The sequence below is a fragment of the Semicossyphus pulcher genome, unplaced genomic scaffold, assembly GCF_022749685.1.
Source record: "Semicossyphus pulcher isolate SPU_LCO1_2020_fin unplaced genomic scaffold, fSemPul1.0.p SCAF_16, whole genome shotgun sequence".
NCBI classification, from domain to species: Eukaryota; Metazoa; Chordata; class Actinopteri; order Labriformes; family Labridae; genus Semicossyphus; species Semicossyphus pulcher.
In genome coordinates this window covers 8,325,440-8,387,211 of record NW_027211670.1, presented here as the reverse complement: position 1 = coordinate 8,387,211, position 61,772 = coordinate 8,325,440, and the positions used below count along the sequence as shown (strand labels likewise).

At 42.9% G+C, this 61,772-nt stretch overlaps 1 protein-coding gene across 1 annotated transcript; it reads left to right on the top strand.

Moving 5' to 3' along the window:
- Positions 1-1,253: 1,253 nt before the first annotated feature.
- On the top strand, positions 1,254-59,394 carry shisa9a (shisa family member 9a). Its single transcript, XM_069664107.1, has 4 exons — positions 1,254-1,907; positions 2,669-2,775; positions 42,054-42,224; positions 55,140-59,394. Exons 1-4 carry the CDS (start codon positions 1,393-1,395, stop codon positions 56,162-56,164), a joined length of 1,818 nt encoding a protein of 605 aa, XP_069520208.1. The 5' UTR covers positions 1,254-1,392; the 3' UTR covers positions 56,165-59,394.
- The last annotated feature ends 2,378 nt before the right edge of the window (positions 59,395-61,772 follow it).

Sequence of the window (61,772 nt, the reverse complement as noted above, 5' to 3'; positions counted from 1 at the left end):
TCAAAGGGAAGCCAGTTGGTCAGCTTTGGTTCTGCAAATTAGCAAATAGCATTAATTTGAGTGAGCAGCTGAATTATTGTGCCGTTTTGTTCTCAAACTTTACATGAATTTGCTTGATCTGTTCTAAATATTAAAGCTCCTGTGAGGAACTTTTGGTTTGTGTTGATTTTGGCGCCCCCTGTGGACAAAACTTCTTATTTATTTTGTTTGTCCTATACTAAGTGGTGATTTTTAACAAAAAGTCTCATCCTGCTTTCTTTAACATATGTATCACTCACTTTAAATTTTAGCCCTGGAAAATGTAAACAAAGGCAGCGTTAAGTTAATCGCTTCGTCTGATGTAGAAAGGTTATTCAAAATTCCGATTCGGCATAATTCATCTGTTTGCTTTGATATTTTTCAGACTTGAAATGCTTACTAAGTTTTGCTTGCTTTCAGAGCATCCAGACACCCCAAATATCTAGGCCGTACATTTTTAAACTTAATCCCAGAAGTGCTCTGCTTGCTCTTTAAATTCATTGTTTAACTGCTTTTGAGATATGGGTAGGGAGACAAGCCCTTCCGTTTGTAACACTTCTTCTGTTGTTCTGAGGATTATAAAGTCCCCAGGGATGTAGTGGGCATTCCCAGGGCCACATCTTTGTTGAAGGGCCAAATTCATTCCCTGCTTTCAGAAGCTCTGCCAGCCACTACCTATTGTAGTACATTAAGCTACTTGTGGTCTCAGAATTTCTAAAATAATGGCAACCTACGACTGAATGCATGAAGTGGAAAAAAAAATAGGGGAAAAAGGCTCCCACGCCTTTCCTCGACGGCATAACAGAATAGTGATGTGCGTATTCTGGGCTTTTATCGTAATATTTCACAATAAAGGCTCCCCCCTTTCCTCTCCCTCTCTCTCTCAGCCCTCGCAGTCTCTCTCCCTCACCATGTTTTCCTCCTCCTCCTCCTCCTCCTCCTCTCCTTTTGCGCACCAGGCTCTCCCACCCTCGGCTCTTCTATTCGCTCACTGCGCTCTCATCCTCTGTGCGGCATGTGTCTCTGCCTACTCCTGTGCGTAAGAGCGCACCGATGGATAAGTGATGCACTCTTGAAAACGCAAAACCTGAACGTGCAGATGCCTTTCTGACGAGACAGATGCGCAACAAAGAGCGCGCGCTAGAGAGAAGTCAGTTAGATAAAGTCAAGATAACACCACGGAGATTATTTCTATTCTGCGCGAGCTTTTCTGGATGATGCTATGTTAATAAAGATGTTCATCAGCGCGGATGAAGGTGCGTCGCTATTTGGATGCGTGTTTCTGGACTTTTCAGCATACCATGACCGCGCGCCTTTTCTCCTCTCTCCAAGTCTTTTCGTGTCTGCGTGAAGTTAAACGGAGGAGAAAGCACCATGAGAGGAAAATACTTTCTCCTCGGCTTCTTGTTGCTCAAACTTATGGCTCTCGTGTGCAAGGCTGACGGGGAGCCAGGGTTGCTCGGAGGATTCGTCATGATCGCAACCTCCAACGGCTCCAGGGAGGAGGAGAGCGTGTCCGAGGAGACCCCGCACACGGAAGACAAATGCCGGGGTTACTACGACGTGATGGGTCAGTGGGACCCGCCGTTCATCTGCAAAACGGGGAATTATCTGTACTGCTGCGGCACCTGTGGCTTCCGCTTCTGCTGCTCCTACAGACACTCGCGGCTGGATCAGAGCACCTGCAAAAATTATGACACTCCGCTGTGGATGAAGACCGGGCAGACTCCCTACAAAAAGATGAACAAGATGCACGACAGCACCAAAGACAAGACGAACTTAATTGTTTACATCATTTGTGGAGTAGTGGCCATTATGGCTCTCGTGGGGATTTTCACCAAACTGGGGCTGGAAAAGGCGCACCGGCCCCAGAGAGAGAACATGTCCAGGTGGGTCTCTCTCTCTCTCTCTCTTTCTCTCTCTCTCTGTCTGCCTCCCTGCTTCTCTCAGTGCGCTTGTTTACAAAGAGACTTGCAGTAGTAGCCTACGCACACAGCGATCTGGAGCGCGCAATGTTTAGTTCTATCCTCCACCTGCTTCTGTGCGCATCAGAAGTATATGATGGGAGTAAAGATGAAACACAGCAGCGTAACATTTTTAAAAGCATTAAGAGTGCGTAAATGCATTTGGCATATTACATTTCACACACAGGCTGTTGTTTCTTGGCAACCAGCTCAACTTATGTCATCGAGACTCTCTATGAAAAAAAGTGCGTGCATGCTCTCTGCACTCCAGTCTACCTTTCCAATGTGGTTTATAAAGCATAACATAAACGTGCTCCTCTCTTTGTAAACGGGGGCGGTGTCTTTTACCAGTGAGGCGGCGTTGCGCGCCATGCATTGCGCTCCATTGTGAGTGGAGAAGGCGTCTTTACACCTGTGTGTTGTAACATAAATGAGTGTTTGTAACGTAATCGAAGCAAAAACAGTACAAATGAAAAATTCTCATTCATCATGGAGTCATATTTTCTTCCTGTGAGCTGCACCCTCTCAGTTTCATGGAAGAATTCTGTACAGCAGTGCAGCCCGACTGACTGAATAATTAAATTAACCATGTTATGCACAGTTCCTCTTGTCTGCACCCATAATCCTTCACCGCCTCTGTCTCTCTCCTCTCCCGCTCCTCTTCCCTCTGTTTGTGCGTCCCACAGGGCCGTAGCCAGCGTGCTGCAGGGCGGGTGTCCAGGTGAGCAGTATCGCGGGGAGGAGGCCCTCGGGATGCATTCGCAGCACTTTGTTTCCAGGGCCACAAACCTCCGTGAGTTTCTACCTTTTGTTTGTGAAGTTGGCGTGTGTAACTTTGTGCAGCGTATGGAGGTGTGGGTGGGGCTTGTGTCAGCAAAAGGCGGCTTAATTGTGTTCAGTGGTGTCAGAGGCCCTTTATGAAGTCATGAGGAGTGATGTAATGGTGTGAAAGTTACTCACTCAGCTGGATTCCGTTTGTTTTAAACCAAACTGGTATGTGGTCGGTTGTGCGTAGTGAGAGAATCCTCAAAGATTCAGCAGAAGCGCGGGGAGAACACACACACAAAGCCCCGCAGGCCTTTTTTTTTTTCAGCCGTGTTTCAAATGACAGCATAGGCTTTTGTTTCATCTCGCACCGGCCAGATATCCATCCATTTCATAACACGCTGGAAAGAGAATATCTGCTTCTTTCTTTGCTCAAATCCAAACCGTTATTCACCGTGTTATTTTGGTTCATGCCCACATGATATAATGAGGGAGAGGAGAAAAAGGGAAGTGGGAGTGAGTCGGTGAGGAAGTCGTGGTAGTGCTGGTTGTAATGGTGTGTTTATGTGTGGGGAGGATTGGGGGGGGGTTGAAGGATGGTGCTGGTGGTGGTGGAATACAGAGAGTATGAATGCCATCTATTTCTGTTGCGTCCCGTGGGCTGCTACAGTACCGGGCTTCTTTGTGTTTTTACACTGAAGATCAAACAAATGAGGCACACGAACACACACACACTCAAATATGTGCACACACACCATAAACACATGTAGCACACACGTTCAGATTCTATCAAAGTAGTGCCGAAACCAAAAAAGCAGATCAAAGGTGAATTTCACAATAAAAGACAGATTTCGTCTGGTGAAACAAATGTTTCCTCTCATTTCCTGTTACTGTGAAGCCGTGCAGAAGCTGACAGGAGATTAAATCATCAAACAGACTCCATCTTGACTGTTGGTGTGGACAAAACAAGAAAATAAATCCATTTCAAGAAGTTGTTTAATCTGCTGTTGGGTTGTAAAGTCATAGTTTAAAGTTGTAATCTCAAAGATCTTAGTTTCGTTCTCTTTGGCGGCACCTATGGCGGTAAATGGTAATTGCGGGAGCACACTTGCCAGATATCCAGACAGTGTCGCATGTGTGACGTCCACAGTTGGCTCCGGTTGTAACTCTTGATTTTCCTCCCTGACGGTCGCTTTCCTTTTTAGACTGTTTGCCTTCATCTGAGCGTCGAGTTTATTTCTTTTTCTTTAGATTTTCACTTATTTTTGAAGTTGTATCTGTAGTCATCCATCTTTTCTTCGTTTGTTCAGCCATAGTAGATTACTGTTTACTCGCAGACCAGAAAAGCAGCCGCTTAGCTCCGCCTACCCTCTCTGGCAGACCAACCACTGCTGGGTGATGGAAAACGCGTCACTAACTGGGCGCCGCTTGTGATTTCTTTTTGTGAATGTCGCCACAGACACCCAGTCTTTAATAATACTATATACTGCAGATGCAAAGGCTTTCATCAGTGGGCCAACAGACATTTATTTAAATGAAAAAGTTAGAGATTATTACTTTAAGTCTCTATCTATTGCCGAATGAGGTAACACAATAGTGATTGAGCCTATGGCCCACTGATGAAAGCCTTTGCATTTGCAGTATATAGTAGAATTATGGACTGGGTGTCGGAGAAAAATCACAAGCGGCGCCCAGTTAGTGACACGTTTTCCATCACCCAGCAGTGGTTGGTCTGCCAAAGAGGGTAGGTGGAGTTAAACGGCTGCTTTTCCGGTCTCTGCAAGTGTTGCGAGTAAACAGTAATCTACTATGGCTGAACACACAAAGAAAAGATCGATGACTACAGATACAACTTCAAAAATAAGTGAAACTCAAAGAAAAAGAAACAAACTCAACGCTCAGATGAAGGCAAACAGTCTAAAAAGGAAAGTGAGCGTCAGAGAGGAAAATCAAGAGTTACAACTACAAGAAAGGGAGCCAGCCGCAGACGTCTGGTTAAATTGGTAAGAGTGCTCTAATAATTAATAATTTCCAGTGGGAAGTGCTCAAGAGCAGATAAATGGAAAGCTATGATAGACATTTATTTAAATGAAAATCTTTGAGATTATTACTTTAAGGAAAAAAATGAACAATTTTTGCCAGTTGGAGAACATTATTTTGCAGTTTTCCAAGTGGTTTGGAGAATTCCGTTCAAACTGGCAGCTTGCTTTTGGCTCGGAATGAGAAAAGAATCTCAAATGTTTCGTTGCAGCTTCCAGATTATATTTGGAAAGCGTGCACAGAGTTCATAGTTGAGCTGAAACCATCAGCAGCGAGCTGGCAAGAATTGCGGGATGTAACAGAGAGGAAGACAGGAAGTGAACATGTAAGGAAGTGGTGGTTGTAGATGTGGAAATGGTGTTGGTGGGGGGGTATTGAGTAACTACTTCTATTATGAGAATGAGAGAAGTATGTAATCCTACAACTCCCCTGGCTAACGACAAGGTGACATAACCCTACTCAGCGTGGAGCACGACGCCCACAGGCTCCATCAACATCATGTGGAGAGCACATCTCATGGAAAGGGGGAATGAAAGGTTACGTTCATTAAAATGGTTTGCTTTCAGAAGTGAGCGAAAGGTGGGGGTGGGGGGGTGGGGTCTCAAAAAAAAAAGAGCTACCATTACATCGCGGAAAGAGATAATTGACACTTTCAGCAGGTGATGGGGTCGGCTCAAGTCCTTTTCGCCTTCCTCGCTGTGGGAGAGATGAGATGGCGGGCTGGCCTATCACCTGAGTGGTCACTGTGAAATAGCGTTTATTATTTGCAATGTGTAACCTGCTCCCCTGAACCTCCTAATCCTCTGGCTCGTGGGTGATGATGTGCAATGTTATTAACCTCTGTGATCTGGCGGGATCCTCGCCAACAGCCACCTGATTATAGGTCTGTGCGCCGGCGAGGGGAGACGATTCATCACAGGGTGACGAGGAGGGGAGGGAGGGGAGAGGAATTAGATATGGATTCACAGGAAATGGACGTGTTATTCTTGCTTTAAGTGAAGATAAATAGACTGAAAAGGGCAAGATGATTTCTCATTGAGTGCGCCGCTGTAAATGCTAAGAACAGGCGCGGACGGGAGTGAAGAAAGGGGTGATTGCAATGTAAAGATAAGTGCTTGGGTTAAAAGGGCCAATGTACAGCGGCGCAAGCTGGAATTTGTTGACATATTTTGCAGGGAAATCGATTTTTATTGCAAACCACATATTGATTATAGCTTATAGCCTGATTGCCCAATTGCTGGCATCAGTGAATCAGGTCTGGCAGGTCTAACAGGAGGATAAAATTCCTTTGGGTCTAGCACGACTGTCAATCACACACTGTTTTTGTATGTAAATGCATTTATACGCTCTCCCAGCATGCACTTCTTTGAATATATTGTCAAAAGAGGAATAGAGGAGCAGGTAAACCTGCTTTCCAAATACCTGCTTCTTGAGAATTCACAATCTTTATCGCATTCACCACACGAGGAGAAACCCAAAGCATTAATTAATAATACAAAAGCCTGAGGTCTGTTTGTCTGGGCCCCTGTGCGCATCCAGCAGGGGCCCCCAGCAACCTAATGCATATTAAAAATGGACGCCTCTGTTGCTTCGTGAGCCAGAAAACCAGCCGGCCTGCCGATCCCCAGGTGAGCCGGCAGGCAGACTTTCATGTCATCTCCAAACCGGGAGACTTTGTTTGAATCCTTAAAAGGCGGAAAATCCCGCGTCGCTTCACTTTCGGCTTCAAAGAGCCGAAGAGACAAAGAAGGGAGGCATGGAGGATGAGGGGAAAACGGAGGGATGGAGAGGGAGCGGTTCAAGATCTGAGTGGCAGCAGTGAGACTGATGGCAGCTTTAAGAATGTGGTTTTATATCTGTTACATGGTCTGTATTTAAAGGAGCAATTGGCCCCTGGAAAAAGCCACAGTCAAAGCTGATGTTCTCTGTAATCGATAGAAGCAATAATATTTGAAATTGGCGCCATAGCTGTGAAGAAAGTTGTACAAACAGTTCATGGTTTCGGCCATTCTACATTCCTACAACACCCAGTGTGCATTGCGCCCCTCTGCTTGTTAGGTTTATTGGTGACTCTAAATTGCCCGTAGGCGTGACTATAGATGTGAAAGGTCGTCTGTCTCTATGTGTCAACCTTGTGATTGACTGGCCATCAGTCCAGGGTGTACCCCGCCTCTCGCCCAATGTCACCTGGGATTGGCTCCAGCTGCAACGCGACCCCGCACAGGATAAGCGGTATAGATAATGGATGAATGGATGTTCTGTATTTAAGCTTTTGGTTTGAATGCCATTTAAAAGTGTGAAGACATCTTAAGCATCTTAAGCATTGCCACTTAATTCAGGTTGACTTCCCTCACAGCATTTGGCTCCAGAAACTACAAGTCTTAAGTTTGTTAAGTGTAACCGACAGGCAGCAGAAGCTAATCTCATTGTCGCTACTCTTCCTGTATAATCTAATGAAGGCGTAAGTCAAGAAATTGAATTGGAAAATACTATTTATCCTTGAGAATTATTACACTGAACACTTCTCCCTGACAAATATTATGCTTCTTAGCCCTGTAATTGTCATTTGGGGTATCACACTGCGGAGCTTTAGGTGGGCAGCGCTATTAGTTTTATTAAGACAAAAACACACACAGCTACATGCACACTCACACACACACACACACACGCAGCACTCTGTATTCACAACTCAATTCACCATTTGCAGGCTTAATTACCTCCCCAGCAGTTATAATCTTTTCCTAAACATTCTGAGATGGGAAGGATGAAATTTTAATAGGTAATTGCTTCGGAGATTGCACAGGCACGAGAAACGGCCCTGTCTGCAAAACACTCCTGCTCCGCCTTGTGACTGCGTATGTGTGTGTGTGAAGATGTGTGCATGTGTGTGAAGCACAGCGCAGGCCTGTCAAGAGGAGCTGTGCATATCCTCCGTTAAAAGTAGGTGACTGTGTGACCTTGTCTTCCCAGCTGTCATCCGAGCCTTCAGTGTGTCACATCTGATTGCAGAGTGTCAGAGCGGAAAGTGGAGCTGCAGCGAGTGAACCTACACACCGCCACGCGGGCCATAGAAACAAGCAAAGAGATGCTGTGAAAGAGAAAATGACAGAGCTGGAGGTAGTTATCTGTGAGGCGTCACTCCGGCTCCGGCTCCGTTTGAAGCTCAGCTTCTGTCCTCGTGTTCAAACAGGGAAGAGAAGCGGGTGAAGTTGTGGTGTCATCCCTGAGTTTGTCTTTCAGGCTCACAGCTCAACGGTGTGGCAGTAAAGCTTCGGCTATATATACAGACGGTTTATTTTGTTCCATTTTCTTTTGACTTGTTTTTGTTCATCCTGAATATACACAAAAAAAAGTCATACAGGCACTCAAGTCAAACACGATTTAGCTTTCATGCTTCCCCTAAAGGAATTGTTAGACGTCTTGGGAAATATGTGCCGAGAAGAAGTTAGAAGTTAGCTTAGCATGAAGCCTGGAAGCAGTGGGAAACTGCTAGCCTGGATTAGTCCAAAGATTAAATTAAATTTTCCTTTAACCCTCTGAAACACCTGTCAATCAAGACAAATATGCCCTGAAAGATGCTTTGATTTCAGTCTTAATATGTTCTTTATGAACTATAACATTTATCCAGTCCTTGTAAATATAAAGTAATTATTGCGACCATAATCTATATGGAGAATCAATGCAAAACTACAAGGCTAAATTGATCAGAAATCAGTCCACATAGTGAAACTTCAACGACACATAAAGGACAACATCTGCCTCCTCCTAACACCTTGCTTTAAACGTGATCTGTCTCTCCTGGTGTAACCATTTGGTGTCTTAAAGTGTTCCCACTTAAAACTCGCACACATCAGGCCACAGCAAGGCGAAAGCAAGTCAAATGTTCAGAAAGTGCAAAAGTGTCTCCTCCTCCTTCTCTCAAGAGCCTCATTCCTGCACCCTCTCCTCGCCTAATTATCCTAATATAAGGCCCCTCAGCAGCCCGGGGACGCCATTAGACTCCTGTTTTATTAGAGCTCTGGGGCCGAACAGCCTGCAAGCGTCCGCCGACGGCAGACATCCACTCAGTTTAGGCGCAGAGGGACGCCCGACCAGGGATCACGTGACAACATAAAAGCTGAGGAGCGAGGAGGACTTGGGACTGCGGCCTGCGAAGAAGCAGAAAGATGAAAGAAAGTGTTTGGACACAAATAGAAGAACTCAGTGAATAAAGTGTGATTTTCCACTTAAGTAGCAGGTGACCCCTAGCTGCTTCACGCTCCTGTTCCCGAGCATTAGCTTCAAAATTAAAGCTTATATCATTTTGAAAAAGAAGCGTGCAGTCCTTGTAGAAATCAAACGGTCAGAAAGAGCGGTCGAATGCGCGCCAGCCGTCCTTTCCTGCCATTAATATTTGTCGCCCAGTGTGTAATTTCCTATCTTGTCATTGTGGTGTTGCAATAAAAGAAGCGATGGGGACTGTGCATATCTTAACTTCTAATCAGCCAACCCTCCTGACGAAAATTAATCAGTTCATTTACTCCCAGGAAGTCACATCCTGCATTTGACAGGTAATTACGTCTGCGTCTGCTTGTGTGTGTGTGTGAGTACGCCGGTGTGCGCACCTCACAGTCTATGTTCACTTACCCGCTCATCCTATACGCCTCTGCACGCGTGTGCGTCGGGCGCATTAACCTGTACTACGCTTCAATCAAGTCCTAAGCGCTATGAGCAATATTACATCCATCCATCTTCATCCGTTTCAGCCTCATTTACATTTGACTATCTGTAATGATACAGCACTCGCAGGCAGTCATGGGATAAGCAGACAGACTTCCCATCTGCCTGTTTGAACAGGTGGTTATCACCACTGGTTTCTAATTAACTGCTACACTGACTCTCCTTAATCGACTAAAGAAATTGATGATTCAAGCCTTTTGCAAATATTAGGATTCATTTCTGTCAAATGGATTCACAGAAAATGTAATTATTAAAGAGGATAACTGTGAACACAGTTTTGAAGTCGAGGGTTTTGTTTGTAATTCTGGCAGTGTTTGTTTTCGAGAGGCACTTGGCTCAATGGATGAATCCTCATTTTTGTCACTGCAGAGGAGAAGCTATTAAGAAAGCAGCCATGTTCCTTTTAGCAGTCATAATCTCGCTGTCTGTCAGACATACAGGGCGGCAGGCTGATTCTCATACTGGCATTATAAGTCTTTTTAGCCTCCCCAACATAGCCGTGTTCTGCTGTGTGAAATCCTCTGTAATCTGCAGCTATTCACACAGTTCTCCTTTCATACTGTTTCTAATAGGAAAATAGAGCTCTAATCCTCTGTATGACTGACAATAATAGTATGCATATTACCGCCACTTCCCAACAGTGTTCCAGCGTTGTGTTTGTATAAGAGCATTCACAGTGAAAGCTCTCCATTTACTGAGCACTTCAGGGACTTCTAACCAGGAGTAGGCTGCTGAAACCAAAGGGGTGCTTCTGCAGTTAACAGGACGGTGTGGACAGATTGTGGAGAAACTCAACAAATTAGCAAAAAAATTGTATCCAAAAAAATCTGATCTACGTATTAAGTGCTCATAACCTAATCGGTTGGAAGATTTATTGTAAATTAGCCAGAAATCAAGCAGAGAAGCCTAATTGGAGTAGCTTAAATAATGATTAGGTTAAAGTAACAGGGAAACACTACCGTGTCTTTCAGCTAGATCTTTCATTTTAGCTTAATCAATCAATAGTTTAAATGTTTAGCTAAAGTGATGAACACATACTTAGCTAAAAATAATTGTTGAAACAAAACAGATAAACAGTCAAGCAAGTACGCTAAAATTGATACCCAGCAAGCCAAATGACGACATGATGACACTGTGATGACGTCTTTCAGTGACGTTTGGGACTTGGCCAGATCATAGCCGATTTGGGGTTGATTTTGACATCATTTCCAGGACGCCCAAACCGGCTGTAGATGAGTCATTGAGATGACGTCATCCCTAAATCGGCTGTGATCTGGCCAAGTCCCGAACGTCACTGAAAGATGTCATGACAGCGTCGTCATGATGTCATTCGGCTCGCTACTTATACTAATCTGCCTTGCTAGATTAATTTATACATTACTTTAAATCCAAAGCGAGACTGAAGTGGAAAAGTGCACTATTAAATGTAGCATTTTGCAAAAACTAGCATTGTCAAAAAATAAGGCAAGAAATATAGAGATAAATATAGACAACTTCTCCTCTAAAAAGCTCATCTTAATACTTTAAATCAGTCAATTTGCAGTACAACAGTGGGGCTGTTGGCTACACTCCTCTTATTGTACCCCCACCACCAGTCCTCCCAGGGGCACGTTTCAGATAGTCACCAACAATGCAGGTGATAATGTGGTCTTCTGCCTACCTGTCCCACCATTTCACTGCTTCTGTAATTCAAAGTAATTAACACAGTCAGAAATTCAAAACTTGTAGCTCAAAATAAAAAACATATCAGATCATATCTTAGCATTTTTATGACTTTTGAAAGGTTGAAGACATTAAGGCCTTAATGTTGTAATGTAGTATCTAGCTTCCGTATCGTGACGTATTTCCGAGTGAAACAGGACGTGCAGGCGGGACATATCATTGGAGGGATTTTATTTGATCGTTGAGAAGTGGGCGTAGACAGACGTTCTCCACAGCGCAGTAGCTAGCTAACTGACCGAACGTTCTTGGTGCTCTGCGGCTAAATGTTGCAGATTGATTGGTTGAAATTGGTTGGTTCTAGCCTATGTAAGCACATGGGCAATTTTTTTTTACAGGAAGAAAAAATGATCGGATTTTGATATAAGAATACGAAGAAATTGATTTTCTGTATTTTTTTTGGCCTATATTGTCAAATAGATGCACAATATTACCGGGGATGTGATCTAAAAGGATTAAAATTACATTTTTCATTTCACCTCGACTTTAAATATATAGCTTAAGTTGGCCTGTGTAAATGGTTTAAATGTCTAGCTTATGTCATAAGCAGTATGAATGCAACCTTGACTGGGCCTAACATTTTCAGTTCACTTTCATGAAAAAATATTGCAATATTAAGCGTTCACATGAACATGTTTGAAAAATGACTGGTTTTGTTTAAGAAAGGGCAACTCGTTTCATCTAACAGGGCTGTGATAAGGCGGGAAACCACTGGAGTAAAGCACTTCATATCACACTTAAAGTGTTATAGAAGCTAAGCTGTGTGCTGGCAAGTCACTTCTCTCTGTTCATTTTAAAAGTCTTGGCTTTGAAAGAGAACAGTCTGTTTGGGATGAACCAGCCAAAGCAACAGATCAGTTCCCATGTCCCTGAGGTGCAAAAGCCTCTTTTTACTTTTTTCTTTAGGCACACACATGCATATGGACACCAAGAGGCACACACACGTGCACCGTCCAGATACACACATATTCTGTCCCCGGCCTGTGTATTACACGGCCTGGGGGCAGGCAGCAGATTTGCTTGGCTAGCTGACTGATGCCAGCAGCGACGTAAAGTCACAGGCAGCTCAGGCTGGTGGCATATTTGTGAAAACTATCCATCCCCATGCGCCATCCATGCCACCCCTCACCACAACCACACACCCATCCCCAAATTTGGGTGGCGTCTTTGGGAGAGCAAGCTCCACCTCGTGCTCTCTCTTTCGCCTGCGGGCGTCAGTATGGCCTGGCTCTCTCACCACCCTGCCCCGAGGAGGTAGGGATGCATTGGCAGGCTTCCCGTCCCTCACCCTGCCGTCCTCGTCCTTACATATGGACACACACAAACACTGAAGCGCACAAACTCATGGATAGGCTTACAGCCCCCGCCCCCACCACCTCCCATCCTGCTGGGCGCTGGCCCATGGATAGGGGACATGTGGCTGGGAGAAATGCGTCACGAAGCTGGGCTTTCACTCCGACAGATCTTGTGCCTGCAAAATTACCAGCCTGGAACGACACACAAAAACAGAGAAGGAGTTTTGTTTTCTGCTCCTCGGATTTTAGCAATCGCCCCGCTCTCAGCTCCTCTCAGATGCTGGCCACTGTTGCGTTATCTCTAGGCATTTCTTGTCTCCAAACGCCGTAGCTGGTTACAGATTTGTTTTTCTTTCTACTCCTGGTGTTAGTTTGGTTGTTGTTTCTCTGTGACATTCTCATCCTTTTGCCCAGACAGTAGCAAAAGTGTTTCTGTCTGTAGCCATTTGTAAGCAAATGTAAGCAACAGGCTTCGAGGTCACTGACAAACTAGCACAGAGTGTTACTGTGTTTATTTTGTGCTGTGGATTGGGAATGAGTAGAATCCACAATTGAACAGACAAATCTCCTTCCTTGGAAGATTTAACAAACTGTTTTTTGTTTAGTTTTTTTTAGTCTGAGGAGCTATTCCTTCAGGAAAGGTCAGATGTTGTCTTTATTTCTCTGGTAGAGAGAACTTCACACAGCCAGACAGATCAAGGACAACACATGGATTGAATACATAATACAATCAGTGAGACCTGCAACTTTTCTTGCTTTGAAATCTTTTTAAGGTCTGAACTACTGAAAACCATATAAGATTATCCCCTTGGCCATTTTTCTGCCTTAATTAGATAACTGCAGAAAGACAGGAAATGCGGGGGATGAGAGAGGGGATGACATGCAGCAAAGGGCAGACGGGCAGAGCTGAACTGTGGCTGCTCCGAGGTTAAATATGAAATGACAGCAAACTGTTACCTTAACTTAACATGAAGACCAGAAACACGGGGAAACAGATAAAGGCTACTTGGAAACATTACTTGTTATTGCATCTACAAGATTTAGTAGTCATAGCGACGAAGCGGCCCTTAAATCCTTTAAAGTCGAGCTGAAACGGCATTTCGAGAGTATTTAGCTTCCGTATCGTGACTTATTTCCGAGTGAAACAGGACGTGCAGGCGGGACATATCATTAGAGGGATTTGATTTGTTTGTTGAGAAGTGGGCGTAGACAGACGTTCTCCACAGCGCAGTAGCTAGCTTACTGACCGAGCGTTCTTGGTGCTCTGCGGCTAAATGTTGCAGATTGATTGGTTGAAATTGTTTGGTGATAACTAACGTAAGCACGCGTGAAATTTAGTTTTACCGGAAGAAAAAACGATCGGATTTTGGAGGTTGGAAATTTGCATTGTGGGCGGGGACTATACAGATTCAGGAATTTTGAATGAGAGATGGAGGAGGAGATGACTTGGGAGGATTTTTACAAGTTAATTAAACGTATTTTGCAGAAAAAACATATCAGACCCAGTTTATTATTTCAGGTAGAGCATTTTACATGTCTTAAAACATGACTGGAGCTGCTCTTTAAAGAATGATTTGCTGGTGGACATCATGACATTTTATTGTTTGAAATTAGTCCGTTTAAATGAGAACATGTTTTGTTTAACAGGAAGAACATATGATTGGATTTTCATATAAGAATACAAAGAAATACATTTTTTATAATATGACTGTGAACGGTTTCTGAAAGGGGAGAAAATATATTTTTTCATTTCATCTCAAAATGTTAAAAAATGATGTGAGTGGAAAGTGAAAACCCTTCCCTTATCAATAATTCCTTTTGAGGTGAACCTTTGCTAGATAATAAATCCATAACACTTGTAGTGGTTCCAGGTTTGCTGGAGAGCTCGAAAGTCTGCTTCACTGTGACAATTCAAGCACGGGGTTGTTTGAAAACGCTATCAATCCGTCCTAAATAAAGATTTTTGTACCATTGTGCAATTTGTAAACCCAGAAAAAGTGAAATAATTTCCTGCCAAAAGCTCGCTCTCTATGGTTTGGTGAACCTGTTGACTCAATATGGAAATTCATTTGTTTTCCTGCCCTTTCATTGGCCACTGTGCTGCGTCTGATGCTTGTATGCAAATGCACCATTTGAGTATCTTCTCATCAGATCGCAGGCAGCAGCATGGCTCTGTGTGTGTGTGCACAAAGGAACTTAATGAGCTTCATAATCCCGACAGGCCTTACCTTATTGGAAAATCAGAGAGCACGTTCATTTAGGTGGCAGCCCAGTAATATATAATATACAATACTGCGTCTTTGATGACACATTCATCTTTTATTTTACTCTGTTATTATGTATACAGCGCATGTATTCAGATTTAATACTGACCTTGAGTGTCGTCTTGGCACATATGATAACAATCTCCAATCACACAAGAAAGGAACTTTTTCACTACAGAGAGATGGAAATTGCACCGAGTCCTGCAGCGAGTATAGAAGAGTAGGAATTCTAGAGAATCATAAGAGACAGACATCCAGAGGGAGCGGTGCCTTCAGATGTCACTGTCAACCTCACCAGCAGGCAGCGATTGAATCAGTCCCCACTCAGGAATCTGGGGAAATGGAAGCAGAGGGGATCTGAAAGTGCCTTTTTTTCCACTACCATTCTGATATACGGAGTCTGACAGAGAGGAGTCGTACATGCCAAGTCTGAAAGACGGAGACAGCGGGAGAAATAAAGTGAGGGAGCAGAAATGAGATGAGTGCAAGTGAAGGAGGAGAGATGAGAAAAGAAAGAATGAAGCCTGCTGAGGGGAGGCCGAGAGTGTTTGCAGAAAGATGGAGTGAGGAAATCTATACCGAGACCATCGATCTTTCAGGCCTCTCCTGATATGAAAGTGGGAAACTGAGCAGATAGGATTCAGACAAAGCTCCCCGTTGGGTTTCGCCTCCGAGCGCACAATGGCAGCATTCCACTGTTGCGACAATGCGGCTTCTGAGCTTTGACATTCATTTAGTGCTGAATTGCTCTAAAGCTCCCGTGTGTACAGAGTCCCTATTTGCTGGAGCATCGGCGAGTCTGTTACATGTCAAGTGTGAACAAACAGTATTGATGTGAATGTGGCAGGTGCATCAGTCTTGCATAGTTCAGGTAGAAGATGAGAAGCATTGATTTCTTGTTTTTGTTGCGAGACAATTAGAAAGGAGTGGACTGAAGGCGGCAGAGGGAGTGAGTTTTGGAGGGTGTATATTGTTAAAGTTATAAAAAAATATGTTTAATGTTTATAGAGTGAACTATTTACATATTTAGGTTAACAAAGTTATTATTTACATATTTATGTTTGAATATTTTCTGCAGCATCTTTAAAACTCACAGTAATAGGCTGAATCTAGCTCTCTGGTTTTCCTTATATTTACCTTGAGACAAGTTATCCTATCCTCTGATTGGTTAGTTCAGTGACATGTGATTAGTAACGAGGAAGTGTTGTTGTTGTGAAGCTGATGAAGTTATGGTAAATGGACTGTACTTATAAAGCGCTTTTCTAGTCTTGCGACCACTCAAAGCTGCTTTTACTCTGCATGTCACATTCACCCCTTCACACAATCATTCACACTCTGATGGCAGAGGCCAAAGTGCCAATCTCCAATAAATCCAATCCAATCAATCTCCAATCAGATCTATTCATGCCACCGAGAGCACAGAGACAAAAAACAGCTGATGCTGAGGGCGTTTTTTTTGTGCTGAAAACGCAGAACTGCACTAGTTTGTACAGAAAATAGGCGCTCCCAGCACAAAGAACGCTGCAAGTGCACACAGGCCCTAAGTACAGAATCAGGACACAGAATTACTTCCTGGTAAAACTCTTACAGATCACACTTGACCTTATTGTCTGGACCAATGACTGTATATATAGATGGATGACGCGTCTCTATCCGCTCCCATTGTACGAATGTGATGCCCCCGTGATAGGTGCTGCCGTCTTGTGATTGTGATGTCATATGGAGCCAGAGTCTGCGCAGTAGAGATCGGCGGGTAGCAGGGAGCTGTCATGTCGTCCATCTATATATACAGTCTTTGGTCTGGACACGATTTTCCATTTCAATAATAAATAACTACTACATAACAACACTTTAGTATGGCCCAATTTTGGTTTAACCTCGAATGAAAGCAGTTTAGATAATTGAGAGAAATTGTGTGTGTATAACATGTCTGGTTCCACTCCAGTTTGCTGCCCTGCAGACTTTGAAGTGATCTTGTGCTGGTCTTTGATCTTAGCTCTCACTTTGGTGACTGCAAAATTAGCACAAGTCTCAAGTACAATTTACCTTCAAAGCTGCCATAGTGTTTTATACATAACTGAGACCAAGCCTTTTTAATGCACAGGGCCAATAATGAAATATTTAAGGTTGATGGCCGTGCGAAGACTGCCTGGTTCTAGTTCATTAATATTTAATTGCTCAGGGATTTTGAAAGGTCGTAACTTGACTCAAGTTAAGTTTTCAGGCAGTCAACTCTCAAGTTTTCATATTTGTACCTGAAGTCCAACTCAAAGTTTTAAAGTCTACTGATTTTTGCCCATCTACAATGTGCAAGCTTGTATGCAAGGTTGTGTTTATGTGCAGTGTACAGTATGGAGGCCTGAATGTGACATTTTGCATGCATGGCCTCGAGTTCCCCATGTTATTTCAGCAGCATACTGAATCCATCTGCCTCGACTCGTTCCAACCAGCCGCATGTTTGTATTGATTTTAATCTGCACCCGCAATCCATCCCAGCCCTCTGCCACTTCCTCCTCGCCCATACTCCTCTCTCTCTTTCTCATCATGTTTTCCTCTCTGATTGTGTACATTGTTCCACCAGGCTCTGCGTCGTCCCCAAAGATCAACAGTTAAAAGCCATAAATGATGTATAACTCATTCCACGCAACACTGCCTGCGCAACAGATTAGATTTATGTATGACTGCCTCCCCGGACCCGCAATATCCATCTCCAAAATCTTGCTTAATCATAATGCATCTCACATCGTTCTGGTTTCTATGGTGATTATGAACAACAGCTACTTTCCTCTGTTATCCCTGTCTAGTTTGAGTTTAGAGACTCAAAGAAGGAATGATCACCTGTCCAGCCTTGATGTCCAATGTTGAATGTTGGCGTGTACAGGGCTGGAGTACAGGAGATACTGTGCATTTGAAATGTTTGGGGTTGATTCAGCCTTTTCAAAAACAAAAAAGCATTTGAAAGTTGAAAGAATGATTTTACGGTGTGCTGATCTGGTCTAATCAGCAGCAAGATATATACCCCCCTTGGCACCCAGACACCGGTGGTGGAGGTGTTGGCTGATGACGCTGTCTAAGGGGGATGAGATGTTGAAGCCGAGGAAGACTGGGCAGTGATGGGGAGGTGGAAGGTTGCACATAACGACGGTATGAACGACCTCGAGGCAGAGAAAAGCCATATTTAAAAAGTCAGCAAGAATATGATATGGCAATGAGAGGGGGGGGTTGCAGTTGTATTGGACAGCTGTCACCAGGTGATGAGAACAGCTGATGACTGCAGGAAAATAAGAGTTAGCATGCGTGGAGGGAGTATAGGCAGAATGGTATGAGACATAAACAATAAAACTAAAATGCAAGTTTTAGGGCCCTATTGTTCACCTGGCGTAAAGCGCCAAAGTGCGCAGCGCAAGTGTCATTGCTATCTTCCACCCAGCGCAGTCGTCATTTTCACGTCCAGCACCCACGTTGTGTAAAAAATGAGTGATCTTGTGCCACTGTTAGCGCCCATGGGCATGTTAGTTTTGAAATGATGTGTGGTCAGGCAAACGGGTGGCGCGCTGCTATCTTGAGGATGCAGACAGTGACTGCGCCTTAGACCAACAAAAACATGGTCTAAAGTCTATTCCGCGGTCTGTCGCTGTTATGTAGAGGGTGCATTATGGACATGCATCAAAGAGTTCACAACACTGGGACGCACAGCAGTGCTTCTACTCATAAGGAAAAAGCACTGTATTTGCAGATACAGTGAAAAAAACCTTGTTTAAGGGACAGGCTGCAAGCTTTTGTTTCCCTCGTCTCCTTAAATCATGATACTGCTTTCGGTTTGTTACCGATCTGCTGAGAAGTGCAGGAAGACGTGGACAAGCTCACCGCTGCCTCCACACACACCTGCTTCACCTCAGGGTGATTCCTGCTCGAGCCGTGCACGGGTCGAAAACTACTGAGACTGACACAAAGCTCTCCAATGCGCGCTCATCATTCTGACGCACGCTTTCTCTAATACAGGCAAAACACAGACACACACTCACACACACACAACTAAGAGGTACATTTATTGAAATCCTCAAACATAACTACCTGTGGCAGTGACATTCGTGCCCACAGATATTAAAACACTGTCCAGTTAGTCTCATTACGTGGAGTGTCCATTACACACGAGAATACAGCCATGTGATCCAGCAGCAACAATAAGTAAATAAAAATCTAAAGCCTACCTTTCTTTAATGGTCAGCACACAGAACTCTAATAAACATAATATCCTGTCTGTCTGGAGACTTAAATCATTAATGCTGTCCCTCATGCGTAAATGTACACAGCGTGCCTCTTTTCATTTTCCTTTCTGTTGGGCAGTGGGATCACTTCAGTGGCTTTAACATCAATCCGTGCTTTGACATGTATTGTACAGTGGCCTGTGTTTTTTCTGCGTGTGGAAAGAAATCAGTTGAATATGCCGGTCGGGGTCCGGTTTATGTAAGAAGAATGACTGAAATCAGCCATATAAATAGCAACACGCCTCTCTGCAGGTGCACCGGGCTCTTAAAGGGAATGACAGCTGACACTCTGATTGGTTTGATTCATGTTATGCCGAAAACACGCCTATGAATAATCTAGGACTTAAGCCAACCTCTTTGTGCCTTGTGCCTCGGTTTGCGCCCAAATTGTGCGCCGTCTAACTAGCAATGGTCGGTCGCTAAAAAATAGTGTATTCCAACAATCTAACCTAACGCAAGTTTAATTAGCGAGCTAGCTAGCAACAGCTACTAAAACATGCATCATTTCAGCTGGCAACATTGATTTTTGCAGACCAGAGATGAAAAGCTAATCTTAAATTGTATTAGTCTACCTCTGTCAAAAAATAAAGCACCCCCAAAATAACTGAGAATTTTGGGAGGTAAATCTCACTTTGTTACTGAGCTAATCTGCATATTTGCTGCTGGAATGTAAAGAACAACAGGCATAGCAACCCTAATAGAGGTTGGTCTTTAAGTTGCAGCCAATGTGATGCCATTGGAACTCTTTTTCTATTAGGCTCCCATTTTTCCCATCACTTTTGCTGGAGATTTCAAAAATAACCTTTCAAAAAACTTTTTTCTTCAGAGAATGGATTTCATTTCATTGTAGACTTTCACTCCCTCTAGATTTTTGCAATGGTATTGTTGTGAAGCAATCTCCCCCCTGCCATAAATGCGTAGTGCGGCACATCAGAAACTTCCAATCTTCTGTGATAAGCTTTCTCTGTGTTGTTTGTGTTATGGGATTATTGATTCCAAAAATTCTACACCTTTAGAAGCATATTTTCTTTTGCCAGCAATTGCACATCTTTTGGTTGTAGTATCAGCCAGTGAATGGAAAGAAGATTGTCATTATTATCTATGTGTTTATTGTGTACCTGCCAAACATGTCAATATCCAATCTGACAAAGAAAATCAAGTGCTGAAGCATCCTTCATTGGCTCTCTTCTGCAGAAACCCTGGCGTTATAATATCAACTGGTGACTTCTGATTAAATTTGCAGCACATGGCTTAAAATTTTAGAGAATACTATTAGTTTGAATATCGAAATACAGTCATGAAACTGCAGCACAAGCTTATTCTGGCCAGAAGCACCATAACCATTCCAGCATCGGCTCAGTCCTAAATTATTTATTGTTTTCTGATGGCTAACTGACATCTCAGGTTTCTCCATTGACGCCCACACCGTCTACCCATCTGTGCTGGATGGAATTCCAAGACTGCTTTATTGATGAGTACAGCCAACATTTGTTTATTGCAGTGCTTATTTATTTTCCGGGATGATTTGCTAACAGCAGGCGCAGGGCACACAGGTTGATGAGCAGGGGAGAGAGAGACGGGAAGGTGGAAACAAGAGAAGAAAGAGAGAGAGAAACAGATAGTAAGCTAGCTAAACCATGTTTTTATGGAGGATAATTTTCCTCCCCAGAAGGCAGTGATTGGCATTAATTACCTAACAGGTGCTAACAGCGATGCATCTCATAATTAACCAGTTTAGATGTAGTTCATTTGGGAAGACATGAGTATGAGGCAAGTGTGTGCAGAAGTGCCTGTGCATGCAAAGGAGAAAAGAAAGTGAAAGTAAAAGACCATGTCAGAGCGAGATGTATGTGTATGTATTAAAAAGATTGCATGCAAATTTGTGTGTTCTTCACTTCTGCGTTGTACTTGAACCTTCTTGGACACGTTTCAACTGCAAATATCCAGACTGGGAAACGTAATTATCCGTTTGGACAAAGTTTTCAACAGTTAGAGCTCAGACTTTGATAGATTGTACTTGACTTACGTGTGTGAAGTATGCTTAGACCAGTAAAACCAGTTTGCCAGAGATACTTCTCTTTATACTTAACTGGTCAAGTGGATCATGCTGATAATCCTCGTAGAATTTCACTTGGAGTGTTACTGACTTTTCAAAGGTACTTGAATTTGTTGGAATGCCATCGCCTGTTCTCATTCCCAAGCCATTAAACACGATGTATGACATCTCAAGGTACTCTTCAGCATCCACATGTGACGCAACAGGCTTTCATCCAATGTAACCGATGTAACCCTACTAATAGCAATATTAAACCCTCAAAGCAACTACACTTTGGTATGGAGTAGAAAGGTAAGAAAGAAAGACAACAGACCTACCATGTGCATCTAAATGACACACATCTGTATGAGAAGCCAAAGGTGCGTGACAAAGTGTTGGTATTTGATGACTCGGGATGAGATCGGATGTCCTGGGGACTGTGCTGGCCGATGAAGCTGAAAATGTCTTGTGGAACCATTTGGTGAATGATTCTATCCAGGTGGAGTACCATGCCGAAGGGGTCCATCCAAGTTTAGAAAGATAGGTAGTTTGATAGCAACAATGATCTGACGGGCAATCCTGCTTGGACCTTCTCAAAAGGGTATCAGTGACCCTTGATGTGTCATGTCGTTACCAAACTTCCAGCACCTGCAGTGGCCTGTACTGCTGCAATCTAAAAAAGAACACTGCATGCATGCGCAATGCTTGAGCCATATTCTGACCCAACATCCAGATTTTGATTCAGGTTCCCTTGTCCAGTTAGATGAGGAAAGATCAACTGTATCTCTTGGATTTTGTTTCACTACAGCCCTTTCTTTTCACTTGTCAATAGTCCACATTTGATGCTAGCTGGAGACGCATGTTCTTGTTCTTTGCTGACGAGATGATCTACTTCACATAAATTTTGAGTTTGGTCTGGATGTTCTGTTTTGCATGATTCTTGACATTCTGATTGTGTGATGTGTAGTTTGTCTGATTCACCAACTAACAGTTGTTGGTTGTCCGATAGCAGTCAAGTGACAAATGACTCATTAGAATGTACAATCAGTGTCATGCAGTGTCATGATTGTTCCTTAAAACTGGCTGCTCCCTGTATACTAAGCGAGTGAGTCCCCTTTATTGTTTTTCCCTCTGGGCTCTGGGTGGGTTTTGTAGGGCTGCTGGCAGTACGACAGTGCCCAGCAGGGGTAGGGCGTTGGGATAGGGGTCGTCCATATGGGGATTTCCTTATGACCCACTTCTTACCCCCGTGCTGGAGCACAGAAGCCATCTCTCGCCTGCCTGCCTGCCTGCCTGCCTGCCTCCCCGTTCTGCCACATTCGTCAAGCAGAAGGAGGTGTCTTTGTCTGCTCGCACTGGTTCCCTCGCGCTGCCTGTTGCCAAGACACGGAGCTGTGCAGAAGAGCCGACAGTTACAGGCATTCTGCAGGACCATTGCCTTGCAAGGATGCTCACATGAATGCTTTCACGTAACGTTCAGTTGTTCTTGCATGTGCATGAAACAAATGCACATGGAAGAGCAAAAGCATTCGAATGGAAAGCAGCTCTAAACTGTTGCACAAGCCGAGAGCCAGTGCAAACACCCATGTGAGATATGCACGCGCTCATCAGGGCAAACGAATCAGCAATAGCATGTGCACTCACGCAGTACACCTACTCATTTCCATCAATATTTGCTACCGTTTTTTGTTTTTCTCCGTCCAATTCTTTCAGCCAGCCATCTCAAAGGCACGACGACACACTGGCACATTCACATGCGCTTAACACAATGACACACTCACACACTGTACACTCGCACCCTGCCTGTGCTTGTGTTCTTACAAATGGAGCGAGGCAGCCGGTCTTTCTTCAGTAACCTACTTTTCTCCCCCCTCTCCTTTTTCCATTTGCATCCGTAACTCTCAGAGGGAGTATGGATGTCTTGCTCAATATCAATAAGTGCCGTTTTTTGTTGACATCGTGCTAATAATAGCATGTCACTACGGCATCTTTGAGGAAGAATAGACAGGTCCTGCGGTGAAGTGAGTGTGGGATTCAGTCAGGGGCTAATCTGTCTCTTTTAGTGCGGAGTTCTTGGAGGAATACCCCTTTCCTTTTTTTATACATCTTTGTGAGCTCTGGGGAAATCAGGACAAAAAAATCAGATTCCTCTCTGGGTATGTTTGAGAATAGAATAGTGCTCCTTAAGCTGCATCTAGACAAGAAGACAGAGAGACAGGCAGATAAATACTCAGGATGCTTTTTGACAACAGATGGACTGAAGGAGCAGGAGATTGAGAGAGCGGAGAGAGCGCAGGGAGAAAGAGAAGTGAGATAAACAGGTACACAAACAAACAGGCACATGGATATGCCTGTGTTGCCTACCATGTGCTGATATCAGACGGGCATATGGCAGCGATGCTGAGGGAGAGATTGAGGGAGTGGAGATCACTCCAAACACCAAGCCTCTCAATCTGGCCCTGCAGAAACCCATCCCCCTATTAGTGAACCTGTGCCACCTCTAGAATGAAGTCCCTAATCACGTTCAACTGAAGCAAATTATACTTTCAGAGTACAGTCAGGAGCATACCGAGCATTTAATCCTGGACATATCAAAGAGACACGGGCAGATACTGATGGAGGAACCAGGAACAGGCTCTGTACACGACCCCAAGTGCGCAATCAGAAGTAAAACTCTTTGTTTTCTAGCAAAAGGAGGAGAGGAGGCAGATTATTTTCCTCACAGATGGAGTGATGTGCAGGAGTCAAGGCTATTGTTCTCCAGCATCACTTTGACTCACTTCATCAATGAGGTATTGTCTTGTGGCTTTTAGGCAGGAGAACACGAGGGAGATAGAAAACAAAAGAGGAACGGATTGCGGTTAGAATGTTTTTGTTCAGGAAACTTCTAAATGTCAAAAAATTATGAGTCTGCAAGCAAAACAAATTACGTCCGCAGATGATGATAAAGCAACATGTTATCAAGCTGCTGTGCCTCGAGGCATTTTGAGAATGCGTGGAGCAAGAGGTTATTTGTACTCATCCCTCTAGACATATACCTAGAAGCTTTTTCTTTGTTCCCCAAACAAAGCAAGCCGGGTAATTGCAGTCTGGGATTGATTAGATTGTTCTGATGCCATGTGAACTGCATGCAGCTTAAGCCACCGCATTTAACTCCCAAGTTCGCCTAAATTCAGCAGATATTGTCATGCCTTTCTCATCCTGCGACTGCTGGCTGCGTAGGGATGAGCGAGGGGAAATCTGCCTACTGCCCTGTCGTGTCCTCGCAGGCCAAGAAAAGCCCCTCACAGCTGTGCTCAGACACTTAAACCTGCCAGGGATTGAGCCCAAGGGCCAGGTGCGGCGGACTAAAGCTTTTAAACATAAAGCCTCTCTTCAGCGGAGCCAAAAAAGAGCAGGCTGAGGGTGAAAGGCTGCAAGGGGAATACGTTCGGAGGTTACACTTCATTAAACACTAGCAGCTTTGAGAATCCTGCCTTCAGTTTGTGTACTTTGTTATGAAAAGGCTGCTGGATTAAGGTGAAACTTATATATCAGTTTCAAGAATCTGATATCAGTCAGTCAGGTTGTCCATTGCTGGTGTATCATAGTTTATCACATAACAGTTTAACTAGTATCTATACTGTATTCAACAGGACTAAACACAGATATCTCCCGCTTTATCTCTACCACACGGTGAGGCTTTGACTTGACTCAACTCTCTTTTGAACCCATCTGGCTTTCCATTGGCAAAACTCATAGATAGCATGGGGTACCTGGTACTCTTTTTAGCATCACTCTGGCCAAGACTCAAGCAATCTAAACTGACACTAGAAAGTGGAGTTGTAAAACTGTAGACCACATATTGGTTGTAGAGAATCGTCACTCAGGACAGCAATAGCGCAACACTGGACACCCCCCGCACACCGGTTAACCCCTTGGTAGTTTGGTTAAGTGGTTTACAATGTTGACTTTTGCAAACAGCTGAAGATCTAGAAATACACGTTCACAACATACACATTATATCCATCCATTCTATACTGCTTATCCTGTTCAGGGTTGCAAGGGGCTGGAGCCCTTCCCAGCTGTCGTTGGGCGATAGGCGGGGTACGCCCTGGACTGATTGCCACTCAATTACAAGGCTGACACATAGAGACAAACAACTTTTCATGCTCACGTTCACACCAAATCAGAGTCACCAATGAACCTAACGTGCATGTCTTTGGACTGCGGGAGGAAGCCGGAGTACCCAGAGAGAACTCATGCATGCACGGGGAGAACACGCAAACTCCACGCAGAAAGGCCCACTTCGTCTGAACCGGGAGTTGAACTCGGAACCTTCTCGCTGTGAGGCAACAGTGCTAATACACATTTAATATAAAACAAAATTATATGTAATATCTGACAGCTAACAACCCAAGGTAGTCCTATGCTTCATGCCTACAGGAAGCAGGTACTGTCTGCAGTGGAAAATGAATTATTCCAAGTACTAGGACTCGAACAACTGAGTTTACACAAAGAAAAGCAGGGCTAAAATGCACAACCTTGGAGACAAAACACGTCCAGCATGTAAAGGGAAACAGCAGGGTCACAAAATGGGCAGGAATCAGGAAAAAGCTAAACACTAGGAGAAACCTGCAAGGATGCTTGACATGACAGACAAAGACAAATTGGCTCAGACGAACAGAAACACACAGGCTAAGTACCCTTGGAGGTGAGGCTAATCAGACATAGGTGACACCAATTAGGGCGGGGCAGGCAATCAATCAGGCGGGGAACACACAAGGATAGGAAGTGAAGTGTCTGGAAACAAGAGGAGAGGTGAGTACACAAAATAACGGATGTGGCCCGACATATTGAATGAATGTAAACACAGTTGTTATTGCACTGGATGGTCAAGTACCAGTTCAAAGTAAGTAGGGATAAGTAGAGTTAATACAGCGCTGTGTGGGAAAAGCATTAAAACAAATATGGTTCCAGCTTAACATTGCATTCCTTTCACTTAAACCAAATGTGATTTGCATAACCTTGTCGTCCTAAATACCCTCTGTACCCGTCAGGCTCTCCCAAGCAGCCATTCGAAAGCAGTGTCCTTCCTGCCTCTCCGGTGGTATCTGGGTCGGCGCTGCTGACATGTTGTCAGAGGTGTCAGCCCCCCATGGAGACACACATCATTATCATCACCATCTCCCACTGCTTCCCTCCCTATCTGTCTGCCTGTCTCGCTTTGTCTCTTGCTGCACGTTACCCTCAGTTGATGGAGCGGCAGTCCCACTGCTGACTCATAACAGTGGATGAGGGATTGGTTGGGCGGTGGGTGGAAGGGTGGCGGTACGGCCCAGTAAGTCAAGGCACTGCAATGGTTGGAAGCCCAGGAACAAACAAGTGGCAAAGTGAGGAAAATAAAGAAGAAGTAACTTTATAAATTTGCCCCCCTTTTCGGGCAAACATTCATAAGCAATCAGGCCATGACCTAAATACGGGGCATCTTTCTTTGAGAGAGATAGAGAATCATCCGGGAAAACAATAGGCCTAGATGTTATTGTGGATGCTCTGTGTCCTTGAGTGGTGCTCCATCATCATGATGAATGGGGGATCCTCTTTGTCAATCATGTGCTTTAGTGGAGCAGGTATTTATTTTTCTGTTTGCACTGTCTGCCTCTTTCTCTCTCTCTCTCTCTGTTTCTCACTCTGTGACTGATGAGGCCTGTCACAGGGAGGAACACCCAGTCTGTAGCCACCGGAGACGACTGCCCACGGCTCTTATGGGATGAAATCATGTCACAGAGACCTCAATTCGGATATTTTTGAAATGCCAAGAAAGTACATTTACTTGAAATGTTTTTTGGGTCAGGTGTCTGTCTGGAGGAGAAGTTGCGCAATCACTTACTTCGTCTGAAAAGGTAATCTTGCATCTGCAACAACCCTGATAGGAGGCATGTGGTAGGATAAAGTCAAACGAGTTATTCTCTAGATTGAATTGCTTACTTCTTCCAGCATCACAGACATTGAAACTTGGCTCAGACCTTTGCACCCCTTACTATTGGTTTCCAGTCATTATAACCAACTCAATCGTTACACTCGACAAAACAAGCCAAAACCAATGCAGGGTTTGATTTCTTGTTGACTCAATGTTGATATAAAATTGCTGTTATTAGAAAATATTCTGCTGCTTTCCCTTCCAAACATCTTCCTGCACATTCTGTTTCCTACCTGCTGTTCTCCCACACATCTGTCAGCGCTCAGCGGCGCACATGGACTCGCTGTTTTTTAAGCGTCTGATAAACAGGTCCTGTTATCCGGAGGTGTTATTCCGCGTTGTGTTTGCTCGAACGACCTTCAGGTGCGAGTTGTTTCCGTCCGCTCGTGCGGGGCAGATGCCACAAGGTGGAATTTCCTTCCCCGTTTAAATGCGAGAGTGAAGTCAGTCGTAATGGCACATGATAATGCCGTTACAAATGGCTGCCCCCATCTGCTGCGGTTTAGGAGTTGGATGGAGATAAACTTCGAAGAAAAACTGTCCTAGATTGTGTCAGAAGCAATGGAAAGAGAAAATAATGGAATGTGTTTAACAATGTCTTATGGGAACGTGATGGATTACCTGAATTGTTTTGACATTTACTCCCAGTTTAGTCATGAACCACAGCTGAGATATTTCAGGTTTAAACATCTATCAGGTCTTTATAGATATCAGAGAGATATCTTACTATTGATTCAGTGACTACTCCTAACAATGCCCTGTGAGACTCCAGGCAACGTATTGTCTGGTGACAAGACAACACAAGAGGGAGATAGATGTTGAGTCCTGCTTCAAACTCTCCTCTGTGAATACAAGACAAAAAACACTGAAACAATAGAAATCGATATCACTTCAAGGTATGACAGAAGGCTCTAATCATAAAAGGGTGCAGCGGAAGTCATTGTGCTTTCAACGGCTCAGGGAGGAACAATTAAGAGTAGATAAGCTATTCTCTCCGCTATCGTTCCCAGACGCCATTTTCCGTGACAGACTTTTCAATAATACGGTTTCACTGCATCGCACTCCTATCAGTTCAATGGTCAGCCCTCGTGGGAATAACTCAGAGAGAAGTGATCGCTTTTCGAAAAGAGTTGGCTGCACACATTTCTCTGCGCCTCTCGAGCATTTCATTACACCCTCTCCATTGTATCTCCCTCCGTCTTTCTCTCACTATCTCTGTCTAAATGGGAGCGTACTGATGCGCTAATGAGCGGAGACAAAGCTAGCAGCATATGGTGGTGATAATGAGATGAACAATGTTTGGAAAACAAGGCCATATATAAGGCTGTGGATCCGACATGTTGCATTGGAGCAGGCAAACAGCGTTGTGCATGAAAAGACACATAACAGCCTTAAGGCTAAGATACATGAGATATATTATTCATGGCCATGCACACCCAAGTCCTAAAGGCAATGTTTCTGGGCAAACAAATGGATGTCGGCGCCAGTGACATGCCTTTATACAGTAAGATCCTTTTATCTCATGGCACATGCCTCCTTTGCCCGCAAGTGTTTATGCAAGTTCTCATTATGCGCCTTGAAAAAACGGCTTAATGGCAAGTCCTGCAATCCAAAGCTGTGTTTCTCATCCTTTTTTTGTTAGATGGGACTCCACAGCTAGATGAACTGGTGACACATTAATAACACCATCTATCATGGTCCAAATGTGTAAACTGGGCATTATATGGTTAGCAAACTACAGGGGGCACAAGCTAAACATTTCAACCATTTATCTTGAACTTTAAGTTAACGCTAATTTTACAATAGCTAGCCAAATTAATTTTGGCTAACTATTGTAAACATTTATACACAATTTTAAGCTAACAATTTATACAGTTTAACCATTTAAGCTAACTATTTTCAATAACATTTGTGTTGAACTATTTCAAATTTCTTCCCATTACTTTAAGGTTGTTGTTAGCTTATAATCAACTTACTCTGTGTCAATCAGAGTTAGCTAGATACGATGAAAAATCCCTGTAGTTTTTGGCCATCTTCTGTGTGTGTGTTTGTGGCGCATTTTGGTGCAGTGTTGAAATCTGTTCTTCGTCCTGCTGCCCTCGCTTCTGTTGCAAACTAGCAAAGGAGCTACGCTACAAAAATGTTATGGATGAATTTTCATTCCGCATTGCTCTGGCTCGATCAGATATTAACTGTGTTCGAGACACAGTTTACAGTGTGGCCGGAGAAAGGCAGCGGCACAAAGCCACGGCTGTTTCTGCTTGCACGCAATGTATATTGGTAAATGTAGGCAGGATCTGGGGAACTTAGCTATCTCGGTCAGTATTGTTGCATTTAGTAATTTAGGCCGATATTTACCACCAACAACAGCCCTTTTTACACTGTGGTTCCTCCATGCAGCCGTTGCCATTTTACATTGGATCAAGCAACACTGGCGTAAAGCCGCTCCAGAGTGTGTTTTTATGTACCGTTCCAGCCCTGTTTTGCCTCTGTTACTACCTCCGCTGCCGGCTCGGACGAGGAACGACTTCGCCCCACCATTACGCATCCATGTGTTTTACATAGAAGACAGAGGCGTAATAATTCTGCCTTGAACTGGCAGTGTAAAAGGGGCTAATGATAGGACATATACATTAAATGGGGCAAAAATTTCCTCAAAGAAAACCATTTCAACCATGTAACAATTCGTTTTAATTTTGCCAACGATTTCAGCTGCTTATCCGTGACTTTCAACTTTCAACTTTTATTCAAATACTTCCAGCCAACTCCTAACACTTGCTTGATAACCAGTTTCATCCAGTCTTAGTTGCAACTGACGTGCTCAAGTGTAATATTTAACATTTAAAGATATTTTTAATAAAGTAATATCTTTTTAATTTCCATGTACTCTCTCCTGCATAAGTACCCCCAGGGGTATAAAACCTTACTGAGAATCATTTTTCTAAAGCAGGCTACTTGATGACTTTTGAAGCACCTCTAAAAGCTGTGTGCAGTTTGTTTGGCTGTCACAGGGCTGGCCCTCTTTCAAACAGTTACCATCGCTGTCAAATAGTCTCTATCTGTGGGCTTTTTGGCCCTTGGACTTCAAACTTACCTCCGACTGCTGACAGCGCCAGCAGGTAGCAAGACCCATGCAGCCTCGGACATCTGTTCTTCCCTTACAGTTTGTCTCTCTCTTATCCAAGCAAACTTTGTTGTTTATAGATAAGGATTCAATTAAAGTTCTCCCCCACGTCCGCAAATCATGAAGGTCTGACCTATCCACCTCGGGGTTTGAAAACTTCTTCGTTGCACAAGCCATTTCATGAACTCTTTCACCTTACCCCCCACCACACAAAGTGGATTTTACACCCGACTCCCGGCAATATTTCTGTGAGCTCAGCGGTCTCATAGCAAGGTCTGTGCTCACTCTATGATCCTCGCCGCCATGCTGCAGCAGAGAGATAGGGGCCGAAGGGATGAGGTCAAGATAGACGCACAGCTTCTTATGTTCTGTAAACAGACGGGAGGGCAAATAAATAGCAAGCTCTCCACTCCCGCCTCACACAGGCTCACACATAACCTGCTTACCATTTGTCAGCGTGACTAAATATGCATATGCAGAGAAACAGAGAGGACCCCACACACGCCTACACATACACAAGGATGTGAGTGCACTGTCACACAAGAGTGAATGATTTGGACGAGTCAGGAGCTTTCAGGCTACATTATAAATACAGAAAGCTTCACACTAGGGCTGCCAGCCACTAAAGATATCCGAGTTGACTCGTAGTCTTGAGTTTTGAGTTTTGAGACTGCAGTTTTATGATCTTAATGTAAGTGTTTTGAGCAACGTTGTTAATACTGTGCGAGATTACAGAGAAATACATAACTATAATAATAAGCCTTTAAAATACAAGTTTAACAAGCCCCTTAGCTACAGTGCCAACGACAAATGCTGTTTATTATTTGTGTTGGAACCAACAATAAATCTAAAAATGTATTTTAATTAGGTATGACGTCCTCCTCGCCCTTCTTTGGTTCTCTTAACTGTAGTTGGGAGACCTCAGATTTCTTTAAGCTGATGATCCATTTAGCATTAGCCTAGCTAGTAGCTGCGAACTAGCTAGCCAATGACATAGTGTAGAATGGTAATGATATTGACCCCCTGAACTGTAGTTGGGAAAACTCTATTTTTTTTAAGCCAATACAATTGGCTTTAGCCTGGCTCGTAGCTGCTAACTAGCTAGCTAACAACACAGTGTAGAATGGCAATGAGATATCAATCCCCTTAAATATAATTGGGAAAACTCTAGTTTTTTTAAGCCAATACAATTGGCTTTAGACTGGCTCGTAGCTACTAACTAGCTAGCTAACTGCATAATGTACAATGTCTGTGTTAGTCAGTCAGCGCAATGAAAACAACACAGGCCTTTTCCCAACTGCTATAATTGTACCTGAGCTTTTCTGGAACTTTCTACCTCTGTAGCTAAACATGTGCTACCCTGTGTCTGTGGTACATCCCTGTACTTCTCTCTAACCCACACACTGAGCTGACTCACTTCCCATAACAAACTGACCTGTCTACATCACACGCACACGTTACCTTCAAGGCCACCGTCCTTAAGGGGAAGGCTCATCTGTCAATGTACAGATACGTGTTACAGACGCTAAGATGACAGACAAGGTGTTGACCCTTGACAACATTTTTAGTTTTTTTTTTTTTTTGTTGAACCTTATAATCTAAATATGCTCAGCTAAAACTCGTTTAAACAACTAATTTGGTGGAATATTAGGGGCAGCCCTAGTTTGTTCATTTAAAATTGTCCATAAGTAGTCTGAGGATGCTGACTCAACTCCTCTGAACTAATATCTCAAAGATGTTTGCTGTCACTCCCAATTTCACACGATACAGGCAGCAGCTCTCGACAAGTGCACACATCTCATCTTTCAGGTTCAGGCTCTGTTTACACAGGTTTTCATTGTTGGCACACACTTTTGTGTCAACATCTTTTCAATGTTAAAATGCTCTGCTCAGTTATACCCAAAGATGACTCATGAAATTACCCATTTACCAAACTAGAGCAAGTCTTTCAATAAAACATGAAGGCTTTTATGACAATGTCTGACAAAGCTGTTAGGATGTGACCTAGAACGTGCTCCGAGGAGCAAAAGCAGACACGTGAAGAAGAAGTGGAGAGAGTTGAGCAGACAGACCGACAGAGCAGCAGGCAGCATAACATAGGTTGCATAACAATGACTTCTTCAGTACAGTACAGCCGGCCTGCCTGTTGATATGTGGGCGCGGGTGACTGCGGGACAATGCGAACTTGCCGTGTGCTGCGGAGCAAATACTACACGAGAGAATACTGTTGCCATGACAAGAGTCGAGAGGAAGAGAAGGAGAGATGGAGAGGGTGTTGTAATGACAGAGAGGCAGTTTTGCAGCTGAAGGAAAGAAGGTTTATGCATTTAAAGAGTGAGGAGAAAGAGGGAATAATAGATGAGTCAGCTGCTTACAATTTTTGCGCCGAATCAAACAAGCAGTGAAATTGAACTGTAAGGCCAGTAGCGATGGAGTCAGGCCAACATGAGATAGAAGCACTCCTACATACATGTGCTCAGGCTCTCTCTTGATGTTTTTTTTCTCCATTTTCTCGTGCACACACACACGACTGTACAGCGCACATCAAGGGACACAGTCGGATGTGTTGTCTACCCTATTTCAACAGAGTATATTCTTGTCTGCGACATGAGCAAAGCACAGATACCGTTTCTGCCCCGGGAGGATTGCCTCTCGGCTCCGTGCAGGATGTCTGGCTTCCCACCAGGGAGGCCGCACGGCTTTGAAATCACTCCGTGCTTCGGTGCCGTACGACTCTGCCTCTGCACTGTTATGTAGTGCACACTCATGCCGTGCGTTGCTGACTGCGATGTCTGTTACCTGGCGGTCATAAGCTCATCATCCACGCGCTGTCTCATCAGTGCAGTCACACTTACTGTAATGCTGACATTCCTGCGCCTTCGCCCTGCAGGGGGAATTCATGTAAATGTGTCTCTCTCTGTAACGTTAGAAATGAGGTTCAAACGTTGGCATACATTTGGAAATAAAACCAACTTCCCTGAGTAGTACTCACTGATGACTTCACGAAATTAAATTCATAGTTTCCTGCTGTCTGTGATTGATGTAATGGAGTCATGATTCAACTCTAAGCCAATTTACAGCCACATTTTCACTTGCAAACAGTCAGGGTTGTGAGCAATTCTTGATAAGAAAAAAAGCCAAACAGGAAATGATCGATCTTTTGTATTGGGCGGGAGTAATTTTGCACAGCCAGAAGTCCATCTTGTCAAGCTCATGAAAGTCTAAGGAAAATCATAACTGACCTTTAGCAATCTCCTCGCAGCCATTCAACTGGCTTTGAGGGGGAAAGGCTAAACTCTGCACCTTCATAGATTCAATTATCTTCACGTGAAAGTCAGAACGGTGGATTTTCTACTTGTGTTGGAAAATACAATGAAACTTTTTTTTATGGACGTTTCTGCATGTTTTCTCAAGACTGACAAGCTATCAACTGAAATTGACTCCTACACAGATAGCAGCAGATATAACTTATTTTTAGTTTGCATGTTAACAATACTGAATCAGAATTTAAGGATGGCAGCGTTTTTAAAATGAATCAGTGTTTGGTTTGTCCAGTGACTCAACAATAGACTGTATATAAAAAGTGGACATACCCATCGCAAAGTCACCCATTGCTTTATTGACTTTATTGTTTTGAATCCATGACTTTAGCCACCGCCATCTTGTTTTCTGACCCAGAAATGACCATATTTGGACGAGAGGGTGGGAACACATTGCAACTGCCCTAACCTGGTTGGCTGGTTGCTGTGACAGGTATCACAGGTAGCCACGCCCTAAAACAAATCTGGTCTATAATCTAACTTTACATGGAACCATAATTTAAAAAAGGAACATCATGCTTTATTGAAGACTTATACTAGTGATTGGGAACATGAACTCAATAGTATTTTTTTTAATGAGGAAATAAATCAAGCTAGAATTTGGGCGATTTTCTCATAGACGTCTACAGCTCCACTTATACAGCCTATGGGAAAAACACACAAACGCAACACAACAACTGAATCTGAACACAGGTTGACTTTCCTTGACCTGGTTGATATGGTGATCTACCGGAGCTGATATTTTAGTAAAGAGAGAACTGCCGTGCGAGCATTAGCAATGTTAGCCATCTAGGCTAAGCAGATGATAGTTGGACTTATTGGCGATTGGTCCTTCTATACCTTTTCTATCAACCATGAAAGGAGTGAGACAGCTGTTGTTTTCGAAGGAGAACATGGCTACACGGCTAAACAACTGTGCTTCCATATTCACCCGTCTATACATCGACAGAGAGAGGGCTTTTATTATGACCACATCCGAGAACTAAAGGAATATTTGCAGACTATTAAACCAGGACTTCAATAGCAGAAATTAATAACGGAATGATTCAGCTTCTTTTTACAGTGTTAATGTTAATAGGACATTACGTTTTAGGGCTATCTAGCCTAGTTACAAAAGCTAGGATGCTTTTGCTTGCATGTGTTTCTGCTAGCACATTTTGTTTGGCCAATGAAGCCTTCTGCTACGAGACAGTAGTTCTTTTGATACATAGCATTGGACTGCTGCTTTTAAGAAGCCCAAGGATCCATCATCAGTCTTTCATTTTGAAGTCACCAAGACTGTATGAAGTCTTTTAACAAATTGAAGTGTTGAATAAAGAAATAAAATATCAAGGATTTACTCCTCCAGTTTGAGTTTTCTTTCTCCTCCAGCGAGAACATGATCAAATCGCTTTATTTGTCTTTGATCAACATGCTGTAAAGTGTGCAAACTCTGCACCATGTGAGATATGTAAAATAAGTTTAAAGAACCACCTTCAGTGCAATCTTTCAGTTTTTAAGTTATCTTCTGACATTTCTTCATTAACATGATATTCTCCACTGTTGTGACCAAGTCATTTTTGCTCAAATCCCAAGTAAGTCTCAAGTCATTTGGTCCAAATCTCAAGCAGATCTTGAGTCTTTTTTGGGGGGGGCAAGTCAAGTCAAGTCACAGGTTATGTCAAGTCAAGTCGAGTCCTTAGTTAAGTGAAGTCACTTGGTGGTCTGCTCTGAGACCGTATTGAGTAGTAACGATTACGACTGATGAGGCTTCTCTTTGGGGAAAAACATCAGGTAGCATGGGGCTTTGATAGTGCGTGTTGCCATAGCGAGGAGCTTGACTGACAGCCAGTCATCCAATCATGACAATCACATACCGGGGAGCTTTTTGAATCATGATTCCCAGTTTGCGCTGCATACATACTTGATAGTTAGAAACTTGATAACATTGAATTATATCATTGTATATTTAACAGCTAACATTCAAACTTATAAACACATGCAAGTCATCCGAGTCATCTTGCCTCAAGTCAAGTCAAGTCGCAACTCAACAAAACAGTGACTCGAGTCCAAGTCACCAAGTCTCAAGTCCACATCTCTGATATTCTCAGACAATTGGGCTCCTTACAGGTCTAAATGTATTGATTTTCTTGACCTTGTGACCTTTTACCCAACACTTTTTACAACTGTCATCTATCAAGTACAGTTGGGCCTTTTTCTGTCTTCAGATTTCTTCAATTTCTCCATACTTTGGATTTTTCAATGAGCTTTAATATTCTGATCATAGGACTGTTTGTATTTGTCAGTTATATCGTTAGAAATCTGTAGAAAAGCATGTTTCCATAACTGATTCCCAACTGTATCCAACTGATTTTCTGTTCTTTGTATTCTGCAGCTGTAATCTTTGGTAAATACTACATATTAAAAAATAAAAACTGGCACACACGGGAGAAAGTTAAAAGCCAGTGGTGGTAGATAGTCATTGTGTTGTGATTCAGCTTGGTGAGGCTCTCTGTGACCACACCACGAGCCTCCCACTGCAGCCTTTCATCATCCTGATGGGCATCCTCTGTCAGCTGCCAATCATCCTGGTGAATGGGTTCACAGTGTGATGATGTCATTAGGGGGGCTGCGTCTGTTTTCACTTTCTGTGTCTCTGTGTGTGTGTGTGTGTGATCTTTTTGAGATAACAATGCAGGGATCAGAGGTTTTTTTGCAAAGAAAAGTGGATATAATCACAGTGGTTTGGAAGGAGCAGAACGTGTGGATATTTTTGGTCTCTCAGGTTCGGATGAGACGAGGTGTGCTATTATATGTGTTTTGGCTCGAATTTCCATCATCTTGTCACCCTTGTAAGAGTGTGAGAAGAGTGTCAGCACTCTACGAACCTGAAATAATTATCGCGCACTGTAAGCAAATAGAAGCAGAGGAAAAGAGTGAACCGCATCAGTTCTTGGATTGTATACGTGAGCACAAGAACTGGCAAAGAAAGCCTCAACTAGCAGTCCCTGTGTTATAAACTGTATCACTAAAATTCTGTGTTATAAACTTAAAAACGGCACAAAATGTTCTCCTAAAAATAGCTACTTCAGTGTCCAATAAATCCACTTGCACACCTATTGTAAGTCCTAACCCTAACAGCACTGCTGCTACTTCTTGTATGAATCACTGTTCTTTGAGCCTCCATGAGGTACTTGGTTCTTTTAAACTTGGATTGCTTTTGAGAAACGATGACGTAAATCCAACAGTTTTAACAGGTGCTGGTTAAGCAGGGGGTATACAGGGCAAAATCTGGACAGGCATGCTCCTGGTGCTGTAATAATTTTAGTGATCTGTTACTGCGTTTCATTAAACTGACATGGAGAAGTTGCAGTAGCTTAAAAATAAAAATGTTATGGTAGCATAATAGTAGTTAAACATTTTGGGAAATGAGTTTACGTTCTGGTGGAGAGTTAGGTGAGAAAATTGATGCCACACTCATGTCTCTATGCTAAATACTGAGCTACAGCTAGCCCAAGAGAGAGCTAGCATACATTAGCACAAATACCAAACAGCTAGCTTGTCTCAGCACAAAGGTTTGGGTAAAGAAATATAAGAAACAACATGTTAATCAGTGAGGCTGAAAGGTTGATATGGTTACTGTACTTCCCCCAGTCTCTGACATTTGTGCTAATCCAAGCTTATCTTCACAAGCTACATATTTAGCCTTCTGTGCTCGAGAGAGAGAGTGGTATCAATATTCTGTCTAACTCTGTGTCAAGCAGATAATTTGTGTATTTCCCAAATGTCTGTTACTGTGTTTCATTAAACTGACATGGAGAAGTTGCAGTAGCATAAAAATAAAAATGTTATGGTAGCATAATAGTAGTTAAACATTTTGGGAAATGATCTTAAGTTCTGATGAAGAGTTGGGTGAGAAAATTGATGCCACACTCATGTCTCTATGCTAAATACTGAGCTACAGCTAGCCCAAGAGAGAGTTAGCATACATTAGCACAAATACTAAACAGCTAGCTTGTCTCAGCACAAAGGTTTGAGTAAAAAAATATAAGAAACAACATGTTCATCAGTGAGGCCGAAAGGTTGATATGGTTACTGTACTTCCCCCAGTCTCTGACATTTGTGCTAATCCAAGCTAATCTCCGCAAGCTACATATTTAGCCTTCTGTACTCGAGAGAGAGAGTGGTATCAATATTCTGTCTAACTCTGTGTCAAGTGGATAATTTGTGTATTTCCCAAAATATCCACAACTGCTCTTAGACCCACATATGGACATTTCTATTTTTGCATGTCTTTGTATTTTGCCTCATTAAGTTGTCATTTGTCACAGTATCATCAGTGTCACACATCCCAAGAATGAGCACAACCTCAGCTAACTATATGTCACTCAATAGAGACACTATAATAGGAGATCAGCCTATAAAAGAAAAAATGCATATTTTAATTGCATATTTTATTGAAAAACACACTGTAAACTATATGATTGGGAAAAAAGTGACGCTTAAAATTGCACACGTGTGTTAGGATTGTTCTAGAAGTGATTTGAAGCTTCTAGCTCCTACTGTTAATGAGTTATACCCATTCTTTTGGGCAGAGTCTTTGGGCGTTTTTTTTTGCTAGAAATTGTCTTTTTTCCCTGCCAGGGCATTTCCTTATCGAGTGCAGAGTCGTTTTTCGTCCACATCTCCTCCGTCAAAAATCAACTGCAAAGTCTCTTTTTTGCCATTTCTTTTTTTTTTTAATGTAAAAACTAAACTTCGGAAAACGTATCTCTTCTCTCTCGTCTCTGTCTGTCGTCTCATTTTGCTCTGGTACCCCTCCGTTTTCGCCTCTGTATCACTGAATAAAACACAGGCTGATGGCACCTACTGGAGCCAATCAAAGTGTCTGATTCGGAAATGTGACTCTCTACATCAACAACAAAGATGGCTGATGAGCACCGATCTATAAACGTACAAAGAGAATGAGCAACAAGCCAGGCAAAGAGAGGAGACTATCCATATTCCTATCCATAACGCAAGTTTGCAAGACTTATGACCCAGACGACATGGAATTTGGGCCCGTATTCGGGCCTGTGGGTCTCAGAGGGTTAAATCAAACTGCACCACAGTTTTAACCAATTGTTTGCAAGCTTGTAAGCTAGCTAACTAAAGCTTGCAAGCTAGCTAACCAAATTATAGCCTCACATAGCAACAGATAAACAAGCCAACCTGGCAGAGCAGACATGAGTCCAATTAAATGGACTGTGTTTGTCGTTTCTCTGTTTAAACCCACCAGGTTTTTATTTACTGACAGCCTAAAACATTTGCATAAAATTGCAAATTAGTATACAGTGCAATTGCGAGGTTGTCTCCTCTTGGTTGTTTTGCTGGGCTTTTCAATATTGTGAATCCATAGCTGATCATAGATTCACACTATTGCGAACCATTTCATGGCAGGGCGCCTGAAATAAAGGAGATGCACCTGTGCTTTGATAGGATATTGAATTCCATAATTGTGCTCCACAAGCAGACAAAATCCATTATGAAATGAGAAAATTGGTGACCTCGTGTCGGCCATTTTGGTCTGCCATGAAAAATAAAGCAGTGGACCGGCTTTTATCATCAGTGGACTGAATGTTGTTTTCCCAGAAATTCTATTAAATGGATGAGAGAAAAGGGCTTCAGCGCTATCTTTGCAATTTTTGCCCAAATCCCTCGTACAGAGCCTTCAATTTAGTTGAATTCATGTCGCCTTAAGTGAACCAACATGCACTTCAGTCTATTTCTTTTCATCAAGCACCATGGGACATTTCATCACATTGGGGAGTCTTTCTTTATTTCTTCTTTACGGCTCCACGCTGTCTCTCACTCTGATGTTCCTTTTTAATTGTCTGCACACTCTACCTTGTCAGTCAGTGTGTGTAAATGTGTGTGTGCGTGGTTTGAGTCAGCGCCAGGGCTCCGTGATTAATTAGTAACAACACAACTTGCTTTTCCTTGACAGTTGGATTGGGTAGGTTTAAGGCCTGTGAGCACACCTCGTTTCTCAACAAGGCACCGCTGAGAAGAAACGGGGAGAAAATGGTGGAGGAAATCAATATTGTCAGGTCGTGGCCACACAATTTCCCCTTCTGTTTGCTGTGGAGCAACAAAAGGTCGTCTGTACGGGCACCTGGAGGGCCAAAAAGGGAATAGAGGGGAAGAAGAGTTTGTATTTATGAGACTTTGTTGAGATTGTTGATCTTTAACTGCCTCTTCATCCCTCTTGCATCCTCATCCCTCTCCCTTCACGTCTCCCGCTCTCGTTCCTTCCTCTTCCTCTTTGCCTCCAAACGTTTTCTTACTTTTCAAATTACCAAGTGGCAGTTTTGGGGCTTTTAACAGAATGTATCCACTTAGCAAGGATACCTTCGCCTTCAGTAACAGGAATTTGCAATTATCTGTCTGGCTCAGCGAAGCGGGAGAACAATGTTGAAGAGAGTGTCCTCCGAATTCCCACACACATTTTAACTTTCGGGCTGTGCTTTAAAGTCTGTGAAGTTGTGTTACACTTCCCTGCTGCTCTCTTACAACTCTGCCCTTCATATCTGTATGTTCAGCGTCTTCCAGAGGAGATGCAGCTTGAGGTGCGGTTGACGGAAAGCTGATCCGTTCACCAATCAATTATGACCATGGAAGAAGGCTATTTTTAAAATGTGCTTGGGTGTGGGGGACTGATTGCCTGCTTATCACAATCAGTACATAAAGTATTGGATTTCTGGATCAACATATGATTTACTGATGATCCTTTATGGTTTAGAGGCAACAATTTACAGCCAACTATTCCTAGCTGTAAGTGAGATGTTCGTTAGCAGTTAGCAATTTTTGCAGATAGATTATTGATAGTAATTAAGAAACATGGCAACGTAGAAACAATGGTCAAGCAAAATTAATTTGACAAAAGGAGAAGGCTAACGCCGGGGACACACCTGACGCGGAAGCGCCGCGAAGCGCCAAGAAGCACCGAGAAACAGAGCCAGTTTCCTTTCGGGGTCCATGTTAACCGATTGTGTCGTTCACAACAGACGCGCCGCACCTCCGCGGTCGGCTCGCGTCCTGCAGCTATCGTTTTCGGCGTCTGGTCTATTTTTTGCGCGAGCCGCGAGCGATCACGTCAATCCTGGCCGGAAGTCACACATGAAACAACGAGAGAATCCGGTCAATTTTCAAAATTAAAACAATTTTCAAAGCAGCGCTTCCTCGTCCGGTTTGTCCCCGGCGTAACAATGTCTTGGTTCAAAAATATCTATACACATGTTGAATCCGCTGTATGTGAACATAATGGGTGGCAATTGAGAATGCATCAAGACTAGCTAGATACCAAGCAAGCAGTTAGCTAAAATAGCTGATGGATAACTAGCCTCTAGCTCAAGAGTAGAAATCGTTAGCTGAAAGTGCTGCAATGGAAATGGTTTGAACAGACAGATTAAAGTAATGGGTCGACATTTGAAATCGTTAGCAGCTAAAGGGAACAGATTTTAGATCATGAAAGAAACACATGGAGACCTAGAAACAATTGTCAAGCAAAAAGGGAGTAGGCTGATAATGTCTTGGTTCAAAAATATACACATGTTGAGTCCACTTTATGCAATAGGTGGGAATTGAGAATGTATCAAAACTAGCAAGCTAGCAAGCAAAAAAGTCAAAAGAGTTAGCTAAAATAGCTGATGGATAACTAGCCTCTAGCTCAAGAGTAGAAATCGTTAGCTAAAAGTGCTGCAATGGAAATTTGTGGTTTAAACAGACATAAAAATAATGGGTCGACATTTGAAATCAGCCAAAGGAAATAGATAAGCTAGCTCTTATACTGGAGAGTCATTAAGATAGAGAGCAAAAAGTAATGGTTAAATTGAGGCTAGTTAGCTAAAACGATGATACAGAAATGATGATAAACAACACAGATAGTTAGCTAAAGGTATTGAATAGACAGTAGTTGGCTTAAAATGATGGCTAAATATTGATCTAAAATGATAAAACGTAATACATTTTGAATGATATATTGCTTATTGCTTCATTAATCTTGATCAGAAAGATACATTTCATGCTAAAACGGCATCAAAAGTATCTTGTGTGGATGACTCCAAAGTGTGTCTATAAAGCACCATTAAGATAAAGCGGTTTCTGTTGCATTTCGTCAATGTTTAAGCTGATAGCCGAAGGGAAATGTGCATAAAAAATGTCAGCTTAGAATCCAGAAATGTGTATTCAGGCTGAATATTTGAGCTCAAATGACATAAATGAAGTGACATGCATGATAATAGACCGCAGATGCAGCTTATCAGAGAACATATACACTCTGGATTCTGTCCAAATGTGTGTTAGGCAGCATGACATACAAACGGCTGCAGCTGTGGAAAGATGGCAGGAGTCCATCAGATGATGGTCCTGACATGAATGGATGTAAATGTGTCCGTAGAATTATGGAGCGTGATAATCATTCAGCAGCTTAAATCGTTTCAAAACGAGGTTTATATAAGCGGCCAGTCAAGAAGCCCAAGCCACTTCCACGCACTCTATCTTAACCTGATTGTGACCTTGTCCTGTCGTGTGTCCTTGCCTACAGAGGGGGGTCAGATCAACAACAACGTGGGACCAGGCTCAAACATGGCCCAGCAGCACCCGTACCCTGCCCTCAGCCAGCTGGCTCATGTCTACGAACAGCAGCAACAACAGCAGCAACAGCAGCAGCAGCAAAACAAGGACATCAACAAGTACGCCTCCCTGAAGGCCGTGGGTGAGTATCTGTCAAGTTCCATTGTTATCTTAACATATTTAAATTTAAAGACACAGCAGAACAGAGGAATCCTTTACAGTTTGAGATAAGCAGTGTGCTTGATGTTGGGGTTGGGGGTTCCCTTGTTCTTGTTAGCGAAGTCACATTCAAAGCATCCAAAGCTGGCAATAAATCTTGGGGAAAGGAGAACTTTGTTTTGTACATTTTATTTTGCTGAATATTTTGTGATCCGAAAACACACAGAGGGCAGAATTGATTTGAGGCCTCCCGTAGCGAAGTGACTAAAGAACAGCAGTCCTGCAGGCAGACTTGACAGGTGTTATTGAACGCCGGACGCGCTGTGAAACAGAAGCAGGCTGCTTACCGAGCTGTTTGACAGCTTAATGCATGCCACCAAATTCAATGAGCTCAGCTGCCAGCTGATTTGAATGTGCCTCATCATGGCAGTATGTTATTGGCAGTGGCATTACTATTTCATAACCTGAATAAATTTGAGATTGACTTGTGAATTTTTCAGGATGTGTCTGTCAGCATATCCTTTCCAGACTTGATTGAGAATTCAGCCCACTCACGCAGGGCATCATCTGAGCCTTACTGATATGGGATTGAGACCGATATTGATTCTGATTTTGGAAAGAAAAAATCAATCACTGATATAGTGAATTTTTTGAGCAGGAATTAATTTATGAACATACCTTTTCTATGTGGACAGATTACTTTTTTCTCCAACAACTCAACTAGTTCTGCAACTTTACTGAAACTGCACTGTTGTTGCCAAGCAACCCAAACATTCTCCTGCACTCTGTCTACAGGAGCCGAGTGCACAAGCTGGGCCTAAAAAATTGGTCTTTTCTTTCACGTCTGACTTTGCTACAACCGACTTCTTGATTCGTATTTACACTGAGTGCACCAAGCCGAACTGACACCGGGCGTAGCTGCACCTGGTCATTTAATGCGCGTCCAGGTAAACACTTGCAAAGCAACACACGTCCCCTCTCTTTCTACTTTCTATTTTCTACAGATGATATGAATAACACAAAACAAAACAAAAATTAATTCAACTGATAGGGAAATAAGGAAGCTAATTTTTATGTTCTGCATTCAACTCTTCAACACACACACACAAAATTGATCACCGCTGCAATCAATAATAATAATCATGCCGTTGTCCAATGTACATTTATTATATTCCTTCCCTGTGTTTTGAAAGGTCCCACTGGCATAAAATCTGAGCACAATCAGCACCTGCAGGGCTGGGACAGCGCCGCGTTTCTGTCTGACACATGCCGCAGCTGAGAAGAGAGTTCTTCGATTAATTCAAACAGGAAACATTTCCATCAGCTCACTTTTCGAGCAGATTTCCAGCGGGTTTGTCCGATCATGGATGACCCTCTCTCGTTTTAATGCCGTTTATTCATCATCCCGTAAAACAACAAGATGCGCTGCCATTGGGTTTTACTTTTAAGTTTTGTGACCGTTACTGTTACCTTTTGTTTTTACCATGGATTTGAAGTCAGGCGTTCTAAACAAACGGGACTTAGGTCTAACTGGTGCACAGGGTGCGATTTGAAGTCCGTCGTAACTTTCAGCCCCAACGTTACACCTATGCGTACAACCAGCTGGTGCACTCGGCTCCAGGTTACCACAGATCCGCCACGTTGTGTGACATACATTTATCTGTATATGTAAATTTATAATGCAACCAGTGAAGTAAGCTGTGTGATTCAGAGGTACCAGCTTGATCATTATAGACATACACGGCCTGCTGGGATGTTAAGTAACAGCATTCAGAACAAAGTGATACACAGTGAAAATTCCCAGTGATGTTCTACTAACTGGAACTAACTGTTGTATAATTATTTATCATCAATATTGTTTATACTCTCCTTAATTAACAGTTTCTATATCAGCACATTTACACCAATACTGATATATCTATTTTGATATAACGGTACCGATAATATCGGCTTACTCGTATATCGGTCAGGCTCTAGTGTAAGCTACAAACACATCTACATAGGCAGCTACAAGATGCTATTTGTCTGCTTCTGTGCCCTGTATTAGAATCTAATCAGAAAGACCTTGTCTTTGAAAAGTCTTTTGCTGCGTGCCAAGCAGCACCAAGCAAAATATTTGGTTTAATATTTGATTCAGATATCAAATGTAGGTGTGATCTCGCTCAGTGTTGTAAATGTAATTGGTATTCCCTCCGCCACACAGCATGTGGAGGCCTCTGACTCATCTCGAAAACATGTTACAGTAATAAATTATCATGATTGTTTATGCTGAGTACCGCTTTGTGCTGGAAGCAAGACGATGTTGTGTAATTATTGTAGCAGTTAATATAACTGCCAGCAAACCAGACAAACAGATGAATAATAAGTGATAAGTGGACACATCATCTTCGGGATTACAGGAAAGGCAACTCAGAGGAACATCAATGAAATAGTGATTAACACCGTCATCATGCTCCCTCCATTGTTTGGAGTATTTTTTATAATTCCTCGATAACTGACTAAATATACATATCAGTGGATGGATATTTTCAGCAAAGCGACAACTGTGACTGCAGAATGTGTTCAGTTATCTAAAATGCCACCCGACGACATTGTGGTGTCAGTCCCCAGGGATTAGAGAACAAAAGGATTCTTTGTCGACTTCACATTTTAGGCCGATATTCAACAAGAACGGAAGAATTCCATCACAGGAGAGAGAGCTCCAATTTCTCCTCTGACAGTTCAGCGCAGCCACAAGGCGCGCTGAAACCTTCCTCTCTGATGTTAGACTGTGGCTTTCCTTTCATCTCACCACACATTAAACCAACAGATGGATGCGACACATGCTTTGAGGACTGGGGATGGCATTTTGGGAAATGTAGTAACTGTAGGCGAGGAAGGCTGATGAAAAAATGGGTACAAAAAGGAAAATTGTAGCACAATTACTGTCATTTTAATAATGATATTTAATTATGTGTTTCCTTTGAAGCACTTTTTTTTACTGCTTTTGTTTGCTTCGTGTATTTAAGATTAGAAAATCCCTTTCAGAATTATTTCATTATTTCAGTTTCTAATGTGTGTTTTTTTTAGACACAAAATTGGCTCAATTACCTGTTTAAAAAAATTAGTTATATCTACTACCTTCATATGATTTAAAACTCCAGAATCTATGAATACATACATATTAAAGCAGATATTCCTTTTGATAACAGTTCACAATGTCTCCTGTTTGCTCACTGAACACTTTGTTCTCAGTTGTTTGTTAGCTGGAGGCTTCGAGTTGCGTAACCTGCATATCCAAAATTTGGAATGTCATCCTTGTGAGTACACATCTTAAACTCAGATTTCAGGTGAGCATAGAGAGAGTTTGAACCAATAGTCTAATGTGAAAGCAAAATCTACATGTGTCATTCTGCATAATCAAGATTAAATGAACACAATAAAGCAATCTATGATTTTCAATGGATTCCCAAATGGCATGTTGTAGTTAGTTAAGTTACGTTGACTGAACCACTGACGGGGAACTATTTTGTTTACACTTTAAACCCCATCACCAACAGTCTGACATTACAACTCTGGTCGACCAATCAGCCATAACATTATAACCACTGACAGGTAGAGTGAATACATTGATTATCTCGTTACAATGGCCCCATCAGTGGGTTATGTTAAGGCCAGTTCAGATCAATGATTCGCAACGAGACTGGATGCAACTGCCAAAAGAATCCATTGACATCTGATCGTAAATGTTCCAAAACTTGGGCGTTCAACATCAAAGCAACACAACGTAACGCACACAGACACAGCTGACCGTCTCCATAGTAACCACATACCCCACTACTTCTGCGTTAATACTATAATGTTAGATAATACTATATAATGTAAGTATTAGGCTTAGTATTGGGTTACATGAATTATCTAGCTGGATTTCTGTTATCGTTATAAAAAGAAATGGATGACAGTGACATGCTCGCAATGTTAGCTGTAACACTGATTAATAAACGTCGAAGACAGAGAGTTTGGAGAGAGAGGATCTGGAGACAGCTTTGGCTACTGCAGCGCCAGAGACAGGGTGCCTACACCAATTTATGCTGTTTCCTGATTGGCTGAAGTGAAATAGGTACATCATTCCATTCTAAAACTGCATTTGGAGATTTGACAAGTCAAATCTTCTGCAGCTCCACGCAACAGCTTCAGAAGCTCTGCAACTAACCAGTTCACACCACTGCAATTTTCTCTGCAACATTCTAAAACTGTTTTGTTGCATTGCGAATCATTGATCTGAACTGTTTCTGAACAAAGTTGATGTGCAGGAAGCAGGAAAAATGTGCAAACGTAAAGGTTGCTGCACACAGACAAACGCTGACCAACACCAACCGTCGGGTCAGTGTGCGCAGACAGTCTGTGTTTGTCGGTGGTTCTCGGATGGAGTTGTTCGAGTTTGACATGTCCAGTCGTGGAAAGTAGGACCAATGTGCGCCTATTCCCAACAAACCACAACATTCTGAGAGTGCTTTCCCTTGATAACTATCCTATGCTCGCGTGCAGAACATCACTAAGCAAGTTCTGGTAAAATAAAGCTAATACTTAAATAAGAATAAGTAGGCAACAAAAGTCTGTCCTGTCAGCTAACGTCCTGGCAGTGTGGAGCTGGTAGTTGGTTTCCGGAACATTCTAAAGACTGCAACAAGTAAACTTTAGAATATTGAGGTGACGTTGTCTGGGCAGTGTGTAGTCACTGTAAGGATGTGAGGGACTTTGACAAGGGCCAAATTGTGATGGCTATAGACGACTGGGTCAGAGCATCTCCAAAACTTCAGCTCTTGATGAATCACGCTTTCTTTTACATCATGTGGTTGACTGGATGCGTGAGCGTCAGTTACCTGACGAAGACCTGGCACCAGTAGGCACTCTGGGCAATGTTCTGCTGGGTCCTGCCATTTATGTGGATGCTACTTTGACACGTACCACCTACCTAAACATCAAGTACACCCCTTCATGGAAACAGTATTTCCTAATGGCAGTGGCCTCTTTCAGCAGGATCATGCGCCCTGCCACTCTGCAAGAATGGTTCAGGAATGGTTTGAGGAACACGACGAGTTCAAGGTGTTGACTTGCCCTCTGAATTCCCCAGATCTCAATCCAATTGAGCATCTGTAGGATGTGCTGGACAAAGAAGTCCGATCCATGGAGGCCCCGCCTCGCGACTTATGGGACTTAAAGGATCTGCTGCAAACATAGTGCCAGATACCTCAGCACACCTTCTGAGGTCTAGTGGAGTCCATGCCTCAATGGGTCAGGGCTGTTTTGGCGGCAAAAGGGCGACCTACACAATATTAGGCATAATATTATGGCTGATCAGTGTAAAGTCTTCTCCACTGCTGGAGAGGTAACATGGCACCTAATCAAGATAGATCCCCCCCTCCCCCCCATTTAGTCCGGAAAACATTGACTTCTGTCTTACAAGAGACATTAAGGCATGTTTGTCAGTAAATCACAGTTACGCAAATAGATGTTGTTAACCTTTTCAAATGAAAATGTTTCAAACTCCCACACACTCTACATTTTTCTGTTTGACAGTGACCTACATGAGGACTATTTATCTTAATAACTGCCGGTTATGATTCATGTTGCATTTTAGCAAACAAAAACACAAGTCGATTGTTTGACGGTGCACTTAGTCTGAAACTAGAGCCCCATTTCTAGTGATTGATTTAAGAATTGATTCAGAATCTAAAAAAGTTAGATATTTTGAGCTGGAGGGACTTTAATAATGACCGTTTAAAATTGTAATGTCAGTATTTATTGTTCAAAGGAAGAGGAACACACAAACATACTAGTCTAAACATCCTCTGCGATTGTTATTCTGAGGCTGTATTAAGTCTCTGCAGGTTGATTTTTATAATGCTCTGACATGTTGTGAAAGCCGCGACTGCCTGGAGGGAATAAAATCAATCTAAAAAGCCGTGGTCGCCTCTGAAAAATGGTTGGAAGCTCCCGAGAGTGTGCACTTTTTCAACTTAATGGGATAAAATGTGCAAAACTACCCGTGTGGTTCTGTTACAAAGAGGTAAATTTGTACATTTGGGTTCTTTGCGAAGATTGAGTCGAGTCCAGGCGGGAAAGTAGAAATAACATTCGCACCTTTAAACCACCTCTTCCTCTCTGCTTCTTCATGTCTACAATGGCCCTCATCTTCCCTTAAACACCATTTGCCTTCCTCCTGTTTGCTCTTTCAACCTTTAATGTCTCCTTTTTCTCTCCCTCCTTTTCATTTCCTCTCCCGCTCCTTCCCTCCCACCGTTCCCAATTTCCCATCTTCTTCCCTTCCTCCTTTCATATCGACACCTTTAATCATCCGCCTCCTGCCCTCTCATATGCACCTTTTCTTTTTCACTCCCTTTGTCCCCCCCCCACCCTTCCACTCAAACCACTTCCTCCCCGCCCTCCCTCCCACCCCTACAATCCATCACGCTTCATATCGCTCCTTAAAGAATCATTGGACTGCTAATCTCCAGCCTCCCTTATAGCGCCTCATATCTGATTCCATTTCTGTAATTGAAGGCAGCCCCCTCTCCCCTTGCCCGCCCCCACCCTCTCCATCCTTGGGCTCACACTTGACTGACAGGTTTCCATTCCACAAGTGGTATTCAAAGAGGCTCCTATGAAATGATTGGAAACCTGGCCAGAGATATACAGCACAGGAAACCCTGGATTTGTGGAGGCAAAGTGCCATTACTGTGATTCAGAAGATGGGACGTCTCACACACACACGCTGGGAAAAAAAAATGTGTGTGTGGGTGGAGTAAGAGAGGAAGAGGGACCGAATGACAGCCAACAAATCTCAAATGCCATTGGTAGCTCTCCTTTCTGTGTGCTCTGCTAATCTTGAGCAACACAAATGGACTTTTCTTTTCTTCTCCTCCGCTACACAGTTTGGTGTTTTCACTCCCCCCCTGAGCACCAAGACTAAGATCAACTCAACCGCCCTTTTCCCCCCTTTTCTTTAATTGCTTCTGCCACTTTCCCAGTGGGCCACCATCCAGCTGATAAGCCACACTTCTGTCAATCAATAGCCATCTCCTCTGTCCCCCCTGTGCATCTATATAAGGTTACTTTATCGAACTTCAACTGCAGCCGAGGCAAAAACCAACTAATAAAGGTCCCTGGATGCCGACCTGAAGCTCGGCCTGGCGGAGGACACCGTCTCCCACATGTACAAATAACCAATCATGGCTAATGTCCAATGCACACATCTAACACCTGCGATAAGTCTGCAAAGAAACTCCTTCAGAACTTGAATTGCTGTTTTTGTTTAAATCAGGCCTGTTCCTGTCCTGCTGTAGCATTTATTAGTAGCACTGTTTTGTATTCAGGACTCAAAGTGAGCTCAGCGAAAGATCATCATCGGTATGAAGTTATTAAAAATGTAAAGTTTTTTGGGCACATGAAGATTATATCCGTAGGCTTATATCCTCACACCTCATCTGTTATTTATTCTTCTATAATCCTCTTTACATACAAATGAGTTTCAAAAATTAAACACGGAGGGAGAAATATTCAGCCTTTTATCTGCTTATTTGTTTGGGTTTAACATGGAAGAAGTGGGATCTTAACGGGACTGTACAAGAGAGTTCAAAAGTTCAAGCAACACAGGGCTTTGAGCTTGCTAATGCTAATGCTAATGTCTTTTAGCTATATGTTTTTCCATGTAAATCATCTTACTTTGGTGTGTTAGCATGCTAACATTTGCTTAAGAGCACTAACACTAGCTTGGCAACATGCTAATGTCTTGTAGCTATATGTTTTTCCATGTAAATCATCTCACTTTGTTAGCATGCTAACATTTGCAAAAGAGCACTAACGCTAGCTTGGTAACATGCTCACAATAACAATGTGAACATGCTAATGTCTTGTAGCTATATGTTTTTCCATGTAAATCATCTCACTTTGGTGTCTTAGCTAACATTTGCAAAAGAGCACTAACGCGAGCCACAAATGCTAAACACAATGACGGCTAGTGGGAATGTAATTAGTTTTTCAGGTTCTTTGGTTATAAGCCAAAATGTTGACCTGCTGGTAGCCCTAGAGAAAGGTCAGGGGATCACGAAAGTCATTAAGATACATTAAGATACATACACTGTACATATAAGTACCAATTTCATGGGAAATCTATTGAGTAGTTCTAAAGTTAATGGATCACAAAATTCAGATTAATCAATCTTTTGGGAAATATTACTGATGCAAAAAATCATGGCATCCATCTAGTAATTGTTGAGGTATCTTTAGGTGCGTGTCAGTGGGGTTGACCAACCGGAGACAGTGACATTGATATTTCTAGAACTGTTGCACCATAGTGGCTTTAGGGCCTGTTGCCACTAACTGCGTTTTTTGCACTGGCAGCACCCACAGCCTCAATTTCAAACTGCTTCTCACCGGCCCTTACTGTTGCTAGGTTACGAAAGTTTTCTCACAGCACTCCCTTGGTTGTGACCATTAGTATTCGTAATATTTGCTTTAATTCACGGAAATTTTGACAAAGAAAATGTTAAAACAATAACAATGTAAAAGAATCTTGTCCTGGCATTAGCAGCAGCTCTATACCTGGATATTGTACCCTCGAAAAAACGAAAGGATTAGCTTCTCCTCTGCCATTGTTCTTGACAAAGTTGATATTGTAAGTCCCGCCCCATTGACGAGCACGTGTTCCAAAAGTTTAACTATTTTCAACTGAGAGCCAGCAACAAAAACACAGCTGACACTGAGGGCGTTTTGCCCTGAGTACGCTGAGGGCTGAACTGCATTGGTTTTGAAATGAGGCGCTACCAGCGTAAAAAACGCTGTAAATGGACACAGGCCCTGAATAACAAAAGTACTTAACATTCTCCACACAGTTTTACCTGTGTCTCTAATAGACCATTTTATGTGCTGCAATTGCAAATACTTGAGCCTCCTTGCCTGACATTAATGTATATCTAGCAGATGTGGTTGTTTATTTGCTCCAGAGAGCAGGATCAGTGATATCTCACGTTGTGTGCCAACTATGTATCTTCATTTTAGACCATTTCCCTGCCAAAGCATTCAACCACTCAGTGGTAAAGAGTTTATTTGACAGGTTGATAAAGAGTCAGAGAGCATTTAATTCAGCATAAGACAATAAAACCCTCCACTGAATACAGACAAATGGATGTTTAAAGTAGGGTGGTGGACGGTGAGATCCGCCCACTTAGAGGAAATACTTGATGTATTACAATACAGCGATTTGGACTGATCTATCAAGAAGATGAATATTGATCCACATCATCATCTTTAGGAGACACTTTTGTGTTGAAATTACCATGGCACAACAATTTTACCGTCCAACTCCCTGTCAAGCAGATTCTTAAACGTGAACGACAGAAGTAAGAGCTATTTTTATGTCTTTATTTAAAAGTATTGCTTTTTTTTATTTAAATGTCACAAAAACTTTGGTCATAAAATTCATATTTTAGTTGCTCTTTTGGAGTTGATATAAATATATTGTGTTCATGGGGGTATGATATCATCTCATATCGATTGCAGGCAACTGTCATCAAATCAAATTACATCATGGCAGATTTTGTTGTATTAAAAACTACTTCAATGTTAGAATCAAATTTAACGTAGGCTTTAAAGACTTTACAGACCACTATACCCTGCTTTATCTTGGCAGTAGAAGGCCCAATTTCCTTATATAAAACCACACTGATATGATATATTAATAAGGTCTTCATGTTATTGGCACCGAGACTTCACAGAAGCTATACTTGATTTTATTTCCTGATGCATAATATGTGTAAGTCTCTGTGGGTTGCTGGCCTTTCTCAGGCACAGGCATGCAGAGCCCACACTGCGTAACAGCGGTGTTTTCCATTTCCACTCACGTACACATACTCCAGTTGGATGTGTGCACTGTCGAGCTGACTGCCGCCGGATTGATTCACCTGTCGCCTGAGCAAGTTTGATCCCCAGGGGCGGTCTAGCGACGACTCAGCTGGTGAGGCGCTCTCCCTCCACACCCCTCCTCACTCTGATATCCCTTCACCGGCCTGCTCGCTCGTTTCTCTTTCCCGTTCACAGAGCGATAAACTAGATTTATAGTTACAGCGGCTAAGCAAACTCGCTGAGTGTGTTAACTTTATCTTCAAGGACGCCGAGGCAACAAGGGCTGAAGAGTAATGACTCGTCTGTGAACGTGGATTCGACAGGGAAAAAAAGGTCACATTTCTCAGAGATAAGAGAAACTGTAGCTTGGTGACAGTGAGTGACAGAGGAAGGAATTAATGTGAGGAAGTAAACCTGACTGCTCCAAGGCTAAAGAAACACACACACACACACACACACACACACACACACACAGAAGATATACAAAGACGCTTACACCTGCACAGACAGCGAAGCAAGGCTGACGCTTGTTCATTCATGTGGAAAGATACACATGCATACCCTGTAAAATAAAAAGTGAACCCTACTTTGATATCTATACTTTTTGTGGACTACTTTTTAAAAGCATATCTTCAACTTCATCTTGTTTTTTTGGAGACTGAAGTGACCATATTTGGAGCAGAGGGAGAGCTGGAGAGGAGCGAGGGGTTGGCAATCGCTAAATTTTCAAGTTAAACAGTATGCACATGGCTAATTAGCTAACAGGCCAAGCTAAGAAGCCCGGTATGGGGGCACAGACACCAAGACCTTCTTATTACTGCTAACATCAGTGAGACATCAATTGTAATGTTAACATGCTAATGTCTTTGTCAAGGTTTCAGTAGAAACAAATAGGTGAGGACCCAGGAGCAGACTTGAATATAAGGTTTAAATAATAAAAGGCAAAAATGCACAAACTAAACTCCAACAAAAGACAAAAAAGGAAAATCAAAAGACAGAGCAAAAAACTTACAAACAAAACCAGGAAACAGGTAATCCAAGGAAACACAAGGAGCCACGAGGAAGTCAGGGGATGCACGAAGATAATCCAAAGTAGACACGAGGTTCAAAATCACAGAAGGAGGGTCAAATACATAGACTCAACTCCACAGGACGACAACGAACCAGCACAGACGGGTAGGAACACAGAGACTAAATACACACAGGGTAATCAGGGACAGGTGAGACTAATTAACACAGGTGAACACAATGAGGGCAGGGCACACAATCTAAAAGGCGGGAAACAGAACAAAGGAAGGAAGTAAAACAAGACATGACATACAAGGGGCGAGAACTACAAAATAAAACAGGAAACACTAGAAACCAAACGCAGGACTACAAAGTAAAACATGAAATTCTCTAAATGAAATGCACAACTAAACCAAACTAAACCCAGACAGGAACACTATATACTAAATACAAAACTAAACAACAAGAACTCAAGACAAGAAGAGACAAAGTGACAAAGGAAAACAGGAAATAATATCTAAACCCTAAAATACAAATCAACAACATAACTCAACTAGAATGACTCATAACAGTCTTAGCAACATGTTTTTCCATTTAAATCATCTTTCGTTGTTGGTTACAAAATTGGAATGATGTTCGAGCGCTGCTTGGAAGGAGACGGGTGGGAATTGTAGCTGAGATGAAGGAGTTGCAGAAGTTACTGATGGAGCATAGGATGGAGCATAGCATGACACCGGAAAGGGGTAGGAGATTAGCGTGTCGACACGGATTTCGTGTTCCCATCAGTGCCAATCGGACTACTGCATTTGAGTCATTTGACCAGGGTCTGAATGTCCATTATAACCTTTCCCATTAAGCAAAAAAGCCGGGTGTTAATGGGTGTTAGCAGTTTTTTTGACCAGTGGGAAAGTGGCTTTAATTAAAATGTTAACGTCCAGTTGCACTGCAAAATGCGTTATACTGTATATATTACACTTTGTGGTGGTATTTCCTACTTATACATGTAACATAGCTAGATCTATATCCTAATGTTCACCAACACATTCATGTAGGGTTCAAATTGGTTGCACCTGGGCTGATTCGTTTGGCCCATCTGGGATAGCCAAGTAGGGCCCAGCCATTTTTGTACTCTGCTTCCATGGAGGCTGCACTGGTTAACCCAGTTGCCTTGATGGGCACCATTACTCTCCAGTACCCACATTCCCTGACTAAATGGTCCATGCATATTCTTCTGGGTTGCCCATGTGGGCCACATCTCCGACCCACTTAAAACCCCACTCTGAGCAGTTTTTAGCCCACCTAACCCAGTTAAGGCCCATATGGGCTCCATTGGACGTGTTGAATGGGAGAGGGCACCTGTGAGCCAATACACTACTGGACCTTTGGCGAAAGGAAATTAACACAGAACAAAACACATTCAACAAACTACATCCATATCTCCTGGATATTCTTTCTCTTTTTACCACAGTGAACACCTTCCCACCTCACAGAAATGAGATGTTTCCTTGGCCTTGTAAAGGTGGAAGAAAAGAAGAGGAGGAGACATTCTGGGCTTTCCTTTTGATTTACCTCCTCCGGTGGCACCACAGGTTGCTACATGCAGGCGTTTACAGTAGCCCTAACACTCTGCTTGGTCAGTTACAGTAGATGGTGATACTCTGACGTGACTAATAAGGTCAAAGTTTATGTGTTTGTTAAATGACCTTTTCAGATTGTGGGAGTAAAAAGTGATGGGGATGTTTTCTATCCAAACTTCTGCCTGTGCGTGAGTGTGCACTCAAATGTTCATGTCCTAGTATTTTATGAGTCACTCTTTACAACAGTTTTTTGTTTCTGTTCCACAGCAGCAAAACAGATGATATTGTGTTTCACAAGTGACAGTCTAAAAAGAGCAAACTCATTTAGATATCAAAACATTAATGCCAAGATTTCCGCTGTGCTCCAAAGCAGCTTTTTCATATCCACTAAGCATGTTCATTAGCGATGTTTTCTCTCTCTCTTTTGTCAGCTGCCAAGTACAACGGTGAAATCTACAAGCGTCGTCTAATGGTGGAGCTGCCGACGAAGGGTGGACTTCCTCTCCAGCCCATGGGCAATTCAAGACCCTCCATGGGCAACATGACGTCGATGCCTCCTCAGATGACCAACCACATGGCTCCTAATCCAATGACCTCCAACCCCATGAATCCCACCATCACCCAGATGACCTCTATGACACCAATGACGTCTATGATGCCCATGACCTCTATGACTCCCATGACCTCTATGACTCCCATGACCTCCATGACTCCTATGACCTCCATGACTCCTATGACCTCCATGACTCCTATGACTTCCATGACTCACATGACCTCCATGACCCCCATGACCTCCATGACTCCCATGACCTCTATGACTCCCATGACCTCTATGACTCCCATGACATCCCTCGCTCCAATGTCCTCCATGACCCCAATGACCTCCCTGGGTCCACTGACTCCTGAGCCAGTGGCCACCTATGTCACTGAGATGCCCAGGGTGTCAACCCTCCCAACAGAACGGCACTTAGCTGGTGGAGGAGGAGGGGGACTCAAGCCGAATGGCCAGAAACACAAAGGCAGCCACGGTCATATTGCCCACAGCTCCCACAGCTCCCACAGCTCTCACACTCATGCTCACAGCCACAGTAGCAAGCCGCCAGGACTTGGAGCTACCTCCCTGGCACACATGGCGGGGACCATGCCAGGTGGCACATCCCTGGGTATCTCCAGGACGGCCAACGCTGCCATTGGCGCCAGCTCGGCTACAATGGGCCGCCCAATGGCATATAACTCCAACACAATCGCGACAGGGCATGGGATGGGGCTGGGGCTAAAGGGCTGGGATGGGACTGAGACGGTTGGTCGGCGGAAGACCTACGGGCACAAGAGGCCTCAGTGTACCGTGCTGGAGCCTAACCAGCTCCACGGCAGCAGAGTCCACAGCCACAGCCAACACTTCCTCCCCACACAGCCCTACTTTGTGACCAACAGCAAGACAGAGGTGACTGTGTGAAAGAGTAAGAAAGGAAGAAAAGAGGAGGAAAGGATGCATGTGGAGGGGTGGCACAAGTAATCTCTGAGTTGAGACACCAATTCTTGGGGCGATCAAAGGTGCAGATCTATGTGTGTGTTTGTTTGGCTCGTTGGTATACTGGCGAATGTGGTGGGACACAGCGTCTCAGTGGTCCTTGTTTCACCAATCAAATCACTGAACAGACCTTTGTTATCAAGAGGACGGCATCCAAGTTGGTCGTGTCTGTAACCATAACTTCAAGGAGCCTACAGAGCAGCGATGTCTGTACACTTTTGGGAATATTAGAGTGTTACCTTACAGCTAATATCTACCCAGTAATGATAACAATATCTGAGCATAAAGGGCAACAACACAGATGATAAAGTGGGAAACTGCTACTAATAAAGTGGATTTGCTTTTACGAACCCAACCTGAAAGCAATATTAGGGATCCAATATAAAGCAAACTGGGAAAGAAGAAATCAAGGAGGAGTTCTGCTCATCTGCCCAACAAAGTGTCGGATTGTTTGGAAGAAATTACATTCCCTTACAATTCACCCCTTAATCTTCTGAGGGCTTTGAAACAGACACACATGATGAGGGTGCTGGGCTTTGGACTGCAGTCCTGCAGGGCTTTGTTCTGCGGCTATTCAGAAGCACCTTCATAAGCTCTGTAGCTGAAGGTCGCCCTTTTCCACACGGCTGCAGGACAGAGAATGGAGGCTGTCACACTGGCATTGTTCTGTTCTGATCTCGTCTGTGTGGTGACAGCTGGCCCAGAGGAGGGATAAGATGACAGGGAGGCAACATCTGGATGATACTACGGCTAGCAGAGGATCCTCGGCGCAGGATCCTCATACACACAAATCCATACATTCATGCACATGCAAACACATCTTCATACACACACTGAAACATATACTGTAGAAATACCACACACGAGGGATGGACTGTGATTTTTCAGAGAGTGATACCAAGAATTTCAACGTTCAAATATAACCCCAAGAGAAAAATGTACTTTGGAAATGGCAGCTAAGTCAGAATGACCTACTTCTCCAATCAATGGCAGGGTAGTTTTGGCAATGGAAATACTCAACTTAGAAAACTCTTTATAAAAGGGTTGCACAATTAAAACTACAGTTACAGCCAGAAGTCAGTTAGCGTAGCTTAGCATGAAGACTGTAAAATGGGGGAAACGGTTAGCCTGATTCTGTCCAATTGTTTCCAAGGTATAGTAACTTCCTGGATTCTTACCATCACCATAAGATTGTCAGGCAACTAAATGGCGCACTGTTTCTTTAAATGTTGCTGTCGTCAGGAGTGGCCCCGATCATACTAGAGACAAAAAAATGACTAGGTTATATATGTATTTAGTAAAAATAGAGTAAGTATTAAGTAAATATATACCTTATATATTTCATTAGCTGGACCAAAGGTAAGCTTTGGCTTCTCAACATTTTATGTATGCACAGAATATTGCATAAGATGTTATACTTCTAGACAAAAGCAAGAAACGACTGTGAAAGTGGGTGTATCAGATATAAAAATACCATATTTTGCTGGTAATACTGCCTCAAGAAACTAGGCTTGATTAGATCACTCACTGTACTCCAGCTCTAGCTGAAAAAAAACATCACAAACCAGTGGAAAAAATCTGGGTTACATGACTCAAACGTAAAAATAAATCCTTAAGTCTGACAAATAGGCCACATCTTCTAAGGGCTGCTCAGAGCCTACTTGCTTGTTGTGTAATGATGTGAGACTTTATTAGCAGCTGCAGCCACAGTTCGACCTTGTTATCTAAAGTGCTGCTTGCAGCTCTATGTCCCTCCTCACACTTGCTATTAGGATGCATTCTTATGTAATCAGATTGTGATCAGACATTGCTTAGCAACATTAGAACGAAAATGTGAATGCACCCGAGACACCGAGGACGGATTATGATTGGATTGCTTATAAACCATGTTTGGAAGTGGTCAGAGACGCATTTAGCGAAAGTGTTACTGCAGCTTAGTCTTGAATGTTTTGCAGATTTAACCGGAAGAAGTAAAAAAAAAAAAAGAAAAAAGGCGATGGGCAGTATCAAATTAACAAACACGGATTGTCAGGACATGTGTGGATAGACAACAAGCCAAAAAAAAGAGTTCACCATCAACTTTAAAGCATGTAAATATATAGGAGGAAGAGGTGCACATGACAATCTGTGTTGAGGAAAAGACACTAGATTTCAGTGACACATTTTATCAGAAGCTCAGTTTGGGTGTGTATCCAGACTGCATTTGCAAAAGACAGGCTTAATACAGCATCTACATGAAAGGATGACAAAACTAAGCCAGCTGAGCGTAAGACAAGGGGGTCGACAGGAGCGGATATTTCCGCCTCACGCTGCGTATCCCCTGCTGCCTTCAGGGTCACACGACTGGAAACGTGAGGCCAAATTGAAGGCACGGAACGGGATTTAAGAAGTCGTCAGAGCGTTAAAATGTGACACCTATACACCCACACCTTACACATGCACACACACACACACACACACACACACACACACACACACACACACACATATAACACACTACAGGGTGGACTCTGCTTTCCCTCTGCTCCCACAGTGCCGAGCGGCAGGCGTCATCACAGCAGGGAGACAAAGAGTCAGTACTGTTACTTCGCCTGTTGTACATGAAAGACTGTGAAACTCCAGACCTTGGCCCTTTGTAGCGATTACTGACATTATGCTTTTTATATATAAAGATATACATAGCCTTTCTCGCTTTCTTTTCATCTTTTCTTCACTTCTTTTCACCCTTTTTTTCTTCTTCTTTGCTCCCTCCATGTCGGAATGGAAGACCGTCAGAGCAGAGATATCTGCGGGAAACAAAAAACCGGGACTGTGATGAATCTTTTCTTTGATAGTGGAGTGCAGTCATGATGAGACAGTGAATAATAATAATTCACCCCCACCTCGGGAAGGCGTGATTGGTTTTCCTCCTGTGCATTGTTCTAGCAGGAGATAGAGGTGATTGATTCTGTGTGCCAAAAAATGTAATTCAGTTTGCAATTTTGTACCAATTTGTGTCCTCTTGAACACTGCGCACATCTCACTCTTTATAACTTTTTGTACGTTTGTGTGTGTGTGAATCCAACTTTTGCATATGATCATTTTCTCTGAGGAAGTCAAAGAAAAAAGCAAACAAAGTGAATTATATATAAACGGAGTTCACAATCCCTTAAACCTCTTTGCGTCCGCTTTGAATCCTTTTGCAAATGTTGTCCTTTTTTTCCCTCCTTCCTGTATTTATATTTGACAGCTGGTGGTTTTTGTTTATATCAGAGTTGAGAAGCAGGTCAATGTTTCCTCAGGATGTGCATTATCAGGTCCAATTGACTTAATCCAGCAAGGTGGAAACGTGGAAATATGAACCCCCTTCTTGCTACCGCATACTGCTCCATCCTTAAAGCCCACTCAGCTCTACAAAAGCAGCCACTGGAACAATCGGTAAGCAGGCAGGGCGGTGGAAACAGTTAGTAAACAACAAAAAACACATCCCCCCTCATCCCTAACAGCCAAAATAAACCTGGGAGAAAGCAGGGAAGTGGCAACGCCGGCCGGGTCACGGTTGACAGGGTCAAGGCCACAGATGAGTGGCTTCAGGAGGCATTCATGTCTGACATTTTTCATCACACCAGTCACTCAGAGAAAGAAATGCCACAGCAGAGACAAAGGACACAGGTAGTCTCCAGCCAGCTCAGTGACACAGCCAGCAGGCGCTCAGAAACACAATGTTTATAATTTATTGAGAAGATATTCAGAGGGAGTCTTGTTTTTCTGCATTTTGACAACACAATGTTGTGATCAAACGTACTTTTTATTGGTACTGGCTGAACATACTGTAACAAATTAAACATTGAGTACATTCAGTGGTGAAGGAAAGAGGTAAATGTGCATTATTCCTCTTCAGTTAGGAGTGCTTTGTAATTTGAAGGACAATGTTTTAGACCACAGGTGGTTGTTTTTGTCTTACAGAACACTTAGCTTTACCTTGTTGCATTTTCTGTTGTCTGTAGTTTGCTACTATGTAAGAGAGGATATTATGCTCTTTCACATGTTAAGACATATGTATAATTTTACAGTGTTGGATGTCCAGACTAAACGTGGGTGAAAAATCTGTAGGTAAAAGTATGTTGGAGTAATCCCCAGGCTTCTCAGCTCAGTCTGCAGTGCACGCTGCACTTTGTGACATCACAAAGCCTACTTTCTTCTGGCCAATCAGAAGAAAGTGGGCTTGTAGGGGCGAGGTTTCTTACAGGGCCATTTCAGGCAGAGTCTGTATCAGGGCCTGCACAGAGCAGCAGTGTGAGAAATATTTTTTTAACTGTACACCTGCTAAGCTACTCCACAGATATCACAGAGTGAAAAATGACGCTTAAAAATGTGCATAATACCCCCCCCTTTAAAAGGGTTTCTTTCGTCCAATCATCTTTTTGGCTGCTTCTTTAGAGAGAGTCACGGTTAATTTCAGTAGAATAGCTTAAAGCTCCTGTGAGGAACTTTTGGTTTGTGTTGACTTTGGCGCTCCCTGTGGACAAAGTCGTACCTCTTATCTCTTTGCTGATTTTGTCCTATTCATGCTTAAATGGTGGTTTCTAACAAAAAGTCTCATTCTGCTTTCTTTAACGGTCATATGTATCCCTCACTTTAAATTTCTGCCCTAGAAAATGTAAACAAGGCAGCGTGCAGTTAATCGCTTTGTCTGCCACCTACCCCCCGCTATCAGTTTCAGGCAATAAAATTAAGTATATAGAAATAATCTTGTCTCTGATGGTCTGGTTTGCTTTTGTAGCTCATATAGAGAAATCAGAATTAATTTCAGACCATTTCATAACCATTGAAAAACTCCTCACAGGAGCTTTAAATAAGCATGAACAGGGTTCAGGATGACACTGTAAAGTGGGTTTGCAGTGGCCCGATCACATCAGCCTTTTAAACTGTGAAGTTTCGCTCCATGGCACTGATCAGTGATCAATAGTCTCGCTCATGAAGGCCAAGTAAATGAATGCAAATTGTTCATATTAAGTTTAACTTTGGTGTTTCAAAATTCTAAATTGAGGGACCTATTGCGCTTATTAGCTTTGTTGCACCATTCAGGTTTATTCAACCTCATCAATAGGAATATCAACTACTCATAATAGTTGCATGGATAGAAGACAGTTTGCTAAAGGCATATGAAAGACTTTTTGTACCATAGGTCGATTTTTCAACCAAGCTAGCATGCTTGCTAACATGATTTCCCCCCCTTCAATAACCTCTTATTCAAATGATATCCTATCCTGTGAAAGGCCCAGTGCAAGCAAAAGCAAGAAGTTACATTACATCAGCTACATTGTCGGGTTTCAACTAGCATGTTACTGCTAAGGTTCATTACGTCACGCAAACAGCAGGTCGCAAAGGCAAGGACAAATACATGTTTTTTTTGTTGTGCTACTTCCTGATGGCCTCTAGTTAATCAAACTACTAGTCAATCAACTCACCCAGCTGACCTCACTGTAGTAACTGATATCTTGTAGTATATTGTCAGCTTCACCTCTTTGTGTCTTACTACCAACCACAACTG

What these genes read in the sequence shown, in the direction of transcription:
- shisa9a (XM_069664107.1), top strand. Translation starts at nt 1,393, where the DNA reads ATGAGAGGAAAATACTTTCTCCTCGGCTTCTTGTTGCTCAAACTTATG. An exon ending in CAGAGAGAGAACATGTCCAG is followed by an intron (nt 1,908 to 2,668) that starts GTGGGTCTCTCT and finishes TGCGTCCCACAG; the next exon opens with GGCCGTAGCCAGCGTGCTGC. An exon ending in TTCCAGGGCCACAAACCTCC is followed by an intron (nt 2,776 to 42,053) that starts GTGAGTTTCTAC and finishes CCTTGCCTACAG; the next exon opens with AGGGGGGTCAGATCAACAAC.